This window comes from Rutilus rutilus, assembly GCF_951802725.1.
Source record: "Rutilus rutilus genome assembly, chromosome: 5".
Taxonomy (NCBI): domain Eukaryota; kingdom Metazoa; phylum Chordata; class Actinopteri; order Cypriniformes; family Leuciscidae; genus Rutilus; species Rutilus rutilus.
This window is the reverse complement of record NC_140213.1, coordinates 26,969,576-27,041,664: the sequence shown is the minus strand read 5'-3', so window position 1 is coordinate 27,041,664 and position 72,089 is coordinate 26,969,576. Positions and strand designations below refer to the sequence as shown.

Here is a 72,089-nt window from a genome sequence, read left to right as displayed (position 1 = left end):
TGTATATGCTATATACAGGACATACAGATCTTTAGAAATAACCTAATTAAAAATCCTGTGTTAAATGTCAGTTTTGTATGAATAACGGTTATATCTACATCTGTCAAATATGTTATGTTCTCACCTGTGTTTGTCTGTGTATGTAGTTATATATAACTGTCTATATATTGTTTGTTAGCAGGATTTCTTGTAACTTGGTGGATGGGTAGGACATGGTCCAGGAAGAAACCTATTATATTTTGTGGCAGTTTAAATTTTGATTAGATTTTAGATTAATTAAATTTGATGTAGTTGGAGACATTTGTTCTACTGTATGCCCTTAATGTTCAGGTTTGTGTCCCTCTGTCCAGATGACATTGAGCGGAGAACATCATTATGGTGCTGGTTCCACCCCAGGGCAGGAAGTGGAACAGTAGTTGGCATGCCGTGTAGATGTACCATCGTTATCTGCCTCTATATTTGGATAGAAGACCAGTAGTAGTTGTATCTTTTGATCTATTATTCATTGGCAATGCAATAATTATGCCTTCAAAGCATCAAATTGATTTAATATTGGCATATAATTACCAATAGATTGAAATTCATAGAAAGAGAACTGTTTCAATTTCCAAGAAACAAATGTTACTTGTTTTACACAACCTAAACAGTATTGAACAGAATAACCTGTATTATAAATATCAGGTGATCAGAGAACAAATATAAAATAATGGTTCATACACTTAATAATAATTATCTTGTCTTTTTAGACTTCTAAAGCTATATAGATCCACTTTGGGACCTGGAAACCCTGAAAGCTCACCTTCACCTAGAGAGAGAATGGGTATATGGTAAGAAAATGATGAACATTATCTGACATGAAGTAGTTTTGTCTTTATTATGAAGTTGACCGCTGTGTTGATCACTTTTTGTCATATGATATCAGCACCATGTTATTCTGCTGTAGTAATCACAAATTAAATGCTTGTCTATTACAATTTCACAAGCTCTCCACCCAAATTTTTATAGTCACTTGTATGATATCTTAGAATCATTTACATTAAGGTGCATTTTCTTTTGGAATTGTCATGTTTTTGGGGGCTTTGACTCCTGTGTGATGATGCGTCATCTTTTCTTTCTGTTTTTCCTAGCCATTCCTCTACAGGTTTCGGTGACTTGACAGAGGACGCTACATATGGGAGGTCTCTCAATCGGAGGTCTCTCAGAAGTCAACACAGACAGGCTGTAAATGCATACAGCAGTATAGGTGCTTTTGATGACATTGAGGACAGCACCGGTGCACTGAAGATGTGTACAAAATAAACCTGCCTTGCTTTTATATCAAACAGCCCTTTTTATGAAGTGATTTACAGTATAAGGGGATTGTCATCAGAAACCCAACTGTTGGAAAATAGTGTACTTTGATTTTTACATTTCAAACCAAAGCTACTAAGTGTTTTCACCCATAGCTCAGAGATAATCAAGGCCAACATATCTTCAGGAAAGTATTGACAATATAAATAATGGCCCTTTGGTAAATGTTCAGATTATGTATTTTTATTAGAAACAAAGACAAAATACTAACTATGGGTAAAGGTCTTTTTTTTTTTTAGCTTTTTTATTGCTTTTCCTTTCCAGCACTTTTATAGAATGTCAATTATATCATTGAAGCTTTTAAGATATATTTACCTGCCTTCATTCTTAAATTCAAAACTCAAAAATGAAATAAGATATCAGCAAAAACTAAAATTGGACTATTCTTATGAATTTCATTGTCTCTTTTTTTCTGATAACAAAAACAGAAAAGCTGCTGTTTCTCCTGACTGGCATCACCAAGTAGCGGATTAATAACGTTAAAAGTCTTTTTGCATGTTATTACAATGCATTACTGGTATTTGCTTTTCACGTGTTCATTAACCTATAAGACTACTGTATTGTGCAGAGACAGTTTCAATCTCTGCCAACTTAACTGTTGGTGGTGTTTGTGAGGTTTTTGCATCACTGTTTGGTAGTGAGCTTGCTAGTTTCAGTCCAAAACTCCTTAGTGCTGCTTTAAATAAATCATTGTTACTTTTGCTTGTAAAAAATCTGATGAAGTACATTGATTATAATGTACTTTACTTCAGTATTTCCATATTATACTTTAAGTGTATGTATGCAATATGTATATACTGTTTGTAGTTTCAGCATACTTGTTAATGAACACCATCAAATCGATATTAAACCATACATGTTTTTCTGTTATGCTTTCCATATCGCATCATCTAAATGTACATCAATATAGTTATAAATCATATCCACTTTCACTGACATCCTGTAAAACTGTATGTAGAAATCTCTTTCTTTGTCTTGATGCATACATATGTGCAGTACTATAATAAACACAATTGTGATGGCTTTGCCTGTTGAGTGAACTTCCTATGAAAGTACAATTTGGACACATAATTGGTTTACTCTTTAGACTAATGCAGATGCGCACAAGTTCATGGCTCATGCAAAAACACTTAAATAGTGCATATTTTACTTGGGTGTGGTACATACATATGTGCACTACTGTAATAAACACAATTGTGATAGCATTGTCTGTTGTGTGAACCTCCAGTACCATTTGGACACATAATTGGCTGACTCTAGACCAGGGATGGGCAACTTCGGTCATGGAGGTCCACTGTCCTACAGAGTTTAGCTTCAACCCTGATCAAACACACCTGAACCAGATAATCAAGGTCTGATTATCTGGTTCAGGTGTGTTTAATTGGGGTTGGAGCTAAACTCTGCAGGACAGTGGCCCTCCAGGACTGAGTTTGGACACCCCTGCTCTAGACTAATGCAGATGTTCACAAGTTCATAACTAGTGCTAAAACACTTAAATAGTGCATATTTTACTTGGGTATGGTACATACATATGTGCACTACTGTAATAAACACAATTGTGATAGCATTGCCTGTTGTGTGAACTTCCAGTACCATTTGGACACATTATTGGCTGACACATAATTGGCTGACTCTAGACCAGTGGTTCCCAAACCTGTCCTGGAGGCACCCCAACACTGCACGTTTTCTTTGTCTCCCTAATCAAGCACACCAGATTCAACTCATCAGCTCATTATCACATGGGTTAATGAGCTGATGAGTTGAATCAGGTGTGTTTGATTAGGGAGACAAAGAAAATGTGCAGTGTGGGGTGCCTTCAGGACAGGTTTGGGAACCACTGCTTGCAGATGCTCACAAGTTCATGACTCGTGCAAAAACACTTAAATAGTGCATATTTTACTTAGGTGGGGTACATACATATGTGCACTACTGTAATAAACACAATTGTGATGGCATTGCCTGTGGGGTTGGAGGTTGAGCCTCCAAAGGCCTCACTGAAACTATGCCCGGGACAAGGCTGTGTCCATGAAATGTTGAAATTAAAGCCTGACGTAGGACTAACCCAAATACATTTTTGGAAAGATCTCGGCCTGGAGAGTAATATATGCCAGTTTGAAGATTAGAAATGGGTCCTGCTTTGAAATATTGACCTCTGAACCGTGACCTCAGCAAATGTTGAAAGCCTTGTCATTCAGGAAGAGAAGGGGCTACAGGCATGGGACCAATTGTTATAAAGAGCCCTTCACTTTAGCTATGTGACTATACTCTTGTGGATAGAGTCACTAAAAGGGTGTGCAGTCAATTATGGTCAAAATTGATTTTCTCCTATTTAGCAGTTATATATTTAAAATATTATCACACAAATGCGATTAACATCCACTTATATCCATATGTGTAGTCTTAATTCAGTATTTATAACTTCCGATTCTAAGTAATAAGTTATATTGATTTAAACTACAATTCCCTAAAGCAGCGCAATGCGGCTTGATACAAATTAGCGTCATATTTGTAGTTCTTCCAGTTAGCAAAGTATTGCTGTAAATAGGGTTGTAAAAAGATGCATCTACGCAATATATCAAACATATAGTACAGGCGAAGACGTACTTACACTGTATTTAGATGATCTATGTTAAGAAAAAGTAAGATTGTTAGTTTATTTCAGATATTTTGGAGTAGCTTAATAAAAACATTAGCAGCACCACAGCTCGTCCTGCTGGCAAAATAGGGGTTTAAAGTAGGGTTATAAAACCATCTATAAGCAGAATAAAGGTTTTACTGCAGCCGAAGTTTTAAAACGTTTGTTTGGCCATATGGCTTTACTAAACTGCCCCCCTTTGTGCTTAAAAATGTGCTGTCAGCTATAGCTAAACAATCATGCATTTTGTGTTAGCAGCAAGGATTAATGTGCTTCATATGAATAATGGTATTTGGGTGAATATATGGCGTTGTTTGTATTTAGTTTGCGTATACTTTCGGACGTGAAACTATTTACTATAGTAAAGTTTAGTATAGGCTACGGTATTATAGTATTTACGGTTAATAAATGCTACATATTACTATAATTTTTATATTACCACAACTATAGAATAACAAATAGTATTTCCTATAAATTACTTTAGCCTACTATTTTTTCATGCTGACAATAGGTGCTTAAAAATAAGACTAGCCTACCATTATATATATATATATGTTTTGACAAAGTAAAAATGGATGTATGTACTCCTTCATAGTATCTGCAACCACTTCCCCAAAGCATTTTGGAAAAGTTGTATTAATATTATAATTGTGTACAGGCAAAATAGTTGAAAATGCTACAAGAATACAAATAAAATGTGGTCATTCTCTACCTATCTGTCAGTATGTTTGTGTGATGTCATCCATGAGACGTCTTCATTTTTTTCCCCCTCACCATCCTCAGTGATGGCACCGTCCATATGGTATATGCCATGATCCAACAGTTGTTTGCATCCATGTTTTTTAAAAAGCAAAAATGGTGTTATCTTTGCCACAAAAGGCAAATTAAATAATTAACCACGATTATATTCCATTTCACTTATTAAGCCTATAATCCAAAGGTTCAATGACATCATCACTGAGCGTGCAGTATCAGGTTTGCAAGTTCAGCTAGACTATGTATTGCATGTGATCTTACATGTGTTGTAACAAAAAAATCGTCAACGTAGAAAATATGTGGTGAACAAACGTGTACAAGATAAAAATGACAAATTATAACAAACTGAAATAATGACGATAATTGTTTTACTAAAGAAATTAAGAATCAGTCAGGCAGTGATAGAAAAATCAGGTTCAAGGTTTTATTATTAACAATGGGGAGAGAGCCTGGCTTCAAAATAGATTCACAAACTTATCTGACTAGACCAGAGAACCTCAGATTTAAGTTACTTCTTTGAAGGGAGAGTCAATTACTGGGCCCAGCTAACTTGAGCTACTCAGAGTCAGGAGACCAGTTTGTGCAGTGGAGAGAAGAGAATCTATAATTCATCATCTGAAGAGGCATCTGTGGAGACATGCTCATATGGGTCTTCATCCTCATCCTCATCCTCATCATCTTCTTCAACAACAGTTCCACCATTCCCATTTACCACTATTTGGGAGTAGGTTTCTTTCACAGCTACCAGGTCTGTTTTGAGCTCCTCACATTTTTGGAGGACAGCACTGTGCAGGCCATGGTAAGCTTGACCAGACAGTCCTGAAGGGTAGCCTAAAAATCAAATTGGGATATACAAAAAAAAGCAATTAACCAAAACATCATTATGGCAGTTTGTATGAATTATCATCTGCAAGCAGTTTAATATAACTATATGAAGTAAACAGCATTAAGAATTTAGTACTCACTCTGTGTGGCCAGGTCATCTGATAGTACACTAGCCTGGTCCTTCAAGGCCCTGCAGGTTCTTGTAAGATGAGTCCAATGTTGTTTCATTTCCTCTACAATTATAGCCTCTTCCTCAATCAGTCTCTCCAGCTGCATCACCTTGTCAAAAACCTTCTTCTTCATGCCTAAGGAAGTGTCAGGCTCTATGAAGACAAATGACCAATTGAATTAACCACCATATTAAAATACTACCTCTTAATGCCTTTTTGGGAGTAAAATCCAATAATGGTACAATTCTCTGTCCCTACAACATAGGCAACAAGTGATTGGTGTTGAATCTACAGTGTGGAAAAAAAAAAAAAAAGGGCGAGCCACCTTGACATTAATCTGAGGAATTAGACCTTGACTCACTTTCTCTTCAGTGTAGTTAGAGTTGGCAAAAACAAAACAGTTTAAAAATAAAAATCTAAAATTGTCTATCCCAGATTTTCCAAAACAAATGAAAAGCACATGGGCCTCTTTCCTTTGAAAGTCGGAGTTTAATGAGGTAAGTGTTTAAATGAAGATTCACTAAAATTATCAATGTCAGACTTTACATACCAGAATCCCAAGGCCAGATAGGGCTTTCTGTTGCCAGAAGGTCTTCAATCGAATCTACAGATTCTGTGGTGGTTGGAAGATCATTGTATTGGGATATGGCATTATACAGCTTTTTCTTATCCTCTCTAATCCGTCTTCGGATCTTGTGTCGCTGTTTGTTACGGTCTGCAGCAAAAAAAAAAACACAGCAAAAAGAATTAAGGAGGATATGCATAAAGTTGGTCATTGTGCTAATGGACATCCAAAAGGCGCCTTACAAATTATGTTATAAAGCTCACATATCATCAGTGACTAAAAATGCAATTGTAGAATATTTTGACTACACCTCTGGTCATTTAACCATAATAAATAACCTGGAATGTGGCCAATGTTCAAGTAATGCAGGGAGTTGGGTGATGGTAACATTAGACATATATGATGTAAGATGTGATCAAATTTAAAATTACTTAGTTATAGCTATATTTATCACATTTTAAAATGAACTCCACAAGTACATGAAGGCTACTTACCGGTTACTCGATACAGATCCCTCTTTTTCTGCTGGATGCCCAAGAATAGACCTTCAATCAGATGTTGCAACGCCACTGGATCATCTGTTCTGAGGTCATCTGGTGCTGTAAAGTATTTGTGAATGTATTTGATCAGAATCATGCATTTTCTTCTATCAAAAATAGAACAATTATACCATTTCTATAAAACACCTTATACATGAAATATGGTAAAAGGAGGATTCAATAAGAAGAATGTAGTAGGAACACATGTAAAAAAAAAAAAGGACATCCACAAATGTTCTACCAAAGAATCTGAAAACATTTGTTCAGTTTGCTCATTTTTCAAGGGTGAATAAGTATTATAAATTTGAGGGAGAAAACTACATCACCTAAGTTTAATTATTAACTTGGCATTTCAAGCCCTTTCTTCGTTGATTTCCACTTTTGTTGTCGCGTGTTTTCTCAGCGTGCTCCCCCTACTGCTGTGAGGCGTATATTTCACAACACTGGCGTAAAAAAGTAAAATAAAAAACACACTCACACACTCACACACTCACACACTCACGGCACCCTCGTCTACCTTTCTACCGCTGCTCAAGTGCCTTTGTTATTATCGGAGCCGGCCAACTTTAATCACGTGGAGCTTTGTCTACCGAGGTGGGTAATACATCATACACAGTATAACCTGGAATGTGGAATGTGGAGTGTGGAGTGTGTGTTTATGTTGAATTGCCGTAAAGCAGTTTGTGTTTTTCGCTTGTTCTCGCTTCTCACGAGACTTCCTATTTCCAACTTACCGGGACATTAGTCCCCATGTTGCAAGGTTGGTTTTCCGCCTGGGAACGCTGGGGGGTGCGGGGAAAGTCACCATTGTCACCAGAACAGGTTATTTAACCAGCCAAATGATTTCTAAATGGTTTTATTAAGTTGAAATAGTAACCAAGTTCCCCTTTAAAAACACAGTTTTTAGAGAGTTCCCAATCATAAGCTTTTTAATATTGTTTGGTATGACCACTTAACATCACTTAAGAGGTCAGGTGTTAAAACACAAACCAGCATAATAATTTTTTTATTTATGATAATTTTCTATCGATAGGAGACAGCAACAAGTACATACTTACTGTCAACTGCCCACTGTCTCACATCAGTGACCCACTGTTGCAGTTCTTCATCAGACCTTTGCGTGCACTTCTTTATAGCCTCAATGTCATCTTTGACTTCCTTTGTCTTTTGGATAGTCTCAAAAGAATAATTAATGGAAAGTCACACAAACCTTCGGCAATACTGAAATTATTAGATGCTTAGTATGTACAACATATCAGTGGACTTTAGTCAATTGAAATTTAACCTTCATTGATGAAATTATTATTTTGTACTTACCTTCAAGTACCGTGTAGACAAGTACTTGTGCAGGTTTCTTTTTTTCCGCTCATTCCATCCTCTGGCATGCAATGTGATCATATCTACTCGTGCTGCAATGATGAAAGGCTTAAATGTGCTTTTCAATTAGTGGTTAGTCACAGAGTATGATGAATGAAATAAAATAATAAAATAAAAAATAAAGCAAGCTGTTTTAACAATTACAATGCTACCAAAGCACAATACATGAGAACTGTAAAAAAGGACCACTTACCAGCCTTACTCATGTATTTTGTAGTTAGAGCCACACGGGACAAAAAGCTGTTCACTTGCTCAACTTCTTCACCAATCGTTGTGCCTGCCCCTGTTTGGTTTTTGCCACCCCACTGCACCTACAGCAAGCACACCAGATGTCCAAACTAAAAATATCAAGTTCATGGATGTCAAAATGGTAAAAGGCTTAGTTACCATATTGTTCGAGAATATACATTTACCTCACATTTTGTAGAGTGCCCCTTTGCATGCATAACTGAGAGAAATGGCTTCATCTGAGTTAAGTTTTGCATTTCGGGGAAAGCTCGAACCACCTTTTGAAGATACGGCCAATATCGACACATGATGTCAGTGCAGAAGAACTTGCAGTTTGTTTTTTTGGCCAGTTCCTTCTGCAGAAACAGAGGGTATGCAAATATCTCGCCCCTAAACATGTTCAGACCTCCAAGCAATATGCTGTGCCTGCAAACTGCCACCTCTAGGCCCTCTTCATCACATTTGGTATTTGTCTTTTTAGAGGTCTCCCTGGCTGCAGCCCATGTTGACGTTCCACAGATGCCTTTTCCATGTACCTGTAACAGTGTCATATCAAATATATATATATATATATATATATATATATATATATATATATATATATATATATATATATAATACACACACTAAATCCTGATTCACTGTGTACAATCCCAAATCTTTTGACAAATATCTTACTGGAATGGTCTTCTCACGAACACAATCAACAAATGTTGCTACATCTTTGTCATTAGCCAGAAAAACTCCATCAAAAAATGGTTGTTCCTCTGCCCTACAGGAAGAAAATATGTTAATGACAAAAAAATATTCAAAAGAAATATGGACAAAATAATGTTATCAATAATCAATATTTCAAAAAAATGTCTAGACACATCTTTTTCATCAGCAGCTGACCAATTAATACTAGCACTTACCTTTTCTGTTCTATACTATTATATTTATTTTTCTGATTAAAAAAATAAAATAATACCTTGCTATGTGTAATGTAATAGACTACCTGAGACTTGTTACATCACGTGTATACTGTTGCCCTCTTGTTGGTCTGATTGCTTCTATTGTTCTTTGGATAAAAGCATCTGCTAAATGATTAAATGTAAATGTTATAATATACCCCTTTGTTTTGCTGAATCTGTATAGTTTTCTGTTTCCATCTGCAGACACAGCAACTGTATCTGGGGTGCAAGCTGGGCAAGAGAAGTGATCAATGCCGCAGAGTTTTTCTCTTTTATGACGACAATATGTCCATTCAAGGAAAGCTTTTTGGAAGACGTTGCCACAAATGTTACCACTCTGAAATTATACAAATTTGAATACAGTGACATGCCAGTAAGACTTGCATAAATGCAGAAAACAAATTACTTTCCAAGTCTTACCCTTCCAAATTGTTGTGAGCGCTGTTGTAACATTTTCACAAATGCTTGTCTTGAAAGCCCAGGTGCAGTGATCTTCAGGTCCTCAAACGATGCAAAGAGGTCTACCTGGTATATGGTTTGAAACTCGACAGTCCCTGGCCAGTAACCACTAAACAACAAGTCCACCACCTCAGGTGTCCATGATGCAAGACATGCTCTGCAATTCATCACTGGCAGGAACATGTCATAGCGACCTGCAAAGATTTCAAAAGAAAATAAATAAATAGTAAACACACTTTGGCTGCATTTACACTTGGCATTAACATGTGATCACTGTGATCCGCTCAAGCAGATCGGATAAGCCAATCGGGACACGGTGTGTTTACACCTGTCCACATCAAGTGGCTTCTGTATCTGGATAACAGATCGGATCTCACATTCCAGAAAAAAAAAAAAGGATTGCTCCGGTCGATCTGAAGTGGTGGGTTATGCTAGCCTGAATGCCAGCCTGTTCGGAAAAATAAAGTTGTCAAGACGGGCCTTATACGATGATGGACAGATGATCAACAGTAACGTAATCATCTACGTCACCAAAGAGTGCTTGGGTTGAATTTGTTTACAACAGTGGTTCTCAACCTCTGCCATGTTTCTATTTTAACCCTGAAATGGCACACCTGATTCAATTAATTAAAGGCTTAATGAGTAGTTGACTAATTGATTAATTGACTAATTCCTGTTGGGGAATTGAATCAGGTGTGCCATTTCAGGGTTAAAACAGAAACATAGCCTGTCAGGAGGTCCCTGCAGGAGAGGTTGAGAACCACTGGTTTACAACAAAGACACCTAACGGAGCAATATCAGACTCATTTTCTGACTAGAATCTGAATATGGTGACGTCAGGCTAGGGTTCTGCAACTTTAGGGTGCAAAAGCAAACATTTCAGTATATTTGCGAATCGATGTACTTCGCACACGTCTGTATCAAAAAACCACACAGCTACGTTCACCAATTCCTGGAGAGAGGAGGGGGAGTAAAGACAGTGGGTGGGTCTTGTGTGATGTCCACCTGTGAATCCAGACACGATGGCAGCATTGCATTTACATTACACTGAGATCTGATCACAATGCGTCCTCGACTCCCTTCGAACCCGGACACACTGATCGGATAACATTCCCATCAGAAGTGCGTTTACACTTGTCTTTTCAATGTGTATGTGGACAACATCCGGATACAGGTCGCATGTTAATACCAAGTGTAAAGACAACCATTGATACTTTTCAGACATCAGTCAGCAGGTTAAGCCAATAGACAAATACAATACAAAACATTGCAAGTCATACCATTTATACAGATGAGTACAACTGATCTTCCAGCTACAACAGCCAGGTTTTGAGGGTCACAATCACAAATTTTGTCAGGTTGTGTAATGGGCAGCAAACACACTAGATGAAAGGAAAAATATATTAACTAAAATAAAAACTTTCAAGTTTTTATAAGCTTATATATAAAATATATTTATATATAAGCTTTCAAGTACTTCTTACCTTGCTCATAAATGACGTTTTGGCCACTGAGGTCTTGCACAGCAGTTGATGGTGGGAGAGGTTTATAGAACCCATCTATAAGAGTCTCTCGGTTGTGAAAAACAAAATGTTGATGCGTAGAAACGTCACACTGGCCACAGTAACGGGGTTTCGGGAAACAGTCCTTGCACCTGATGACTGCTTCTTTCAAGCTGCAGTGATCACAAGGACCATAATGCACACAGTCTGAAGCAAGCAAACTGTCAAGGAGTTTTGGCCTTGCTTCATGCCAGCGTTCTTCAGACAAGGTTTTCCTCAATGCCCAATCATGAGATGCTGCTGATCTGGGTTCGTCACAATCCATTGCATTTTGGAGTAGCTGTAGTTGTAAATCTTGCAATAAAAAATAAAATTACATTACAACTCCTTACCTGTTACAAGCTCGTAAACCAAGAGCACAAACTCACAAAACATTAAACAAGTAATCTCTCGGATATTTGTACATTTAACATTTATCATAAAATGTTGCCACTTTTGTTCATTCAGAGGGACTTTGTGAAGACAGTGATACAGTTCCGATGGTTAAAAACATCTAAGCTAAACTTACCAATAATCTGGTGTGCATCTACATCTCCAAAATGTTGTTTGGAAGTTGCAGCTTCAGATGTGCTTGCAGTTTCTAGAATTATACAATTTTAATGCAGTATCATGCAACCAACAACAAACAACCGAACAGATGCAAATCAACATGAAATGGGATTACTTATAGGGAATAGAAAGGGGAACTCTTTTCCACTGTACAGCAGCTCATATGAAAATGTATTTTACAAAATTACCTGTCTGTTAGTATAGACGGACTTCAGGGTATAAATGTCAAAGATATGTAATAGTAAGCAATATTTTTTTAGCAAACAGTATTTGGTTGAACACACTCCTACATGAAATCAACAAAAACAATTGCTTACCGAGCTCAACTTCTTGAGGGTTACTTGCAGAGGCAATGGTTGAGGCAACTGGTTTTCCAGATCGGTCTAGAGTAAAGTAAACAGAAAAAATTATTTGATTTACACAATTCTTAGTGAAAAATCAAAGGATCTAAAACCTCAAACCATACCTTTCTTTGGTTTGCGCTTCTCATAGACCAAGAATCCTTCTTGGTCTCTTTTTTTCCACCTAAGCTTATGATCAGTCTTCTTTCTTTTTTGTTTTTTAGGTGGTGTTTTGACTGCTTCCTCACTCTGTATTACTCAAACATAAGAGGTAGAACAATGACTCCGAAATATATACATTTTAAGAAGTAGAACAATAACATGATTCAGAATATAATTTATGGAAGTTGCAAAAAATACAAACAGTGGTAGTAACCAATTCCAATGATTCATTCTTTTCACACATTAGTGAAATACTGCTTAATGCAGAATGCGTGCTACTTAATTTTATACAAAATACCTGCATCTCCTCCAAATCAGCCATTATTTCCTCAAGATCACGGTGTAATTCCTCCTCCATATTTTTCTCTGGTGTAGGCTGATCAGATGACTCTCTCAGTCATTTATTTTTTAACACCTGAGGACCATAAAAAACAAAGTACACATAAAAACAAATGAAAATAAATGGGTAGTGGTTTGCAGAGGGTTTAACGTCCATGGTTAAGGTGGGAAACAACCTTGATGAGGTTTCTTTCCCTACCCAGGCAGTGCTTAAATAAATGTTTTCAATGCTAGGTAATTGGGTGCCGGTGATGCGTTGGTGATGCGAGTGTGTAAGGTCTGAAGCGGAGCAACCGCCTAGCATTAATCAACTCACCTGTCTGCGTTGTACTGCAAGAGGCAGAGATATAGTGAGATTACAGATGATCTCAATCTGATCATTCAAATCTGTTAAAATAAAGTTTATAATTAATTTATAAAAACAATACATTTATAAGAGGGTCAGTGACAATCTGAAAACAAATCAACGCAGCATATTTTAGCAAGGGAACTGTAACCAAATTGCTATATAAACCATAGAAACTCAAGGCAGAGTAGGCTCACAAAGCCAAGAGCAACAATTGTTAGAGCTTGTTGTGCTTGGCTAGCGTTGCTGGGAAAGCGGAAACATCTAACTACATTAAAGCTGCTACATTAAAATGCATACACAATATATAAATAAATGTAGTAATACGCACTCATATGCAATTATGGTTATGGCACAAGTTGTTGCTACATGAAAAGACTAACCTCCTGTTCCTTGATAGGCTAAAAAAAAACCTTTAATCTTCTTCCTCTTTGATATGACTGGAACCTGCAAGCACATGTAAAATTGTTTTTAATGTTAGGCATTTGGCTAAACGGAAATGTAGTTTCTTACTGTGAAAACAAAAAATATTAACACCATGATGTTGTGCATTAAAAAAATACACGTTTGTACACGCAGTATTATGGCATCACGTACTTAATTGGTCGACAGATTCATGGGATCTGTAGTTCTATACGACAGATTAAGCTCATCTACATTTAAAGTAATGCATATCTCGCATTTGTTTGCAAATATGGATGCGCTCATAACTGGCGATATGATGATAGTGTGTATTTGCAAATATATATCGTTCTGACAGTTCAGGGTCAGCTCACTAACGTTATCCACCAAAAGTTAACTAGAAAAAAAATACTACAGGATACGTAACGTTAAGTTAATCGAAGGGCATTGCTTTCATCGAGAATGCTCACATGATTTTAACGTCACATTTACCGTTAGGCTACAGAAAACGTAAAAAATGACCTGGCTAACGCTACCTACTTTGGGGTTCTGAGGATGTATGCGGATGTAACTTTATGAACTTCAGCTAAATCACCCAGGCCTGTCCCGTTTATATACTGTCTATGGGCCTGTCCTACCGACATCATGAGCTCTCACGTGATTCTAACGTTACATTTACCATTACAGCAAACATGATTCAGTAAAACAACACATATCACTAAAATTTACCACTGAAATAACAGTTTTATGTTAATGGGATATAATAGTAGGATATAATATAGGCCTGCCTACCACATACCTCTGCTCTGACTGTCGATCGCAATGTCACATACAGTCCTTCTCTTTAGCGACTCCAGTGGACGTTTGTGTTTCAAAACTGTAGCAATATGTACCGGGTGGTACATATTTGTGGCGCTGCAAAAAAGTGTGCAGAGGTACGTATTTCCCATGAGACCAGGTTGCGTAGACGGAGAGGAAAATTTGGACCATGAGAAAAAGAAAACAGAAAGGGTGAAAAATTCTTATTTGAATGACACGAATTCGTTGATTTTAAAAATCACACGAGAGGAATTAATCACTGCACAGAAAAAAGATGAAACCTTAACTACACTTTTTAATTCTGTAGTTCCGCACGATTTGGCTAAGACGAAACAAAGCGCCTATATTTTAGAAAATGACTTGTTGATGCGTAAGTGGTGTTCATCACCTGACCAAGACGAATGGGATATTTTTTATCAGGTTGTGGTTCCTGTCCCATATCGCCCACATGTGTTGTGCTTGGCACATGATCATCCACTGTCGGGTCATTTGGGCATAAGGAAAACTTACAACCGGATTTTAAAGCACTTTTTCTGGCCTGGACTGAAATCTGATGTAACGCACTATTGTCGATCTTGTAACGTATGCCAAATTGTGGGAAAGCCAAATCAGGTTGTTTCTCCAGCACCGTTAAACCCAATACCTGTTCTTGGTGAACCGTTCGAACATGTCCTTATTGACTGCGTAGGTCCTTTGAAAAAGTCAAAAAGTGGTAATCAGTTTCTACTAACAGTGATGTGTCTAGCAACCCGATTTCCTGAAGCAATTCCTTTAAGAAAAATCAGTGCACCTGTTGTTGTCAAGGCATTAGTTAAGTTTTTCTCGACTTTTGGTTTGCCTAAAGTGGTGCAAAGCGACCAAGGTACAAATTTTACGTCCAAGCTTTTTAATCAAGTCATGCAGACTTTGGGAATTAAACATCGTACTTCCACTGCGTTCCATCCAGAAAGCCAAGGTGCCCTGGAACGTTGTCATCAAACGTTGAAGTCGATGTTGCGAAAATATTGCATGCAAACGGGTAATGAGTGGGATGATGGTATTCCCATGCTGATGTTCGCTATCAGAGAAAGCGTTCAAGAGTCGCTTGGTTTTAGTCCAGCTGAATTGGTTTTCGGACACCAGGTACGTGGTCCGTTGAAAGTTTTAAAAGACCAAATTCTGGAAAAAGACAGTTCAAAAGCGAATGTACTGGAGTACGTAACAAAGTTTCGGAAGCGTTTGCATACGGCTTGCTCGGTTGCAAGAGAGTCTCTTGCCAACGCGCAAAAAGGCATGAAACGAACATTTGACAAAAAGGCTGTTATGCGATCTTTTAAGTCTGGTGACTTAGTTCTGATTTTCTTGCCTATTCCTGGTTCTTCACTGTCGACTCGATTTTTCGGACCTTATGTAGTGAAAGAGAAATTGAGTGAAACAAATTATGCTATCTGTACTCCTGACCGAAAAAGAAAAGTTCGCGTTTGTCATGTGAACATGCTGAAACTTTATCATTCGAGATCACAAACTGATGTGAATAACAAAACTCCCGACACTGCTGTTATTTCTGTTGCGGTTGTGGCAGAAAAGCCTGTTACTGATGCTGAAGAAGATGGAGTTATGTTTCAGAATACTTCTCAGACGACTGTGAGGTTGTGCAATTCTGTAATATTGAAAGATCTTGATTCACATTTAACGAATTTGTCTGTTGATCAGAAAGGTGATCTAGTGAGACTCATTTCTGAATTTGCGTGTCTGTTTAAGGACGTACCTGCGTTAACTAATGTCATTCAGCATGATATTGATGTTAAAGATGCTAGTTCGATCCGGCAGCATGCATATAGAGTGAATTCAGTCAAACGTTCAGTTATGCGACAAGAAGTTGATTACTTGCTGAAGAATGGTCTTGCTAAGCCTAGCTCTAGTTCATGGAGTTCTCCATGTATTTTGGTACCGAAACCAGATGGTTCTTTTAGGTTTTGCACAGATTTTAGGAAAGTAAATTCACTTACGGTTCCTGATAACTATCCACTTCCTAGGATGGAGGATTGCGTGGATAATGTAGGGTATGCAAATTTTGTGAGTAAATTAGATATGCTCAAAGGCTACTGGCAAGTACCACTTACATCTAGAGCTTCTGACATTGCTGCTTTTATCACTCCAGATTCGTTTGCACAATATACGGCCATGGCGTTCGGACTCCGAAACGCGCCTGCTACCTTTCAGAGGTTGGTAAACACAGTTTTAGCTGGCATTTCTAATTGTAGTGCTTATTTGGATGATGTTGTTGTTTATTCCAGAGATTGGGATGAACATATGAAGACATTACGTGCTGTATTTGAGCGTTTTGCAAGTGCTTCCTTGACCCTTAACTTGACCCTTAAAGTGTGAGTTTGGTCAGGCTAAGGTGAGGTATTTGGGAAAGGAGGTTGGGCATGGTCAAGTTCGACCAGTTGAAGCGAAAGTTGAGGCTATATCGAAATTTCCAGTTCCCACGACTCGACGTGAACTCCGAAGATTTCTCGGAATGGCTGGATATTACCGCAGCTTCTGCAGAAATTTTTCGTCTGTGGTTAGTCCTTTAACTTCGCTTTTAAGTCCTTCTACTGCTTTCGTGTGGAGTGCAGAATGCCAATACGCATTTGGGAGTGTGAAAACACTATTAAGTAGTTCACCTGTTCTTGCAGCTCCTGATTTAGAACGTCCATTTAAACTCGAGGTGGATGCAAGTAATGTCGGGGCTGGTGCTGTTTTGTTACAGAATGATGAGCAGGGTGTACCTCATCCAGTAAGTTATTTCTCTAGGAAGTTTAACAAGAATCAGTTAAACTATTCAGTCATTGAAAAAGAGACGCTTGCTCTAATTTTTGCATTACAACATTTTGAGGTTTATGTGGGATCTAGTGTGCAACCTTTGGTAGTTTTTACGGATCATAGTCCTCTGACATTTCTTTCAAAGTTGTACAATCATAATCAGAGATTGACGCGGTGGTCACTCTTTTTGCAGAGTTATAATTTGGATATAAGACACAAGAGGGGCGTTGATAATGTCTTAGCGGATGCTCTTTCAAGGGTATAACTTTTTGGTGTTTTTCCCAAAAGTTTATTCTTAAGTGGGGGAGTGTTACGAACTGTACACTGTTTTTCTTCTTGTGTATGTTCTTTTGTTTTTCTGTTGTTTGTCATTTTTAGCACTTCTAGGTACCGCCTACTTTCGGAACGCTATTGGTGGATGTGCCTGTCAATCATCGTTGGTCGACTGTGACGTCGCGGGATCTCCGCCAGACACCATTGGCTCCGACGCATTTAAAACGGAAGCGGCAGCTGGAAGAGTTGGCGGCTGTTTTGACTTGGCGTGTCACTGTTTGTGTTGCTTGTCTGTGTTATGCTACTACTTTAAACGCTTACGAGATTTCCATGAGAGTTGATGGAATGAGCTGTGTAATGGTTGTCATTAGTGACATTTGTGTTCTTGTTGAACGAGTGCCTTTGACACTTCTAGCTGCTGAAACTCCACTTAAACTAACTGCTGTCTTTCAGACGACGGAGACGTGGAACAAGCTTAGTAAGTCACGTGACATACATACCTTGCACGTAGGAGTTTCTATGTATTAGATACACTAGTTTAGTGAAGTGCGCTAAATATGTATTTTTGTGTTTATTAGTTAGAGTAAGTTCAGGGCGCATTTGCGCTGAAGACTTTTCTTTTCATATTTTTGTTTTCTTATTTAGAGGACCGGGAGGAGACAGTTGGGGTTCTTTTTGTTATATTTATTTCTTTGATTTATTAGCGCTACTTTCAGTTCCCTCTCTCGTTTGTCTTGGTTATATATATATATTTCTTATTGTTAAGTATTTTTGTTTTCTTAATTGTTTGTAAATGTTTATGGTCTTGGGAGCAATAAACCTTTTGCGGTGATACTTTGATGGTCTTGTGTATCTCTTGCCACACACTTAAGCTTTTTCTATTGGTCATCTCAATGTTACTTCTTTTAAAACTCCTAGACAATAACTTTCCACCAAAGGTCGTAACAGTCTGTCTGACTATAACACACCACCTTTTTTAAACTGTTATTTAAAAAAGGTGGTCTGCTATATTTCACAAAGGAAGCCCATTTGTGCGGTCGTTGGCGTTATACGAGAATGACATTCTGAATATTGAGTATTAAATTGAAAACCTGAATATTAAGCTGGCTTAAAAATGCGGATTGATCATTGCAGAGTTATTCCTTATTGCAATGCAATACAAGAAGTGCATAGCCTGTATGTTATTCTTCAATGCACAACGTTAGATCGTTTGTGCAATGCAATGCAACAACACATATGTTATCTCTTTAATGATCATGGGATTGAGTTAGTTCTGGTGTGCAATGCAATGCAATGCAAGAAGTGCATAGCCTATATGTTATTCTTCAATGCACAACGTTAGATCGTTTGTGCAATGCAACAACACAAGTTATCTCTTTAATGAACATAGGAATGAGTTAGTTTGGGTGTGCAATGCAATGCAATGCAAGAAGTGCAAGAAGTGCATAACCTATATGCTATTCTTCACTGCACAACGTTGGAACGTTTGTGCAATGCAATGCAACAACACATGTTATCTCTTTAATGGTTCATGGGATTGAGTTAGTTCTGGTGTGTAATGCGAAATGTGCATAACCTATATGTTATTCTTCACTGCACAATGTTAGATCGTTTGTGCAATGCAATGCAGCAACACATATGTTATTTCTTTAATGAACTTTGGATTGAGTTAGTTTTGGTGTGCAATGCAATGCAATGCAAGAAGTGCATACCTTATGTTATTCTTCAATGATGCACAATGTTAGATCGTTTGTGCACTGCAATGCAACAACACATTATGTTATCTCTTTAATGAACATAGGAATGAGTTAGTTCTGCTGTGCAATGCAATGCAATGCAATGCGTGCATAATCTATGTTATTCTTCAATGCACAACGTTAGATCGTTTGTGCAATGCAATGCAATAACATTCGTTATCTCTTTAATGAACATGGGAAGGAGTTAGATCTGGTGCAAAAAGTGCATAGCCTATATGTTATTCTTCAATGCACAGCGTTAGATCGTTTGTGCAATGCATTGCAACACAACGAATGTTATTGCATTGCATTGCACAAACGATCTAACGTTGTGCATTGAAGAATAACATAGGCTATATGCATTTTTTGCATTGCATTGCACAAACGATCTAACGTTGTGCATTGAAGAATAACTTATAGGCTATGCACTTCTTGCATTGTATTGCATTGCACACCAGAACTAATTCATTCCCATGTTCATTAAAGAGATAAGATATGTGTTGTTTCAATGCATTGCACAAACGATCTAACGTTGAGCATTGAAGAATAACATATAGGCTATGCACTTCTTGCATTGCATTGCATTGCACACCAGAGCTAACTCAATCCCATGTTCATTAAAAGATAACATATGTGTTGTTGCAATGCATTGCACAAACGATCTCGTTGTGCATTGAAGAATAACATTAGGCTATGCACTTCTTGCATTGCATTGCACACCAGAACTAATTCATTCCCATGTTCATTAAAGGAGTCATAATGTAGAAATTTCACTTTTCCATGAGAATCAATGTATGTTATGATTGCATAATGATTGTACACTGGCCGGGAAGCCGATATTTAAAAGTGAAGCGTTTGTTTACCTCAGGGTTTGTAAAATAGGCCACGTGCACGCGCACGAAAAAACGAGATTTTGATTTCTTCCCCCTCTTGACGTCAAGACGGGGGAGGATATACCAAATATGGACACCGCAAACCTATGCCGCGGGAAGCCCGCCCCTCTCCCCCTCAGATTCAGTTTAGTCGACTCGAGAAAGATGGAGAAACCGAGTGTAGCCTACACTTGAGATGCTCTGTGGGTGACTGCCACAAACAACATGCAAATGTGTTTTATCTACCAAAAACGGACGAAACTATCAGGGAACAGTGGAGGAAATTCATTTTTAATGACACTGTCCCAACAACTCTTTCAAGTGGCGTATCGTTAGGTGTGTGTGCTAAACATTTTACACCGGAATCATTTCCCGTTTGGGAAAAGGTGCCATCCCAACCATCAGGGACTTGCCAGAAATTGAAAAGGTAAGACTGTGTTTTTATTGCTCTACTGTGGTTAACAAATAGCAGCTAACTGCTAATGCGGCTATTGTATGTAACGTTACCTTCGAGGTAAACACGGGGAATGGACTCTACGAATGCTAGCCACATCTTTCCACTTTGTTTTACACTAGCAGCTACAGTAGTGACGGTACAGGAGTCCATGCTCAGTGGCTAAAACTGTTTAAATGCAAGTATAACATCACGTTGCATGTCTAAAGAAGAAACATATTGAATGTCTAAATAACCACAACGTGAAACAAGGCAAAAACACCACATGATAGTAAAAATCTCAAAACCACTGTAAGCTGATAAAAAAAAAAAACTACATCTCCGTTAATGTAATCTACATTAAATAAAAGGTAAATTTATGTGGGAGAAAATAGCAACACACGTTTTTGCTCGAACTGATGTTAATGTATGTCTCAGTCAAAATGATTGTCTTTACCATTCAGAGACATCTTGATGTAGACGTGCATCCAACAACTCTACATCTTCCCTTTCCAGCTCTGGTTCAGAGTCCGGCTCAAACATGTACGGTTGAATCCCATATGTCGCGGCCGGGTCGGGTTCTGACAACTTGCGCCATGTCAGTTTGTAATGATGCTGAAGTTACCTGCGGTGTCAACCCCCCTCCTTCCTGCAACCAATCAACGCGCCCCTCATTTGCATTATTATAATGACCGTCCACGACAGCCAAAACATCGCATCAGATCTCGCGAGACAATAATGCCTTTAGAAATAAGGGTCTGAGGGGCTCTGTGTTGATTTTTTTTCCACTTTTCTTTTTTAGAAGTGCCTGAAAGACTATAATAGAGCATTGGGTACCAAAGTTAAAACAACATTATGACTCCTTTAAAGAGATAACGAATGTTATTGCATTGCATTGCACAAACGATCTAACGTTGTGCATTGAAGAATAACATAGGCTATTAATTTCTTGCATTGCATTGCATTGCACAAACGATCTAACGTTGTGCATTGAAGAATAACTTATAGGCTATGCACTTCTTGCATTGCATTGCGCACCAGAATTAACTCAATCCCATGTTAATTAAAGAGATAACATATGTCTTGTTGCAATTGCATAGCACAAACGATCTAACGTTGTGCATTGAAGAATAACATATAGGCTATGCACTTCTTGCATTGCATTGCATTGCACACCAGAACTAACTCCTTCCCATTTTCATTAAAGAGGTAATATACGTGTTGTTGCATTGCATTGCACAAACGATCTGACGTTTGCATTGAAGAATAACATAAGCCTTTGCACTTCTTGCATTGTGTTGCATTGCACACCAGAACTAACTCATTCCCAAACTCATTGAGTTGTGCTTTGAGGAAATACAATTTGTGCTGTTGCATTGCATTTCACACACGATCAAACTCCACTGCATAAAAGATCGAACTGTTATAGTTAGATATAATAATACATTATTATTCAATGCTAATTCTTAGATCATTTGTGCAATGAGTTATATGTTCATAACTCATGTTATCTTTTCATTGCACATGAGGTATGAAGTAGTTTATTCTATGCATTGTAATGCAAGAGGTAAATGCAATAATTTCGCTTCAAAGCAATGCGAAAGCACATATGTTATGTGTCAAATCAGGCATACAGAGGTCCCTCTTTGACCTACGGAACATATTTTCTGTCCAAAGAGTTCTTACTATACATACAGACTGACTTCTTGTGATATTGTATTAGCCAGACAGTAGTCCATTTTTGACCTGCTGCACATATTTCTGACCCAAGAGTAATCGATCTCGAACTTTCTATAAATTCTCGTAGAATCTTTCTGATGTTACATCAGCCATACAAAAGTCCATTTTTGACCTACTGAACAAATTTCTGGACAAAGAGTCCTTGAACATTAACTTACTTAACATATAAGACTGACTTCTTGTGATGTTATATCAGCCAGACTTGTGGCAAAAGAGTCCTCAAAAGGTATTTTGTGTACTATTATAAACTTATAGACTCCTTCTGGTGTTAAATCAGCCATATAGAGGTGCATATTTGACCTTGTCAGGTTTGGCATAGACGAAGCGGACAGAATGGTAAGTTAAATGCTTTAATTTGCAGAATGGATCGGTACAGCATAACAGGTGAGTAAACAGTAAGTTGAATATCAGATGATAGCTTAACGAAGTGTAATCAAGTCTCTCTCTCTCTTTCTCTTGCAGATGATGATGAAGGAGTTCCTTAGAAGACGGAATGATGACTGGCTGAGAAGATTGGGATCGTAGGTAGGAATACAGGTAAGTATGGCAGAGAGTCTGTATCATGAGTAGACGAGATCAGACAATGACTGAATGTTCGTAGCAGGTATATATGGGTGAACTGATGATGAGGTCCAGGTGGCGGTGATTATTAATCAGGTGACAATGAGCGTGTGAATGACTGAGTGGGCGGAGTGAGGGAATGAGTGGAAGGAGATGGTGATGGAATCCTGACAGTACCCCCCCCCCCCCCCCCCCCCCCCCCGAGGCGGCTCTTGACGGCTGGGAAGAAGAGAGATGTTGCCGGCGGCGAGGTCGACCACGACCCCTGGGAGCTGGGCGGTCAGGATGGTCAGAATGGAACTGGGAGAGTAAGGCTGGATCTAGGATATCATCACGGAGTACCCAGGAACGCTCCTCTGGACCGTAGTCCTCCCAGTCCACCAGATACTCCAGACGGGACCTCGCCGCCGGGAGTCCATGATGGATCGAACTCTGTAGATGGCCTCTTCTTCCACAGGAACGGGAGGAGGAGGCACGTCATCCGAGGTGGAATCTGAGGGAACAGAAGAGACTGGGTCAGTGAAAGGTTTGAGGAGAGAGACATGGAAGGAAGGAGAGATCTTGTACTGAGGTGGAAGGTTGAGTCTGTAGGTTACTTCGTTCAACTGCCTCTGGATGGTGAAAGGTCCAATGAATCGAGGACTCAGCTTACGGCAAGGCAGGCGGAGGCAAATGTCCCTCGTCGATAACCACACCTTCTGACCAGGTTGATATTGGGGTGTATCGGCTCGTAGACGATCCGCTTGATCCTTGTGCCTCCGCACTGCCTGTTGTAGATGCACATGAGCTGAGTCCCATACCCCCTCGCTCTGATGGAACCAAAAGTCGACAGCTGGAAACTCCGAGGGCTCACCCGACCAAGGGAAGAGAGGTGGCTGGTATCCGAGGAAGCACTGAAAGGGGGTGAGCCCGGTGGTATGCTGAGTGAGGGAATTCTGGGTGTATTCCGCCCAGGGGAGGTATCGGTTCCAGCTGTCTTGGTACTGGTGGCAATAAGTTCGCAGATAACGTCCTATCTCCTGAATCTTCCGCTCAGTCTGGCCGTTGGTCTGCGGATGATATCCTGATTGAGAGGCTGACAGTGACCCAGAGGAGCTTGAAGAAGGCATGCCACACACGGGAGATGAATTGGGGTCCCCTGTCCGAAACGATGTCTTCTGGAATGCCGAAATTTCTGAATACGTGATGAAACAATGCTTCAGCTGTTTCTAAAGCCGTGGGTATACCAGGTAAAGGTATCAGCTTGTAGCCTTTGGAAAATCTATCCACAACGACGAGCACACAGGTAAATCCACCGGATCTAGGAAGGTCAGTCATGAAGTCCACTCCGATGTGTGACCAAGGGCGTCTGGGTATAGGTAGTGGCACAAGTTTACCCTCAGGTAGTTTTCTGGGAGTGTTGGTGATGGCGCAGACTGAGCAGCCGCGGACGAACCTGGAGACATCTTCGGAGATGGACGGCCACCAGTACCGCTGACTGAGGAGCGAGAGGGTACGCTTGCTACCTGGATGTCCAGAGCCCGGAACCGTGTGAGCAGAGTCCAGAAGGGGAGTACGAAGATGTTGAGGTACGAAAGTACGCCCTTCTGGACCTCCCAGCGGAGCAGGATGGCGAGAATTTTCCTGAGAGATTTGTTGGTCGATGTCCCAGAGAATGGGACTGAGGATTAAGGCTGGAGGGAGGATGGTTTCAGTACTGAGGTCCTCTGAAGATGAATGATGGAGTCTGGAAAGAGCGTCTGCCTTGCAATTCTTACTTCCTGGACGGTAAGTAACAACGAAGTTGAATCGAGTGAAGAAGAGTGCCCAACGGGCCTGGCAAGGATTCAATCTTCTTGCCTCACGAAGATATTCCAAGTTGCGATGATCTGTAATTACTTCAAACTGGTGATTTGCTCCCTCCAGCCAATGTCTCCATTCTTCTAAAGCCAGTTTTATGGCTAGCAGTTCCCGGTTGCTGATGTCGTAGTTTTGCTCTGCCGGGGACAGCTTTTCGGAAAAGGCACATGGATGGAGTCTGGGAGGCTCACCCTGCCGCTGTGACAGCACCGCTCCAACCCCAGTGCATCGACCTCAACGATGAAGGGAAGTTCAGGATTGGGATGGATGAGGATTGGTGCTGTCGTGAAGACTTCTTCGAGGCGATGGAAGGCTTGGATAGCAGTGGGATTCAAGGACAGAGACTTGGGTCGATTCTTCAATGAAGATGTGAGGGGAGCACTGATGAGACTGTAGTTCTTGATGAATCTTCTGTAGAAATTTGCAAAACCGAGGAATCTTTGAAGTTCTTTGACAGATGTGGGTAATGGCCAGTCTTGGATTGTTTCCACCTTCCTCTGGTCCATCTGGATACCATGCTGATCTATGATGTAACCCAGGAACTGAACAGAGGTGATATGGAACTCACACTTCTCCAATTTCAGGTAAAGCTTGTGTTCTCTCAGTTTCTCTAGTACTTGAATGACATGACGATGGTGTTCAGCAATTGAAGATGAATAGATGAGGATATTGTCAATGTAGACAATCACAAAGCGGTTGAGGTACTTACGGAACACTTTGTTCATGTACCCCTGGAAGACCGCTGGAGCGTTTGACAGCCCGAAGGGCATAACCTGATATTCATAATGGCCAGATGGGGTGACGAACGCTGTCTTCCACTCATCTCCATGCCGTATACGGATCAAGTTGTATGCACTCCGAAGGTCTAGTTTAGAAAATATGCGAGCCCCACGCACCTGCTCCAAGGCAGCTGGGACCAGAGGAAGGGTATAACTGTATTTGACGGTTTGAGAGTTGAGATGACGATAATCGATGCAGGGCCTCAAGCCTCCGTCCTTCTTACCCACAAAGAAGAAATTTGAAGCGGCAGGGGAGGTCGATGTGCGGATGAACTGTTGTTGTAAAGCCTCCTCCACATACTCCTCCATGGCCTTCTGCTCCGGGATGGACAGTGGATAGATACGACCTTTAGGTAGAGTGGCTCCAGGTAGCAAGTCGATTGCGCAGTCCCATGGCCGATGAGGTGGTAGTTTAGTAGCCAGTTTCTTGCTGAACACATCCTGGTACGCCTGGTACTCCACTGGAATCTCTACTTGATGCTGTACTTCAGGGCTCTCAACCGAGGTGGAGCAAACAGGAACTTTGGACCTCTTCTGAGGCGTCGATGATGATGAAGGTATTTTCTTGATGGATGATAGACAGGACAAATGACAGGACTCACCCCAACGCAATACTTCACCAGTTTTCCAGTGGAGCGTCGGCTGATGTTGAACTAACCAGGGGCGTCCCAGGATGAGCTCAGCGGTGGATTCCTCCAGCACCATAAAAGAAATCTCCTCTGAATGAAGACAACCAATGCGCAGCGTCAGAGTGGGTGACGAATTCGATCTCGACCCAACGGTTTTCCCTGGATGGTTTGTACATGGAGGTCTTGAGAACTGCGATGTTTGCGGATGTTCAATTTTTGGAGAAGCTGGGTGGAGATGAAATTCCCCGCCGAACCAGAGTCAATAAGGGCTTGCGCTGAGACACAAATACGAGAAGTTAATACATGCACTGTGGTGCGATTTAAAGCTTCAATTTTAGGTGGGACTTGAATTGTGCTTACCGCTGGGCATGGAGGTCGAACAGGGCAAGTGCTGAGAAGATGATTATCAGATGCACAATAGAGACAGAGTTTATGAAGAATTCGTCGTTGACGCTCTGAAGCTGGAAGATGGGCAGAGCCGAGATCCATAGGCTCTGGTGCTGGAGGAGTGACTGATGGAACCGTGGGCAGAGGACATACAGTGGGAGTCGGAGAATCGCAGGCTGATAGTCTTTGCAAAACTCGAATGGATTTTTGAATTAATTTCTCAATTCCCAGACTGTCGTCGTCAACCACCATCAACTGACGAATGTTAGGATTCAAACCATGACGAAAAGCTGTGATCAATGCTGCCTCATTCCATCCACTGGATGCCGCTAAGGTGCGGAATCGTAAGGAGAAAGTACTCACGGAAGATTGGCCTTGACGAAGATTGTAGAGTTGATCATGTACTGAAAGATCGGCAGCTGTTTGACCGAAAACTTCTTTGAAGTGTTGTTTGAAACCGGATAGGGATTTGACGACTTCCGAATTCGAATTCCACAGAGACTGTGCCCACTGAAGTGCTTGCCCAGACAATAGTGAAATGATGAAAGCAACACGAACTGAATCGTTAATGAATTGATGTTCTTGCATGGAGAAATACAAAGATACCTGAAGTAGAAACCCACTGCAGTCCTCCGCCTCACCGGAGAATGTCGCTGGTCGGGCCATGGGACACGCTGAGGCAGTGAACGAAGCAATGGGCGCTTGAGGAAGTGAAGCTGAAGAGGTGGGTTGATGAATGGCGATCGGATTGACAGGTGAATTCGCCGTGGATCCCGATGGATTCTGCATGGGGGTCTGATCTTCTGTCAGGTTTGGCATAGATGAAGCAGACAGAATGGTAAGTTAAATGCTTTAATTTGCAGAATGGATCGGTACAGCGTAACAGGTGAGTAAACAGTAAGTTGAATATCAGATGATAGCTTAACTGAAGTGTAATCAAGTCTCTCTCTCTCTTTCTCTTGCAGATGATGATGAAGGAGTTCCTTAGAAGACGGAATGATGACTGGCTGAGAAGATTGGGATCGTAGGTAGGAATACAGGTAAGTATGGCAGAGAGTCTGTATCATGAGCAGACGAGATCAGACAATGACTGAATGTTCGTAGCAGGTATATATGGGTGAACTGATGATGAGGTCCAGGTGACGGTGATTAGTAATCAGGTGACAATGAGCGTGTGAATGACTGAGTGGGTGGAGTGAGGGAATGAGTGGAAGGAGATGGTGATGGAATCCTGACAGACCTACTGAACATATACTCGATCTTGAATTTCCCATACATACTCATAGACTCCTTTTGATGTTTCATAAGCAATTTAGAAGTCCATATCTGACCTATTGAACTTATTTCTGGTCAAAGGGTCCTCAAAGGTTTTTAAACTATGAAACCTTATAGACTCCTTCTGATCACTCATAAAAAAGTAAATTTTTTGACCAACTAAACATATTTCTGCCAAGAGACCATGAAACTTAACTCACTTTACGTACATACTGACTTCTTGTGATGTTAAATGATGTTTTATTAACAAGGTTCGGGAGGAGCAGGTGCAGATAATTAACCCAATTAGCACAAGTGGAGATCAATCAGTAATCAACTCAGGACAATATAAATAACAGCAGAACCCACCTCTGTTCCTTGACAGTTTATTCAGCATCCCACCTCCACCCCATCTCCTCACTTTTAGTTCCATCTCCTCACTTCTAGTTCCATCTACGCTTACCAACGGGGGGAGTACTCTGGGTTCGGGCAGAAATTCCGAGCTCGGAGCCCTCCACCCGGACAGCACGGCAAATACGCATAACCTTTACCGTAATAATTATATGTAGATGTGAACTCGTGAAATCTGGCAAGGAGTAGTCGATATTTGACCGATTGAACATTTTTGGCCAAAGAGTCCTCGAAATGTTTTTTACTATTATAAACTTATAGACTCCTTCTGATGTTAAATCAGCCATATAGAAGTCCATATTTCAACTACTGAAAAAAGAGTACTTGATCTTGAACTTTCTATATATACTCTAGACTCCTTCTGATGCTTCATAAGCCATTTTAGAAGTCCATATCTGACCTGTTAAACTCATTTCTGGTCAATGGCTCCTTAAAAGGTTTTAAATATATATAATCTTATATAATATATCATACTTAAGCTATATAATCTTATAGACTAATTCTAATGTTAAATTAGCCATACAGAGATCCCTTTTTTTACCTACTAAACATATTTCGGGTCAAAGAGCACTCAAATTGACAACCTGATCTCACAGAATTACGTGAAATGAACACGACCCCTTAACCCCGATTTGCGTGGTGGTGGCACGTAATGTGTTACAATTACGTGTCGGCACCACGAAAACAACACCCATACAAAGTCAATGAGGCTCATTTGTCGTGGTGGACACACGGATTCCCTGGTTCCCACTAAACATTGGACGTCGGATAGACGTGCAGATCATGTCTATATTGGGTCCGTCGGTCCATGACCAATTCTGGACATCTATTCGACGTCCAAACTAGGTCCACTATTTGGACGTCCAACCATGACCCAACTTGGACGTCATATAGACGTTCAACATTGGACCTTTGAACTGGGTAATTTTTTTCGACGTCCAAACTAGGTCCACTATTTGGACGTCCAACCATGACCCAACTTGGACGTCATATAGACGTTCAACATTGGACCTTTGAACTGGGTAATTTTTTTCGACGTCCAAACTAGGTCCACTATTTAGACGTCCAACCATGACCCAACTTGGACGTCATATAGACGTTCAACATTGGACCTTTGAACTGGGTAATTTTTTTCGACGTCCAAACTAGGTCCACTATTTGGACGTCCAACCATGACCCAACTTGGACGTCATATTGACGTTCAACATTGGACCTTTGAACTGGGTAATTTTTTTCGACGTCCAAACTAGGTCCACTATTTGGACGTCCAACCATGACCCAACTTGGACGTCATATTGACGTTCAACATTGGACCTTTGAACTGGGTGATTTTTTTCGACGTCCAAACTAGGTCCACTATTTGGACGTCCAACCATGACCCAACTTGGACGTCATATTTACGTTCAACATTGGACCTGAACTGGGTAATTTTTTGGACGTCTATGACAGGTGCAGGAAATTTACATGATTATTATAATTTTTTTAATTTACAAATGAAGAGCTCTTTTCCAAAACGCGAGTTTGTCGTGTCATTTTGCTGTGTAATGAACCTATTCACTGCTCCATCCACGTTTCCAAATCGCTATATTTAAAATGTAATATATTTTTAAAATATTTAAAATATTATATTTAAAATATTTTAAATGTACTGCAAGATGCTCGTGATCCAAGCGCCGAACCTATTTTTAGCCTAAACGCGATAATCATACATTATCTCACTCTCTGTAGCTCAAACAGTAGAGCGTTGGCACGTGGAGCAGATGATCACGAGTTCGAGTCCCAGGTAAAGCAGTGTTTGTGTGTGTTGTGTGTGTGTGTGTGTGTGTGTGTGTGTGTGTGTGTGTGTGTGTGTGTGTGTGTGTGTGTGTGTGTGTGTGTGTGTGTGTGTGTGTGAGAGAAGCCGCTGTTTTGTTTGAGAGCACTGAGCACGATTTATTGTAAACAAACTTTTGTGGATGGACGTCGAAAAATGACGTGCGGAAGACGTCGAAAAATGACGTGCGGAAGACGTCGAAAAAAGACGTCGCCTGGCGTTACAAAACAACCCCTTCAATGGACCAAATTTGGACGTCCAAAAATTACATGAAAATGACGTCACTACGACGTCACATTGCGCAGTGGGTTAGACAACGTCACAGTGGGCAGCGGTAAATGTTGTTTTCTAGTTTACGAAACGTCCTCCTTTTATAATTTATTGTAGTGTATTACTTCCGATTTTTGTTGTCTAAATAACAGTAAATTATTTGTGATATAACTATCCATTTATAGATGGAGTAGTTTTAAAGAATGGCCCGAGGCTGTGTTAAATAGATTGTTCCCTTTACTTTATTAAACCATTTACGATATTTTATTCTTTTCAAATGTATTGTCTGTCATAGCAGCGAATATTATTAATTATTATTATTATGAATCAGAAGACTTTCAGTCGTTACCACGGCAACGATACGTCACGTTACGCACGCTTCTTACCCATAATCACTGCGCTTTTATCACTCATTTCTCCCGCCACATGACTACAGTAAGTATCTCAACCCCTCGGGGTGTTGCATTATCATTTACACGGCTACCCGCCGAAGTAACTTAGTTACGTTAGCTAGCCAGCTAAATGACAGCTGTCCCGTCCCCGGCACAGTAGGAATGTGGCACTTCCACAACAAAAATCAGTTTAAACTCATGTATTTGTCCATGTGTTGTGAGGACAACAATTAACAACGTGTTGTTGCAGTGGTTAAAGTTTTATTCAAAGTGCATAGTAAATGTCAGAAGTGTAACTAAGGAGAATTACCGCAATCGGGGATGGACTAGAATAAAAAAGTGGACCGGGAGTCTTTCCAGAGGATTTGACTGCTCAGTGCGACTCAATGTCAATGACCGTTCATACCTGATATAATTAATGCATAATTAACTTGTAATTAACATAATTATCCTGTAACACTTTTGTGCCATACTTTTGTAAGACTTTGCCATTTTAGAAGACACTGAATCATAATTGTTACTTTAGTTATGTGTGACATTGAGAAGAGAGAGCAGTAGATATTATGAGAAGCGTTTTATGCAACAGGACAGTAGAAGACCACCTTTTCCATTATTTGTAGGCCTAAATAAAAATAGATTTCTGTTGGTACTTGCTTGTGTCAAGTGAATGTGGTACAAATCTGATATTTGCACAGTAAGGATTGATTTGTATTGTACGTAGTGGTTGTGATTGATACGTAGTCAATTAATAAGTACAATTACTCTGTCCTAACAATTAAGAAATGATCATTTACTACAAATGCTATTCTAACAATCTTTTGCTTTTTTCTTGTTTTACAGCTATATTGCAACACTTTGACTCCACCAACACACACACATATACACACATGCACACAAATCAAACCAACGGCACTTTTAAGAGCCACTCTCTCTCGTTCTCACTTGTCTCTTTCGATCTCTCTCTTTCTTCATTTTGTGTATTGTTTTTATATTGTTTGTATTTGTTTGTGATGTCCCTCAATTCTGACATGAGGATCTTTGATGATCCCAATGATGCCAGGATCCACATGGCAGCATTAATTAGTGATGCTTATCTCCATGAGGCCAGGGTAAGGCTTGTCATGATAAGCAAATAGTGCCTAAGTCTGAAAATACTAATTGCTATTGCTTTTATAGATGTGATGTAAATGGTTAGTAAGACCCTTTTATGCAACTACTGAATAATGCTCAATTATAAGTGCTGCTGATATAAGTGCTCTGCAATATAGGCTGCCATGGCCATGGAAACTGCCTTTCCTAAAAAAAAAACGAGGAAAAGGAGGAAGAGATCCCTCACTAATCCACTGGTCACAGGCAGGCATGAGAAACGTCGGGAAACACACTGCCCTGAATCAGGTTTGTTCTTTACTAAAACATGATTACTGTATCTAAGAATAAAGATAATTCATTAAATAGTGTTTTGGTGGTTACACGTATTATAAAATGAGAGTCAGATACCACATTGACAAAATGGTGTTGCAATGTTTGTGAAAAATGTTCTTACTAATATAGAAGATAGTTAAAGAGCGTGCGACTGATAATCCTTACTTGTGTTGTGTATTAATAATTTATATAGTTTCCCTTCCTCCAGTCCTTATGGAATATTTTCATTTGGAAATGAATTGGTTTCATGTTATATTGATCAAAGGGTTAAGCAAAATGACTGTCTCTGCAGCTGCTTCTCAATCCAGAAGAAGGGATCCTGTGCATGAGGAGGGCTTTCAGATAGAAGATCAAGAGTTGGCAAGTCTTGGTGAGAATACTGAGTGTTACAGTAGTACAGTAGTGTAGTTACACTACACTACAGTTTTTCCAATTTCCACCATTTATTTAATCATAATTAAGCATTATGTTTTGTCTATGCTTCCACTACAGACTCACAGTATAACTGATATATACTTGTGATCATAATCATGAGTATAGACCTTTTAAGGACAAGTGAATGTATATTTTTGTTTTTTAGAAACAAGACTCCAAGAGTTAAGGGACACCATAACTGCAGTCCAGGTTCCGGAGGGAACAGACAGAATGGTTTCTGCTTGGGAACAAAGGCAGCTTCTCACAGATGTGAGAATGAAAACTGCTAGGCCTATGCTTTTGGATGCAAAGCTCTCAGCCGAGAGAGTATTCATCCAAAACTGTCACAGATGCTGTGCTGTAGAAGCTGTGATTAGGTGCCTGGACTGTGTACCACTGGACATGGAGTTCCTCTGTGCTACCTGTGACATGGAGGCCCACAAGAGAAATGTCTTCCATGACAGAGAGGCTGTGTTCCATGGATTTCTTGAGCCCATTCCCCCTACAACTGCTGTGGTGGTGAATGAAAATGGCCAGCCTCAGTTTTGTGAACAAAGTATGTTAAAATTAGCATTATATCAAATTGTCTCATACTTATAGTGTAATTGTCCAAATGTTGTTGTAGATAGTGCACATGTTTATATTTAACAGTGTTTCTAAATGGCTTAGACATTTTTTCTAAAATGCTAATCTCATTCTAAGCTTATTCTAAAAACTCTAAAGTGCAAGTGTGAAATTTAATAGCTGAATAACAAAAGTATGATTGGTTTTGACAGTTCTGTCCAGCATATCTTTGACCAGCTAAGTCAATTGCGTCTTAATATTTTTCAAAATGTGCTTAAGCATTTACATGTTGTTTCAACAATAATGACAATTACAGGTGGAATAGTGGTGTGGCCAGTTTGGATTAATTGTTGGGTTTTAAAGCACTATTTTGAAAATGAGGTTAGCGTTTTGGGAAATGCATCTAAGGGACTGAGGAGAAGCTGTAAATACACCCTTCATAACTTCTTTCTGTTTTGCAGTATGTCAACTGCCTGTTCCTGTCATGATCGGACAAAACTGGAAACAGTTGCAGGTTCTCAAAGCGTTTATTAAGCTCAAAAGGGTCAGACAAACAGTTCAGAATAACGAAGGGCGGCGACTCAGGCTCGTGCAGGGACTTGATGGTCTGTGGTGCGCTGGTGCTGTGACGGTGGTGAATCCCGATCCCGGTGCTGGAGTGCGGTGAATCCAAAGACAAAGAACAGGAACGGCAGGAAGACACGGCAGGCGAACAAAGACACGGCAACTCCACGGGAAACACAGACACGGCAAACACAGGACCTCAACAAACAATCCGACACTGGAACAGAGAATGGTGTGAGAATATATAGGGAATGGAAATGAACAGCAGCTGTGAACAGTGATTGATGATGATGATGATGATCAGCTGGAGCGCTGACAGACACGTGAGCGGGACAACGCCCACTCACACATAAACAACAACGACACGAGGCAAGAAGGAAACAATGCATTCAACAACCGTGACAGTACCCCCTCCTCTAGGAACGCCTCACGGCGTTCCCAGACTCCCTTACCTGTCGATTGTAATCATCGATAAGAGAGTGATCCAGGATGTCACGAGCCGGAACCCAACTTCTCTCCTCCGGACCGTAACCTTCCCAGTCCACCAGGTACTGGAATCCGCGTCCCCTCCGCCTAGAGTCCATAATGCGACGGACCGAATAGGATGGTTCCCCATCTACGAGTCGCGGCGGTGGGGGAACCGGGGCAGGCGGATTAATGCGGGAAAAAAAAACGGGTTTAATTTTGGACACGTGGAATACCGGATGAATTCTCCTGTACACTGGAGGGAGGTTGAGGCGGACTGCCACCGGACTAACAATCTTGGTGACAGAAAACGGGCCAATGAATTTAGGAGCCAGTTTATTGGATACGGAGCGGAGCGGAATGTTCTTAGTAGAAAGCCACACTTTGGAACCGACGACGTATACGGGAGGCCTAGACCGGTGGCGATCGGCCTTGGCCTTGATGCGCGCCCGCACACGGAGGAGAGTCTCACGGGCTCTTGTCCATGTGCGGTGACACCTCTGGACAAAGGCGTGAGCGGAGGGGACCGCGACTTCGGATTCCAGACTGGGAAAGACCGGTGGCTGGTATCCTATACTACACTCAAAAGGAGATAGGCCCGTAGCTGACACTGGCAACGAATTGTGGGCGTACTCCACCATAGGCAGTTGCTGACTCCAGGAGGAAGGATTCCTGGCAGCCGTACATCGCAAGGTTCTCTCCAGGTCTTGGTTGGCTCTCTCAGTTTGACCATTGCTCTGAGGGTGAAACCCGGAAGACAGACTGACCGTCGCCCCCAGTAACTTACAAAACTCTCGCCAAAATTTGGACACAAATTGGGGACCCCTGTCGGAAACCACGTCTGTCGGGAGGCCATGTAACCGAAAGACGTGATTAACGACTGCAACCGCTGTCTCCTTGGCTGAGGGTAATTTGGGCAAGGGAACAAAGTGGGCTGCCTTCGAGAATCGGTCCACCACGGTTAAAACTACCGTGTTACCCTGGGAGGGTGGGAGGGCGGTAACAAAATCTAGAGCGATATGGGACCAGGGTCTCGAAGGCACCGACAGCGGTTGGAGTAACCCATCTGGGGGTCGATTAGACGACTTACCAATAGCACAAACTGAGCAAGCCAAAACAAAATCGTGAACATCGCGAGCCATAAGCGGCCACCAGAATCGTTGTTTGACCAAATAGAGGGTGCGACTAACTCCTGGATGACAGGCTAGACTAGAACAATGGCCCCACCGAATAACGTCTGGACGTAGTTCCTCCGGCACAAATAAGCGGTTCGGTGGGCACCGGATCGGGGGCGTTACCCCTTCTAGAGCCTTCTTGACTCTCGATTCGACCTCCCAAGTGAGCGTAGAGATAATTAGGGTCTCAGGAAAAATACGCTCGGGAGTAGGTGCGTGTTCTGATCGATCAAAAATACGCGACAAAGAATCGGGTTTGATGTTTTTGGAACCCGGACGATACGAGAGGGTAAAATCAAAACGGCCGAAAAAAAGTGCCCACCGCGCCTGCCTGGAGTTCAACCTTTTAGCGGATCTAATGTACTCCAGATTCTTATGATCCGTCCAGACAATAAAGGGTACCCCGGACCCCTCTAACCAATGACGCCATTCTTCCAAGGCTAACTTGACCGCCAACAACTCCCTGTTGCCAATGTCGTAATTTTGTTCAGCTGGTGATAAGCGATGGGATAAAAACGCGCATGGATGCATCTTGTTGTCTGAGGGTGAGCGTTGTGAAAGAACTGCGCCTACCCCCACCTCTGACGCGTCGACCTCCACCACAAACTGGCGTGAGGAATCAGGGGCGATTAAGATGGGAGCCGAAACAAAGCGGCTCTTGAGGTTGGAAAAAGCAGTCTCGGCTGCTTCCGACCACCTGAACGCAGATCTGGGGGAGGTCAAGGCAGTCAGAGGTGCGGCTAGTTGGCTAAAGTTGCGAATAAAACGCCGGTAGAAATTGGCGAACCCCAGAAACTTCTGTAGGGCCTTACGGGAATCTGGGTTTGGCCACTCTACCACAGCCTTAACTTTGTCAGGATCCATACGCATACCCTCAGCCGACACGATGTGTCCTAAGAAAGGAACCGACTGTGCATGAAAAGCGCATTTCTCCGCCTTGACAAAAAGCCCATTCTCTAGCAACCTCTGGAGTACTCGTCGGACGTGCTGCACGTGTTCCTGGAGAGACGAGGAAAAAATCAGAATGTCATCCAGGTAGACATAAATGAACTGATCGATCATGTCTCGCAGCACGTCATTGACGAGTGCCTGGAAGACTGCGGGACTGTTGGACAAACCGAAGGGCATGACCAAGTATTCAAAGTGCCCCCTAGGGGTGTTAAAGGCAGTCTTCCATTCATCTCTCGAAGGCTGAAGACATCAGCGGCAAAGGATAAGTATTCTTTACCGTGATGTTGTTCAGCCCCCGGTAATCAATACAAGGTTGCAGCGATCCATCCTTCTTCCCCACAAAAAAGAACCCCGCCCCCGCTGGAGATGAGGAAGGTTGGATGAACCCGGATGCTAGAGAATCAGAAATATATTTCTCCATAGCCTCCCTCTCCGGAACCGAGAGTGAATAAATCTTGCCCTTAGGCGGAGACTTACCTGACAGTAAATCTATAGCACAGTCGTAGGGACGGTGCGGAGGGAGAGAAGCAGCCCTTGACTTACTGAACACTTCCCTCAGGTCACGGTACTCCGCGGGCACGTTTGATAAATCCACTGCTTCCTCCTGCAACACAGGAACAGAGACAACAGAACAGGCAGACACAAGACAAGAACTATGACATTCAGCGCTCCAGGCTGATATGGTTCTCTGTTTCCAGTCAATGCGGGGGTTGTGTTGATGGAGCCAGGGGTGACCCAAGACAATGGGGGTGTGATGGGAGTCTGTGATGTAGAATGATATTGTCTCTGCATGGTTTCCTGAGGTGATGAGTGTAATGTTCTCGGTGGCCTGGGAGATGGTGGGTAGTGACTGTCCATTGAGTGCATGTACAGTGATTCTCTGGGGAAGTGTTCTGAGTGGGACTTGAAACTGTAGTGCAAAGGTGCGATCCATAAAATTACCTTCGGCCCCAGAGTCCACCAGTGCGGTGCAGTGATGATCGTGGACAGACCATCTAAGTCTTCCCGGGAGGATGGTGGATGTGGATGAGGACTTTTCGGCGGAGATCCCACCCGATAGTAGCCTCATACTTACTATCGGGCTTGACCTTTTACCGGGCAGTTGTTAGCAAAGTGTCCCGCTCTCCCGCAGTACAGGCAAAGGCCAAGGGATCTCCGCCTCTCCCTCTCCTCCCGGGAAAGTCGAGCTCGACCCACCTGCATGGGCTCGGGATCGGAGGGACCGACCGCGTCCATGCCACTGGACCACTGATGTTCCACCCCCCCACGAGGCAGGCTGGGTGGAGCGCGTGGTCCGACCCGGGCTAGTCGGGCGTCCACCCTCAGCGCCAGATCGATGAGTCCATTCAGTGAGGGGGGTAGGTCCAGGGCGTAGATCTCCCTCTGGACGCGGTCGGCCAGCCCATGCAGGAACCTATCCCACTGCGCTTCCTCGTTCCAGCGACACTCGGCCGCCAGGGTCTTGAACTCAATGGCGTAATCTGAAACAGATCATTCTCCCTGGCGTAGATCAGACAAGACCCTGGCAGCCTCTCTTCCCGCGACCGCGCGGTCGAAAACTCTTCTCATCTCCGAAGAGAGCGCCTGGAACGAGGAACAGCATGGTTCTTGATTCTCCCACACCGCCGTCCCCCATAGTGCCGCTCTCCCAGTCAGTAGAGTGAGTACGAATGCCACCTTCGTCTCCTCTCTCTCAAATGTCCGGGGCTGGAGTGCAAAATGCATGCCGCATCGAGTCAAAAACGGCCGGCAAAAGTTAGGCTCACCAGAGTATGGCTCAGGAGTCGGAAGGCGAGGTTCCGACTGGGAGGCGGGCATCGGTGGTGTGGGAGGGACGGGCGGTGCGGCTGGCGCAGCGGGAGGTTGCAGCTGTTGAAAACGCTGGGTCAGCTCGGACACCTGCGTGACGAGAGCCTGAATCGCGCGCGCCGCTTCCCCTTGATGACGGTCCTGAGCGTCCATCCTTTGAATACTTGCACGAACAAAGTCATCCATTGTTGCGGCGGCGGCACCTGCTGCTTCCATGGATTGGTCGGATTGTTCTGTCATGATCGGACAAAACTGGAAACAGTTGCAGGTTCTCAAAGCGTTTATTAAGCTCAAAAGGGTCAGACAAACAGTTCAGAATAACGAAGGGCGGCGACTCAGGCTCGTGCAGGGACTTGATGGTCTGTGGTGCGCTGGTGCTGTGACGGTGGTGAATCCCGATCCCGGTGCTGGAGTGCGGTGAATCCAAAGACAAAGAACAGGAACGGCAGGAAGACACGGCAGGCGAACAAAGACACGGCAACTCCACGGGAAACACAGACACGGCAAACACAGGACCTCAACAAACAATCCGACACTGGAACAGAGAATGGTGTGAGAATATATAGGGAATGGAAATGAACAGCAGCTGTGAACAGTGATTGATGATGATGATGATCAGCTGGAGCGCTGACAGACACGTGAGCGGGACAACGCCCACTCACACATAAACAACAACGACACGAGGCAAGAAGGAAACAATGCATTCAACAACCGTGACAGTTCCTGCTCCAAGGTCAATTTGTGAATGCACTCATGACCTCACAATCACTCCAGGGAAGCATATTTCTGTGGTCACCATCAATGGTATGTTGTTCTGAAAGCCCTCCTTTTTGTGCAAGTATTATTGTACTAGAACTTTACCACTGTGTGCAACGCAAAGCTTTTTATCACCATGTCATTTTCAGGCAATGCCCAAATGCCATGTCAAATAGCTAATATATCATATATTTGTATCTCTGTATAGAAGGCAATCTGTTGCAATTTGATTACTGAAATTATTTTAGACTTTACTACAGTATATTCACTTGTTCACAGGACGATACAATGTCTGCTTGCCTCGGAAATCCTGTCCATCATGCTCTGCAGAATGGACTCCCGAGGTGAAGGACCTGCTTGTTTATCGGTACTGGCCAGCTAGCACCAGCTGCCAGACCCTATACAAGTTTGATGTCTTCACCTCGTTTGAGCATATGAAGATGACTGCACCAGCCATGTCCAGGCAGGCCTTCCTGAAAATGTTGGAGCACAGATCTGTTCAAGCTGGAAGGGTAAATCTGCCTGAATATCATTGAAACATATAACAAACAAAATTATATTACTGTATACCTAATATTTAATTGTGGGCATTGCTTCAAAAAATTCTAACCAATCATTTCTTAATATGCAGACAGGTAGTATCTGTGCTGATACATTTCAGCGGAGCTTTTTTGAGTTTACCTTCTGTGAATACAAAGAAGAGGATATGTGCCAGGTCCATCATTTTGAGTGCCCAGCATGTTCTCCAGACATGTTGGCTGTCTGCTCTGATGGGAACCGAAAGCATTACCGCTTCAGCAAGTCAAAAGGGTAGGTATAGGTATTTTTCAGAAGTTTATTTTAGACTTGTCTAACACAAATAGTAGCCCTTCGGGTTGTCATTGAGTGATCATAACTTACATTTTAACAAATAGTAAATGTAGTACTTGTGATTTTTTATTACTGACGCATGTTATCTTATCATGGACAGGACTGAGGAGCCACCCATATATGAGGGCTTGTTCCTGGCCAAGGACGAGGAAGTTGCTACCTTTGTTGATCTTGTCAGAGGCAACATGAGAAGTGTATGAACATTAGATTTTTTTTTTTTTAATAATAGTTGTTTATACAGATATTTTAGTTTTGTGTTTTTATGTATCTTAAAATGTGTTATAAACTGACTTTATAGACAAATGACAGTGCTGTCTGCGGTATTGCCAAGTTCACCGCTGGCAGAGAGATGTCCAAAAAGTCTGGTGCTCAGATAGATGAGGAGGGCATTCAAGTTGCAGTTTGCAGGTGTGTGTGTGTGTGTGTGTGTGTGTGTGTGTGTGTGTGTGTGTGTGTGTGTGTGATCCTGGATATTTGAGTTTTAATGGCAATCCAAGTCTTTCACACGTTTGCTTGCTTGCAGAGTGGTTGACAGAGATGTGAGCTTAAGCCAGGCCTTACTGGGTCAATTGTTTCTTAACCACTAGATTTTCTTCTGATTTATCAGACATGGGTTTCTTTTACGAGGACTGAACCATTACCGTGGAGAAATATTTGCTTACCCGATGTTTCTTCAAAGAGAGATGTCAAAGAAGGCAAATGTTACCTTCTTCTGTATGGATGTTACATGCAGGTAATCCTCATTGTCATATTGCAAATCCAACTCCATGATTAAAATGTCTTGTTTCTCAGCTTTACAGTGATGTTAGTCATTTTAGATTTCAATTAAAAATGGATCTTTGTTACACTCACATGATGCTGCTCCTGCTTTTTAGGTACTGGCCCTACCTTAACAAAGTAGCAGAGGGTTTACCAGAGCTTCTGCCATTAACAGAAATGAGGCCATTCCTGAGCGTCATGCATGCCAAAGCCCATACAGCAAAATGCGAGGTACATGCAATAACTTTAAGTTTGGTATGGCTGTAGCTATAGGGAAATAATGGGTTGGATAATAGAACGTGCTGTGTGTTATCTTTCAATAACTACTTTTCAGCTGCTTTTTCAAATTAGTTGGACAGGGATTTTGTTTTTCCCCACCAAATAAAAAGCTTGTGTCATGAGATGTTTTAGAGATAATTGTATGCATTAATGCAATCTTCAATGGAAAGGATTAGTTTTACATTTGTGCATGTTATGCCTGATTGGATGATGTTATATCAAAACTTCTGAAGTACTGCTACATAACACTTCTCACTCTGTGTTGCAGGTGAGATGGGGTGGCAGAAGCCAGGATGGAGCAGGAAACACAGTGGGAGAGGAAGTGGAGCAGGTATGGTATTATTGTCAGTATTTTAACTATGGCTACAAAGAGTCTTAATAGAAACCATAATACCAAAAGGCACTTATTTGTCATCTAAGTAAAACGCCTGGTGTGAGGGATAAAGTACATCCTTTATGTATGAGTTAAAATAAAGAACAGGCAGTTCAGTTGTTTTTAGCAATTCAAAATGCATGCATAAGGGGTCCCAAATTCCTTGGATAATACAGTAGACATGTTTTCTGTTAAACCACAGGTTTAAGATCTATGGTGTGTAGGTAATATTTTTATGTAATGGAGACCAAAATTTAATTGTATTATTTTCTTTATAGGTGAACAGCTTTCTCTCCAGGGCAGCACTTGTCACAAAATACATGACAAAAGCTGGTTGGTGTTACACTTACATTACACGCTCTGGTAGCCTAAATAAATAATAATAAATACTTAATAGTGTTTTTACAGGGAATTAAAAAAAACAAAGTTTCTCTGTTCTGTTCTTACGAAATTTATCATTGTATTACTTCAAGGTAATTACCAGTTCAACTAACTTTTAGTGATAGGGTTTAGGCATGTCTGTAGGGTTTCTCTTATTGCCTTTTGAATGTGAAATCTTACTTTTTGGCTTGTGGGTGCCTTATTGTTTTCATCAGGAAGAGTGAACATGCTAACGCGACAGGCCATGGGTTGGAACAGAAGAAAGAGGGACAACCTTCATCAAGTGTTAGCCCACAGATATGTCAAAGTAAGGGTAAATTATAATTGAGATCCTAAGCACTGCCCCTTTCCCTCAATGCACCAACTACAGCTAGATCTGAAACTATTTGTTGATTAATTGTTTAATCATGTTACGGAAAAAAATATGCGACTATTTTGATAATAATCATGTTTTATTCATTTTAAGTAACTGAGGGGAGGTCTGCTTGCTAGTATACACAGATATTTAATGTGTTATTTAATGTTACACCTGTCCTGATGAAAGTCTTGTACCGAAAGCTCAAGTAAAATTGGTGGTTTTTGCATTGTGGTGGTGCATAGAGCTTTTTTCTGACATTTTGTTATTTTTTCTATTTAAAAGATCACAGAGAGGGCAAAGGTGGAAGCTGCCAGCCTTAGCAACATCAAGGAGCAGCACAACCTTGATCAGGAGACAATACAGCAGTGGGTGTGTGATGTTAGACAATGGGCGGTCACAGGTAAAACATGTAAAGTACACTATGTATGTGTGTATATACACACACACACATCTGTTAAGGACTGTACCTTTATACAAATAATAAAAGGTGGCTATATTTTGAAAATGTCACTAATTGTGTCTCTTGTCAATTGTTTTGTTTCACCTATTTAGAGAGAGTCTACACTCCAGGTTGTACTGAAGAGCTAAGGGCTGACATTGAGAACATCACTGTAACCCTTTTGCGCAAGAAGCAAGATCTGTATCGTCAGCATGGTTTGTTGTCAAATCAAGTTATTTAAACCAATAACACTTTAAAAAAACAATAATAATCTGGGATTATGACAGTTTTCTTTTCATTTCGATTTGCAGATAGCAACCAGGCAAGACAAAGAAAGAGAAAGAAAATGACAGAGTTGAAGAAGAAGCTTCGTGAAAAGGTCTTGCAATACAACACCGTAGTGGAAGGAGATCCGATTGACGAGGAGTTGGCTTGCAGTCTGACAGAGGGATATATCCTACCATGGGAGAGACATGGAGATGGTATGATATATATGAATTGCTATATTCCATATTTCCATATTTACCATTGTCCTTTTTGTTACTTGTCATGCAACAACACAGGAATGGGGTGATATATTGAAATAAAAAATATCATGAATACCAAAATATGGAAATATTAATCACGGAGCATAAACATTGAATGGTGAGATCAACACCATGTTATTCTGCTGTAGTAATCACAAATAAAATGCTTGACCATCACAATTTCACAAGCTCTCAATTTGAATGGAGAATTATATAATTCAAATTATATTATTGTGACTTTTATTCATATTTTGAAATTGTTTATATTCTACAGAACCAATGCTGTCGCTAAAAAGATTTCTCAGAAAACATAATTCTGTTATGCTTGTATAATATAATAATAAACATTCCTTGTCCACTATTCCATTACTTTCCCCAACCAAAGGCAACACCTTCAGGTTGAAGAGATCTGTCTTCGACCAGGTAATGCTGCTGAAACGCTTGGAGGAGGAGCAGAGCATCCTGGTAAAGGAGATGTCTCAGCACATCAAGTACCTTCTGAAGCAAGTGCAAGAAGTGGAGTCACTCAGAGGACAGACTTTGGAGCGCATCAAAACCAGCAGTATGTACAAGATCTTTAGATTTTAGTATCATGTGTTTATTTATTTATAATATATATTGAACTCTACTTTATACATTGAGTTGTGATCAGGCACTGAGCTGACCAGCTATTTGGCACCAGTGTGCACAATGTAAAAGTTGTAAATACAGTAAATATAATGACTAAAAGGTAATGTTGAAGTTGCAAATTCAGCATTGTAAAATGCAAAAATAGTTACAAATGTCATGTTTTGTTTGATGTGTCATCTTTCTCTTTCTATTTTTTCCCACAATTCCTCTACAGGTTTCGGTGACCTGACAGAGGATGCTACACATGGGCTCAACAGTGTCCTCAATCGGAGGGGTCACTCACTTAGAAGTCAACACAAACAGGCTGTTAATGCATACAGCAGTATAGCCACTATGGAATGTGATTTCCTTTCCATACAGGAGGACATTGAGGAGTGGGATGACAATGGCTTCACCAGCCCCGAGTCTGAGGAAGAAGACACCTAAAGACCACTGCCAAACAACACAGAGGAACTGGAGATTTGTACAAAAAATCTTGCCTTGCCTTTGTTTTAAATAGCTGTACCAAAGTATCTACAGGAAAGTTTTTGTAGATTCTGTATGTATTTTTATTTAAAAAAATAGAAAAACATTGAGTTATTTATCTCTTCTAACATTTGAGCTTGCTGATTTCAAACCAAAACTGCTTATTGCTGCTTTAAATAATTAATTGTCATCATCTTTGCATGGAAAAATCTAATGAAGATTCAATGGCAGTCTGTGTAATTTTAACAAGTATAATTCGAATGTACTTTGGTATTTCCATAATATAAGTGGATTTATATTTGTATGCAATATGCATATACTACCCATATTATTTTGTAGTTTTTTTGTAGTTATAGCATACTGAATACAGTCAAATAGCATTGAAACCATAAATGTTATTCTTTTATATTTTCCATATGACATCATCTAAATGTACATACAGACAGGCAGACAAATCCAAAGAATTTTCACTTACATCCTGTAAAACTGTATAAAGAAATGTCTTTGTAACTTGTGATGCATACATATGCACCACTGGTATCCACAGAGCAAGCAAAGCATGCTCTGTGGGGGCCCCGCTGGGCATTACTGGTTGTAGCACCACCCCAGCAGAATACGTCCCTGGATTGAAGGTCCAGTGGCGCCGCAAACCTGCTCCATCTCTACCATCTCAGATAGGGGTGCCCCAAATTTAGTGAATCAGGCAGACTCCTGGCCTTCTTTCTTTTATTTTGTTTTTATTTTATATGCAAAGCACTTTGAAATGCAATAGTTTATACTAGTTATAGAATATAGTTTATAGAATATTTTAACTCCTTTATATGTAAAGCATTTTGAATAACTTAATTTTTCTTGCTCTCATTTTGTGATTTTGTGCCACTCTAATAAACCCATTTGATGGAATTGTCTGTTAAGTGTGAACTTAATATGCTGCAGCAGGAAATGTTCAGTTTGCATTAGCAGTGACTTGATACAGACTTTTTTCACAGCTACACTGCATGATAAAGCTGTTGTTCTCTTGTACTTGTATGGCACTTCTACTCCACTACATCTCAAAGGGAAATACTGTACTTTTTACTTCACTACATTTATCTGACAGCTTTAGTTACTTTACAAAGGTGGAGTTTTGCACACAAACAATATGAAGAGTATAAATTAGGTACTCAACAGTTTATACAAGAACAGTTAGTGCATTAGTTGATCGACAGAACTTTAATTGCCAGCTATTTAGATAATTTTTTAAGTCATGTCATGTCATGTAAAAACATTTCATGGTTCCAGCTTCAGAAATGTGAAGATTTTCATCTAAATTCATTTTCATTTAAACATTTTTAGGTTTAGACTGACAAAACAAGCAGTATGAAGGTGTTACTTTTGGGCTATGGGCTCTCGATTAATAAAAAATAAAAAAATCAGCAAATTCATCCATAATGAAATAATCATCTCATGCAGTCAGAGACTAAACTGTTCACCCACAACCAACTACAACAGTAAAATCCTGCTTTTACATTAACACATGAGGAATAATAATATCATGATAATAAATTATTAGTACTTTTACTTAAGTAAATGATCTGAAAACGTCATCCACCACTGACATCATTTGAAAGTACTATTTGGACACCTAATAGGCCCTATGCACAGCTGCACTACTTCCTGAACTTCAGCCAGCTCCTTTGTTTCCTGTCTGCCATTATTGGACAAACTGATTAATCCAGGTGTGTCTGATTATTGTTGTTGGTCAGACACACCTGGATTAATCAGTTTGTCCAATAATGGCAGACAGGAAACAAAGGAGCTGGCTGAAGTTCAGGAAGTAGTGCAGCTGTGCATAGGGCCTATTGCATCTTTTAGATTAATGCTGATGCTCATAAGTTCATGACTCTAGCTAAAACACCCAAATAGTCTGGTTTTTTTGCTTGACTGCGGTACATACATATGTGCAGTATTGTTATAATACTAAATTTCTAAAAAATATATAAAAGTTGAGGTCGGGCCTCAAAGTCCTCACTGAAACTATGCCTGAGCCAAGGCTGTGTCCATGTAAAGTTAAAATTTAAACTTTGTTTTAGGACTAAACCAAATATATGGTTGGAAAGGGCTCGACCTGGAGAGTAACATATGTCAGTCTGAAGGTTGTAAATGGCTCCTGCTTTGAAATATTGACCTCTGAACCTTGACCTTGGTGCATGTTTGAAAGCTTGTCATTCAGGAACAGAAAGGGCTACAGACATGAAACCAACTGTTATAAATAGCTGTTGACTTCAGCTATATGACTATACCCATATGGGTAGAGTCACCAAGAGGTTTTGCCATCAAAAATGGTCAAACTTGATTTTCACCTATTTAACAGTAAGGTATTTAAAATTGTATTACACAAATGTGATTCCCATCCCCTTTAAACCATCAGTGTATTCTTGCATCATTATTTACAAATCTCAATTTCAATATATTGAGACATATATTTTTAAACTACAATTCCCTCTAGCCGCGCCATGCCACTTCATACTAATCAGTACCATATTTGTAGTTTTTTCTGTTTGCAAACGTTAGGCTGTGAATAGGGTTGTAAAAAGATGTATGCACTGAATATATTAAATAGTACAGCCGAACTAGTACTTACACTGTATTTAGGTGTTGTGTGATATGCAAAAGTAAAGATTTTGGCCAGGTGTGCTGGTTCCTGGATGGATGGAGCCAGGTGTGCTGGTTCCTGGATGGATGGAGCCAGGTGTGGTGGTTCTCGGATGGATGGAGCCAGGTGTGCTGGTTCCTGGATGGATGGAGCCAGGTGTGGTGGTGTGTGGTTGGAAAGAGCCAGGTGTGCTGGTTCCTGGATGGATGGAGCCAGGTGTGCTGGTTCCTGGATGGATGGAGCCAGGTGTGGTGGTGTGTGGTTGGAAAGAGCCAGGTGTGCTGGTTCCTGGATGGATGGAGCCAGGTGTGCTGGTTCCTGGATGGATGGAGCCAGGTGTGGTGGTGTGTGGTTGGAAAGAGCCAGGTGTGCTGGTTCCTGGATGGATGGAGCCAGGTGTGTTGGTTCATGGCTGGATGGAGCCAGGTGTGCTGGTTCCTGGATGGATGGAGCCAGGTGTGTTGGTTCCTGGATGGATGGAGCCAGGTGTGCTGGTTCCTGGATGGATGGAGCCAGGTGTGCTGGTTCCTGGATGGATGGAGCCAGGTGTGGTGGTGTGTGGTTGGAAAGAGCCAGGTGTGCTGGTTCCTGGATGGATGGAGCCAGGTGTGCTGGTTCCTGGATGGATGGAGCCAGGTGTGCTGCTTTGTAGATGGAGGGACCCTGGAGTGCTGGTTTGTAGATGGATGGAGCAGGGTGCGGTGATGTGTGGTAGGAAGGAGACGGCTGTGGTGACGTGCAGACAGATGTAGTCTGGGTTGCTGGTGTGCCAATGGATGGAGCCTGGTTTTGTGATGCAGTGGCTGGTGTTTCCTGTTGTAGTGACTGGATATGGGTGGTAGGGGTTAAGTCACACGTCACCAAATGTAGGACGAAGTTCTCCTCTTCTTGAGGTAGTTGGTCTGGGTTGAGTCTTGTCCAACCTATAAATGGACATGGAGAACACACAAATATAATATATAATATGCAAACGCCGGTGCTGACCGGTAGGATGCTACTGCCAGTGATGCATGCACTCGTCGGGAGAGTGGCATTAAGCAAAGTTGAATCTTCTGTAAAAACACTGAATACTGCTCTTATTAATACATGTGCAGAAAAAACATTAGTTCAAAAATCGGGGTTGACTTGCTTTATTTTTTATTTCAGCCAGTGATGTTGGGAAACGTTATGTGTTTTGTAAAAAAAACATACTCCACCCTGCTCTTATCAATATGCTATTAGTTAAATAGCATTAGATAGCTATTACCGATGTTGGGAGAAACTGTTTATTATTTTTTAAATATGCACATTGCTTCTCTGTATAGCATCACCTGGTCGGAGAGGCAGCAATGTGTAAAGTTTGGCTGATTGTTGACTCCCACTGTAAAAAAAAATCCTAATTTTACAGAGAATAACTCTAAATTTTTGTATTTTTTTAGAGTATTTTTCTGTTATTTTAAATTATATTCAAAACTCTGTAAAATTACAAACAATATCTGTAAATTAATTAATTGACTGTTAATTTAAGGATTCTACCCTTAATTACAAATTACAGTGATTCTTATTTTTTTCACAGGACAATTACTGTATTATTTATACAGTATTTTTCTGTTTTTTTTAATTATATTCAAAACTCTGTAAAATTACAAACAATATCTGTAAATTAATTAATTGACTGTTAATTTAAGGATTATATCATTAATTACAAATTACAGTGATTCTTATTTTTTTCACAGGACAATTACTGTATTATTTATACAGTATTTTTCAGTTTTTTTATTATATTCAAAACTCTGTAAAATTACAAACAATATCTGTAAATTAATTAATTGACTGTTAATTTAAGGATTATATCATTAATTACAAATTACAGTGATTCTTATTTTTTTCACAGGACAATTACTGTATTATTTATACAGTATTTTTCTGTTTTTTTTAATTATATTCAAAACTCTGTAAAATTACAAACAATGTCTGTAAATTAATTAATTGACTGTTAATTTAAGGATTATATCATTAATTACAAATTACAGTGATTCTTATTTTTTTCACAGGACAATTACTGTATTACTTATACAGTGTTTTTCTGATTTTTTTTTAAATTACATACAAAGTTGTGTAAAATTACAATCAAATTGTGTAATTAAATTTGTAGCTCATTATATTAAAGGTTTATATCCATACTAACAATGTAACATATTTCCTTGTGTTGTCATTTTAAAGTAAATGTTATTAGTTTTAGATTTAAGTGTATTTTTACATTTAAACTCTGTAATTCTGGATACAAGCAAACTGCACAATTCATGTTAAATTGACCTTGCTGGTCAGACAGCAGGCCAACAGGGTTCATGGTGGAACATATAGTGCGTTTAGGTCCTCCTGGGAAGTTTGTATTCATGAGGTTTTACTATTTATTTTTTTATGTTTTAAATTAATTTATGAAGCCACTGTATCATTACATATTATATTGTTATATTATAATGCTCATATTTTGTGCAGGCATTAGCTTACTTCATTGTAAATAGAAAAGCCTGACAATGTCACTGCTACAGTATAGGTATTGTGGTATTCCTCAATGTTTCTCACTGACACACCATCTTGAGACAAAACAATGGCACTGACATATTTTAAGATAAGTCAGTGCAAGTTGCTTTCAGGTAAAACAGCTGAAATGTGCATTTTAGTCTGGGACTACAGGCTTAAGCCTTGCTTGTGAAACCCGGGGTATATGTTGCAACTTGTATAGAATTATGCCAATGTTAGCAAAGTGTTGTGTTGGACAGAGGATTAACCCTAAACCAACAGGTTGTGTACGGTAACAGTGCCACACAGGGTGAAAAGCAAGACATTATTAGGCATAAGAGTGTTTCTAAAGGAAAGGCCAATCATTTGTTAAAGTGCAAAAGGGTCATTATGGGTCACATGGTAATAATGTCACCCAGAGTATACCAATCCATTAGTTTTTCATGTAGGTATACAGAATTTTATATGAATACATAGGCAGTGTTTGCTCTGTTTAATAATCTGTTTGCTCTGTTAAATTGCTGTTTAGCAGAGCAGTGGTAAATATATGTTGTTATATAAGTTATTTTAAGTTTAATTTTTAATCATACACTGCAATGAAAACGCCATTTAACCAATTGAATAAATATAACAGCCAGCCTACAAATACAGCTAAATAAATAGCACGTGTATATTTTTTCATATTCTTTCTTTTAAAACATGTCATCTTTTCCTGTAATTGCAATGTTACCACACTATTGGCTGTCTCTCCGAGTTATTTTGAGCATGATTGGTTATTCAGACTGTCATCCAGGAATCTGGCCAATGACAACTATGCGCGCCTTTTACAGGTCAAGTTTGAATATGTCTGTTGGAGTGAGTGTGTGTGTGTATATGTGCTGCTGCTCGGGATCTTCAGTTCTAGCATACGTCGATTCTGTGGCAAATATTGTTTAAAACATGGATTATTTTACATCGGACTGCTACATTTCTATTTTGAGCGAGCTGCGGGATGTAAATGAAGAACAAACAAGGAATATGGACAACGCATTTTAACAACGTGTAACGGACATATTGCAATCTGCGGAAGGTAATAACTTTATATTTTATAAAAACAATTCTGCTACATCAAAATATAGTGTGTTAAATTGAGAATCTAAACGCGATTAGAGCTATATCGATATACTTACATGTTTCAGTGTATTAGGCTAATGTTATGTGTTGCTAGCATGTGTAAATATTGTCAGCTAACGTTAAACGTTAGTAAAAAAAAAAAACACTCCGCATAGTTTTTGACTGCAATGACTGAGAACATTGTCTCTTTAGACGGAGAGGGACTCCAACCACACTCTTTGACTCTAGAAGAATATGCAAACTAGGCTTTTGAATTGTTGATCGCGGGATATAACGTTAGGCCTAACGTTACCGATCAGTCATCATAATATGTTTTGAAGTTGGTGAGTACAATTTTGCACGCTTTCGCAAATGTCTCTGTAAGTAAAATGCTAATATACAAATAGCTAATATATTGCTGTGTATGTGTGTGTTTCCCTCATGATCCAGGAATTTTGGGAATAAATATGATCCAGCCACATGATCTTCAGAGTGAGTATTGTTATATTAAAATACACGTGAAATAGAGGCAGAACATGTAAACTCTGCTCAAAGGCACACTGGTTCAAACCCTCCAGACAATATTTAATCTATCTTCTTGAGTTCACAGGCCTAGCTGACCCAAAAATGTATGTCCTTTTAAAATGAAAGTATTTTCAAACCTGTAGCCTATGACTTAGCCTATGTGAAACACAAGAATGTTGGGAATAAAACAACATTGGAACCCATTGTATGGGAAAACAAAACAATGAAGGCATTTCTCAAGATATCTTAATTAAGGTTCTACAAAAGAGATTCATACAGTTTTGGAACAACATGGAGTAAATAAAGAGAGAACTCTATTTTTTGGATGAGCTGTTCTTTTAATGACATGTTCCCAGGGTCCTTTGCTAAATTAACCTTGGTTTTTATCATAGTAAAAGTTTAGAAACCATGTTTTTATGGTGGATTGATTACAATACTTTATTACCATTTGGTTAGTTTAGCAAAACTCTGGTTAATGTTAGTAAGGGTACTCCAGATTTATATAACACTTAAGGAACACATAAAAAAATGGTCCTATGTCACCCTGATGATTTTTTTTTTTATTTATATTTTTTAGATCAAGCATTGGAACAATGTTTACGGAGCAGACTAAGCACCAACAGAGAAACAAGCCCATCATTCAGTAGTAAGTATCCACTGCAGTATATAAAACAAAAAAAGTTATCTCTTTTTTTTCTCCCTTGTGCCATCCCAGATGTATATCTGACTTTCTTGCCACAGAGATTTTTTGAAAAATTATCCATTATTGTAAGCCAATATAATGCAAGTGCATGCTCCAGAAACTACATGCAGCCTACAAATAGCCTGCTGTGTTGTTCACACAGGAAGTTTTATGCACTTATCATATGAGCTTTACAATGCTCTTGGATTATTGTCAGGATGTGTGTTTGGACTTTTTTGACCTTTAGCATTTTGTTGTCTATTCACTTGCATTATTCGACACACGAACACAAGAGATGGATAATTTTTCTAAAAGTCTAGTTTATTTTTTCAAAAATATGTGTTCATCTGAAGAAAGAAAATCATGTACCTTTCGGACAGCATAAGGGAGAGTAGCCTAAATGTGTTAGCAAAGGGTAATGCGATGGTAAATTAAAGGGATAGTTCACTTTGAAATTAAATTTTGGTATGTTTTAGCTTACCTCAAGGGCATCCAAGATGTAGGTGTCTTTTTTTCCGCAGTAGTTTCAATTTTGATATTTTTAGGTCAAACCGTTCTTGTCTGTCAGTCATTTAATGCAGGTCTGTGGTCACTGTCTCAAAGAGCATGCACAGAGTCCAAATTAAAACAATTCCTCATCGTCCAAATTAAACAATTCCCCATCGTAAGTACACATTGATGGCCTAAGACATGAAACGAGCGGTTTGTGTGAGAAAACGAACAGTATTTATAACATTTTTACGACATTAGATGTCGCCTTAAAGACATTCGTTCCAATGAACTGCCGTAGACAAGGCGACATCTAGTGTATATATATCTATGTACCAGTCTGCGCACGCGTCACACACCAGGATGCGCGCGCGTCCTCAGATCACTTGGACGTGGCTGTGTACAAGAGGTAAAAACGATATAAATACTGTTCGTTTTCTCACACAAACCGCTCGTTTCGTGTCTTATGCCATCAATGTGTACTTACGGTGGGGAATTGTTTAATTTGGACGATGGGGAATTGTTTTAATTTGGACTCTGTGCATGCTCTTTGAGACAGTGACCATAGACCTGCATTATATGACTGACAGACAAGAACGGTTTGACCTAAAAAATATCAAAATTGAAACTACTGCGGAAAAAAAGACACCTACATCTTGGATGCCCTTGAGGTAAGCTAAAACATACCAACATTTAATTTCAAAGTGACCTATCCCTTTAACTGAAGTAATTTTATCTTATAGTAATTTTATTTTATATTTATGGTAATGTGACCTAGGATGGCAAGTCCCAGTGATTCATTTTAAAACTAGATATTGTGGAAGAGTTCAATTTAACAGAATAATTTGAGTTGTTTGTTTGGGTTTGCTATAGTACACACATTTTCATCATACATTTCATATAAAGTTCCATAGGTAAAACTATTAATAGATACGTTAAATGTAACTACCTGCAGGGTTCAAAGAAAAGACGTCAAGAACACACAAACTTAGGTACTTTACACAACAACGATGTACTAAAAACAGAAAAGTTTTTCTTTGTACAGATGACAACGTTATTAAAACGATTCCCGTTCGCACAGATCGGCGAAAACGTCTAAATCGCTGTTTTATCCATGCCACAAAGTAACTGGTGATGTCACTCTGTAAAGAAAGACCACGCCTGTGCACATTCGCATTCACACACGCATGCCTATAGACTAAACACATAATATGCATATGCATGCCTTTACCGTTTTCACAGATTCACATTTCAGTAGTTTAGACCGAGACGATTTTAGGAAACTGAGTCGTGTAAACACGGCCCCTTACTAAGCATATATTAAAAACCCCAGGGCATAGGGATGCTCATGGAATTCATGGAATTTGCCCACTGTCATGCAGATTTTAGCTCAAACCCTAATTAAACTGACCTGAACCAGCTAATAAAGATCCTCAGGATAACCAGAAACAGTTTGGAGCTACACTCTGCAGGACATTGGCCCTCCAGGAGTTTGGCACACATGAACTGAAGGGATAGTTCACAGTCAGGTAAACAAGAAAATTCTCCCAAATAATTTACTCACCCTCATGTTGTTCCAAACCTTTATGCATTTTTTGGATGCCAACATTCTTCAAAAATATATAATTTTAATGCTTGACAAAAGAGAGACATTTCAGGTTTGAAAAGACATGATGGTGAGTAAATGATGACAGAATTTTCATTTTTGGGTGAACTATCTCAAGTACTTTAATAATCTCACACAATGAGAATATACCTTCTTTTTTTTTTTAAACACATATCATATATTTAATTCCCTGAAGAATGGGAGAAAGACCCTCATTACCCATATCACAGCAGTCTGAAAACACCTCCATTTAATACAAATATTGTTGGTTTTATTTTGTAATACAAATTGGCATTTTTAGGCGTTTACCTTGCAATGAAAAAGAATGTCCATTGTTGTGAATCTACATGTTCCTTCTTTTGGTGATGCACATTTTTCAATCGGACATAAGTTTTAGATACCAGACAAATCAGAAGACAAACAGACAATTTAAATAAAAATGTATTAAGCTTGTTTAAAGGAAACAAAAATAATTTAAATCATTTTGAGAGAATCATAGTGTGTCCTTTTTTTCTTCTTCCCAGATGCACCAAGCTGATTACTGGCCGTTTGCTGGATTGCTGTTTATTTGCTGTATCTGTCACTTCTGGTACACTTTTGTTGTATGTTTTGATTTAACTTATTAATAAACTTGTATAGTAAGGATTCTGAATGTAAAGACCATATAATATTTAATATCAGAACTATGTGACCCCCAGGGGTCTGAATAATTCCATTTTATTTAGATTACAAGTTTACATTGTTTAAATACTAATAAATTATATGTAAACACAAGTGCTGCAAATTAAAGTTTGAGATGATTTTAGTCAGTTTTATACAGTTTTTTTACAGACTTATTTTGTCTTCTAAAATAAAACTGTTTTATTACATTCTTGAGCACGTCTTGACAATTTATTGAATGTGTTTGATCGTTATAATTTAGGAAAGGTCTGTTAAATAACAGTGTTTCTCAGTAGAACTTTTAGTGCCGTCACTTTATTAAAGGAGTTTGATTGTAATAATTTAGGAAATACCTGTAAAATAACAGTGTTTCTCAGTAGAACTTTTAGTGCCGTCACTTTATTAAAGGAGTTTGATTGTAATAATTTAGGAAATACCTGTAAAATAACAGTGTTTCTCAGTAGAACTTTTAGTGCCATAACTTTATTAAAGGAGTTTGATTGTAATAATTTAGGAAATACCTGTAAAATAACAGTGTTTCTCAGTAGAACTTTTAGTGCCATAACTTTATTAAAGGAGTTTGATTGTAATAATTTAGGAAATACCTGTAAAATAACAGTGTTTCTCAGTAGAACTTTTAGTGCCATAACTTTATTAAAGGTGTTTGGTCATTATAATATTGGAAAAATCCATAAAATAAAAGTTTTACACTGTAAAAAAATAATCGTAAAATAACGGTAAAAAGTCTGGCAGCAAAGTTGCCAACCACTTACCGTAAAATTAAGGTAAAATATCTTAACTCAAACAAGGAAAAATCTGTAAAATAACAGTATTTTTTTCTAAAACTTTTAATGAAAAATTCTGTAAAATTATAGTTTTTGCACTTTATTGGAATTAAGATATTTTACTTTAATTTTACGGTAAGTGGTTGGCAACTTTGCTGCCAGACTTTTTACCGTTATTTTACGATTTTTTTTTTTACAGTGTTAATTATTGTTGTTCCAGTAAAGTGGATTCATTTCTAAAATAAGTGGACTAAACAGGTTATCTGTCACTTTTTAGAAAGGGGCAGGGCGCGGGATAGTAAAAGTAATATAGTAACATGACAAGTAATGTAACTAGTAACTTTTAATTCCCTGTAATAAGTAAAGTAATATTATAACTTTTACAGAAGGAGTAACAATTCCCTGAGTAACTTACCCAACACCGGTTGTGGTCTCAGTGACTTTCATGCCGTTAGGTACTTTTTTGCACATCCAATCTCTATTCGCAGTGGCACAAGTAGTAGATTTACTTTGACTATGTTTTAAAAAAATACATTAACATTAACACAAGTTAGTCTTAAAGGGCAAAATTAGTAGGATTGTCTCTTGCTGTTTGTAAACACATGATTCAAAGTTGGCCCATGCAGAGAGAGCGGCGATTGAGCGAACTCCAAAAGAGAGTGAGCAGTGTTAGCAAGAACAAAGCAGTGAATCAGAGAAATAAAAGGTCTTCTGATTGTTTCATTTCGGTTACATTCTAAAGCACAAATAAACATGACCCCACCTCCACAGAACCCTGTTGGAAAGAGCGACTTTGGCGGATTTTGTGTGAATACAGCCGAAGCCACCGTCAGCCTTTAATATATGTCTGCTATAAGTGTGTGTGTAGCTCAGACACACAGACCTGTATGATGGAGAGAGAACACAGAGGAAAGAGATGGAGACAGCAATGTAACCTGATTGCTACGTTACTATAGAGTCAGAGTCCTGGGCCCGTATTCTTAAAGATTCTAAGAATCCTCTCAGAAAACTCCTAATTTAGCTTAAAACCTTTTACATAGGAGTCTTAGCTTAAGAGTGATTCTGAGAGCAACTCTTGAGCAAGGAAAAAACAAAAACTTTTATCTTAGTGAGGAGGCGGGGCTGACCCCGTTGCTATGTGTGACAAAATCTTTTGAAGACTGTGATTGGTTGGTTGTCCACGAAGGAAAACAATTTTTATGTATAGGGTCTATTCTAAGCCTTCACATTGAAATTACATGCGTAATCTGGAGCTATAGCATTTATGTGCTGTAACGGAGATGTTAGCGTGTCTTTAATAAGATCGGTCACTAAACATGATCTCTGCATTATCTAATCTATAGCGTCTTATAGGCTAACTCACTGTCCATTGTCTGCAACACATTTCTTCTCCCTCTTCATCTTTCTGCCACTTTCGGCTGTAAACGCCCACATTTCTAAGAATTTTTCTAGAATTTTGTCACTAGGAGCTACTCTTTGCATTAAGATTTTTTATGAATACGGGCCCTGGCTTTTATTTTATGAGAAACCACAGGAAGTCCTGTTTCCCATTTGCGCTAGCTTCCCAGCTGAGTGTTTAGGCTATTTAAAATGACTCTAGGTTGCAGCTAGGCTACAGCCAGATCAGAATTTCTAGTCTTTGCTGTTTGGAAATGTACAGGACAACACCAACAATTGTACAACGGATAGTGAATACATGCATGCGTATGCATTTCAAGGTTAAAAGCCTTGAGAAAAAGCGCTATATAAATGTAACGAATTAATTAAATAAATGCAATCTCACCTTCAACCATCAATTTATAGATGGCATCCACATTATCAAGGCATTTCTTAGCGGATGTGCTAAGGTGGGCATGCATTGGCAGCATTAGTTTTGTTTTAGTATGGCACGTCCCTGTCACCACCTTAGGAGGATGGGCAATTAGCAGCAGGGGCTTCATGCCAAGGGCATACAACTTCTCAAGCTGGAACAGAGAGGTAGAGAGATCAATTAGATACACAAAACTGTAGTTTACAGCTGAATTTTACAGTTTACACTGGGACGGCAGTGGCTCAGTGGTTCATGTAGGTTGTCTACAAATTCGGAAGACTGGTGGTTCAATCCCCGGTTCCACTGAATCAAGTGTCGAGGTGTCCATGAGCAAGACACCTAACCCCAGCTGCTCCCGACGAGCTGGATGGTGCCTTGCATGGCTGACACCGCTGTCGGTGCATGTGTGAAGTTACATCAAAGCTAGGAAACATCTACAAACAATTTTTACATAATTTTTGGATAGATAAATGTGAGGATTTGTATGAGTTTCAACTCCCTAGATATAATAGTAGGAAAAAACAGTAAACATGAATTATATTCTTATTAATAGTGTGGATGTGAGGCAATTTATTAAACTAGTCAATTTATTTGCTTATGTCAAAATAATAAAACACTTTTGGTGAATGAGATGATCGGAAAACTACATACCAGAATGGCAGCATCATCAAGAACGTGGGACTTATTTTTATTTTTTTTCATAGATGCCAACCACTGCTTCTGCTGACTTTTAAATTTTTCCATCTTTTTTTGGAGTCTTACATTTTGGGGTTGTGGATGGTTGCAAAATGAACAAATTTTAAGTCCACAATATATTTTTTCCCCGCAGTTTGGGCAGGTCTTTTTTTGTGACCCTCCAGCCATTTCTGAACAGAAATAGATGGAAGAGAGAGAGATAGATAGATTGAAAGAGTGATTAAAAGAGAGACAATAACAGAAAGAGAGAGATCAAAAGAGACAAGTGAGAACGAGAGAGAGTGGCTCTTAAAAGTGCCGTTGGTTTGATTTGTGTGCGTGTGTGTATATGTGTGTGTGTTGGTGGAGTCAAAGTGTTGCAATATAGCTGTAAAACAAGAAAAAAGCAAAAGATTGTTAGAATAGCATTTGTAGTAAATGATCATTTCTTAATTGTTAGGACAGAGTAATTGTACTTATTAATTGACTACGTATCAATCACAACCACTACGTACAATACAAATCAATCCTTACTGTGCAAATATCAGATTTGTACCACATTCACTTGACACAAGCAAGTACCAACACAAATCTATTTTTATTTAGGCCTACAAATAATGGAAAAGGTGGTCTTCTACTGTCCTGTTGCATAAAACGCTTCTCATAATATCTACTGCTCTCTCTTCTCAATGTCACACATAACTAAAGTAACAATTATGATTCAGTGTCTTTTAAAATGGCAAAGTCTTACAAAAGTATGGCACGAAAGTGTTACAGGATAATTATGTTAATTACAAGTTAATTATGCATTAATTGTATCAGGTATGAACGGTCATTGACATTGAGTCGCACTGAGCAGTCAAATCCTCTGGAAAGACTCCCGGTCCACTTTTTTATTCTAGTCCATCCCCGATTGCGGTAATTCTCCTTAGTTACACTTCTGACATTTACTATGCACTTTGAATAAAACTTTAACCACTGCAACAACACGTTGTTAATTGTTGTCCTCACAACACATGGACAAATACATGAGTTTAAACTGATTTTTGTTGTGGAAGTGCCACATTCCTACTGTGCCGGGGACGGGACAGCTGTCATTTAGCTGGCTAGCTAACGTAACTAAGTTACTTCGGCGGGTAGCCGTGTAAATGATAATGCAACACTAACAAATTCAACCTAAACTCCATGGATGATTAAATCCAGCTACAACTAAAGAAATAACAGCAAAGGTTTTACGTGCTTTTTAACAAACAAACACCCCGAGGGGTTGAGATACTTACTGTAGTCATGTGGCGGGAGAAATGAGTGATAAAAGCGCAGTGATTATGGGTAAGAAGCGTGCGTAACGTGACGTATCGTTGCCGTGGTAACGACTGAAAGTCTTCTGATTCATAATAATAATAATTAATAATATTCGCTGCTATGACAGACAATACATTTGAAAAGAATAAAATATCGTAAATGGTTTAATAAAGTAAAGGGAACAATCTATTTAACACAGCCTCGGGCCATTCTTTAAAACTACTCAATCTATAAATGGATAGTTATATCACAAATAATTTACTGTTATTTAGACAACAAAAATCGGAAGTAATACACTACAATAAATTATAAAAGGAGGACGTTTCGTAAACTAGAAAACAACATTTACCGCTGCCCACTGTGACGTTGTCTAACCAGGGAATCCGTGTGTCCACCACGACAAATGAGCCTCATTGACTTTGTATGGGTGTTGTTTTCGTGGTGCCGACACGTAATTGTAACACATTACGTGCCACCACCACGCAAATCGGGGTTAAGGGGTCGTGTTCATTTCACGTAATTCTGTGAGATCAGGTTGCAAATTGATGTTACGTCAGACATGAAGTAGTGGAACATATTTCTGGAAAAGAGTCCTCAATCTTGAACATTGTATTCTCACTCCTAGACTCCTTCTGATGGTTCATAAGCCACATAGAATTCCATATTTGACCTATTGAACTTATTTCTTGTCAAAGGGTCCTCAAAGGCTTTCTTATTATGTTTATTCAGCCACACAGAGGTTCCTATTTAAACTACTGAACACATTTGTGGCCAAAGAGTCTTTAAACATTAACTTTCTCTGCTTATTGACTTCTCTTAATAATACATTAGCCATACAGAAGTCCAGATTTGACATGTTGAACATATTTCTGACCGAAGAGCCCTTGATCTTGAACTTTCTATTCATAATTATAGACTCTTTCAGACAGTACATCGGACAGACAATTGTCCATATTAATTATTGAACATATTTCTGGCCAACAAGTCCATGAACTTGAACATTCTGTACATGCTCATTGACTCCTTTTAGTGTTTCATCAGCCAGAGAGTAGTCCATATTTGACCTACTGAACATATTTCTGCAAAAGAGTCCTCGATCTTGAACTTTTTAAACATACTCATAGACTCTTTCTGGTGTTTCATCAGCCATGCAGTAGTTCTGATTTGACGACATGAACATATTTCTGACCGAAGAGTCCTCGATCTTGAACTTTCTATTCATACTTATAAACTCTTTCAGATAGTACAATTGTAGAATTGTAGATAGCCAGACAATTGTAGATATTGACTATTGAACACATTTCTGGCCAAAGAGTCTGTGAAATTGAGCTTTTGCTCAAACATGCTCATTGACTCCTTCCGATGTTTCATCAAGCAGACAATAGTCAATAATTGACCTCCTGAACATATTTCTGACTGAAGAGTCCTTGATCTTGAACTTTCTATTCATACTTATAGACTCTTTTAGATAGTACATCGGCCAGACAATTGTCCATAATGACAATTAAATTTTTTCTGGCCAACGAGTCTATGTACTTGAACTTTCTATCCATTGACTCCTTTTAGTGTTTCATCAGCCTGACAAAAGTCCATATTTGACCTGCTGAAAATATTTCTGGTAAAAGAGTCCTCGATCTTGAACTTTCTATACATGCTCATTGACTCCTAATGCTGTTTCTTCAGCCATTTCAGTTCAGATTTGACATATTGAACATATTTCTGACTGAAGAGTCCTTGATCTTGAACTTTCTATTTATACTTACAGACTCTTTCAGATAATACATCGGCCAGACAATTATCCATACTGACTGTTGAACATATTTCTGGCCAACGAGTCTATGAACTTGAACTTTCTATACATGCTCATTGACGTTTTCTAGAGTTTCATCAGCCAGACGGTAGTCCATAATTGACCCGCTGAAAATATTTCTGTTAAAAGAGTCTATAAACTTGTAAAATCAAATGATCATAAAATCATTAACTTCTTCTGATGTTTAATCACCTAGACAGCAGTCCATATATGACCTACTGAACTTTTTTCTGGCAAAAGACTCCTCGATCGTGAACTTTCTAAACACACTCAGACTCTTTCTGATGTTTCTTCAGATGGCTATACAGTATTTCAGATTTGAAATATTGAACATATTTCTGACCGAAGAGTAATTGATCTTGAACTTTCTATTCATGCTTATTGACTCCTGATGTTTCATCAGCCAGAGAGCCAGAATTGATCTACTGAACATATTAATGGCCAAAGAGTCCTCAATCTTGAACTTTCTATACATATTTATAGATTCCTTCTGATGCTTCATAAGCCATATAAAAGTCCAAATCTGACCTATTGATCATTTCTTGTCAATGGGTCCTCAAAACGTTTTAATCTATAGACTTCTTCTGATGTTAAATCAGCCAGACAGAGGCCCCTTTTTGAACTACTGAACATATTTCATGCCTAAGAGTACTCGAAACTTGACTTTTCTATACATACTCGGTGACTCCATCTGATGTTACATCAGCCATACAGAAGTCCATAATTGACCCAAGGAACATATTTCTGGCCAAAGAGTCCTCAATCTTAAACTTTCTATACATACTCATAGTCTCCTTCTGATTCTTCATAAGCCATATATATGTCCATAAATGACCTATTATTATTTCTGGTCAAAAGTTTTCAAACCTCAAAAGTTTTCTCCTCAAAAGTGTTTAAGCTATGTACAATTATAGACTCCTTCTGATGATGAATTAGACCAAAAAAGGTAAAATTTTGACACTGGAGTCAATATGTATAGAGAGTTAATGTTCAGTGAATCTATGGCCAAAAATATATTCAGAGGTTCACATATGGACACCTGTTAAAGGGATGTATCATCAGAAGAAGTCTATGAGTATTTAGTAAGTTAACTTGTGAGGACCTTTTTGCCAAAAATATTTTCAATTCGCCAGATATGGACATCTATATAGCTTATGAAGAATCAGGAGTCTATGAGTATGTATAGAAAGCCGAAGATCGAGGACTCTTTGGTCAGAAATATGTTCCTTGGGTCAAACAGGGACTTCTGTATGGCTGACGTAACATCAGAAAGAGTCAACGAGTATATATGGAAAGGTCAAGTTTCGAGTACTCCTTGGCCAGAAAAAAATTCAGTATGTCAAATATGGACTTTTGTCAGGATGATATAACATCCGAAGATATCAATATGAATGTATAGTGTTCATCTTTTAGGGCTATTTGGCCAGAAATATGTTCAGTACATCAAAAGGGGACATCTGAATAGCTGATTTATCATCAGAAAGAGAATATAACTTTATATAGTTTAAAAACTTTGAGGACCCTTTGATCCAAAAATAAGTTCAAAAGGTCAGATATGTATATCTAAAAAGCTTATGTAGCATTAGAAGGAGTCTTTGAGTATGTACAGAAAGTCCAAGATCAGGAACTCTTTGGCCATAAATATATTCCTTGGGTCAAACATTGACTTCTGTAAGGCTGATTTGATATCAGAAGGAGTCGATAAGTTTATAATAGTAAAAAACATTTTGAGGATTCTTTGACCAAAAATATGTTCAAGTGGTCAAATATGGACTACAGTCTGGCTGATAAAACATCACGAGAAGTCTGTATAGTATGAGAAATATGTATAGTAAGGTTAAAGTTCAAGGTCTCATTCCAGAAATATGTCCAGAAGGTCAAATGTGGACTTCTCTATGGCTTATTTAACATCAGAAGGAGTTTATATGTTTATTATAGTCAAAATCCTTTTGAGAACTCTTTGGTCAATTTTTTTTTCAATTGGTCAAATATGGACTACGGTCTGCCTGATTTAACATTACAAGAAGTCAGTCTATATGTATATTGAGTTAATGTTCACGGACTCTGGCCAGAAATATGTTCAGTGGGTGAAAAATTGACTACTGGCTGGTTAATATAACATCACAAGAAGTCAATCTGTAGTATAGCAAGACAATGAGCAAGAACTCTTTGGCCAGAAATAAGTTCAAAAGGTCAGAAATGGACATCTATATGGCGTATGAAGTATCAGAAGGAGTCTATGAGTATGTATAGAAAGCCCAAGATCGAGGACTCTTTGGCCAGAAATATGTTCCTTGGGTCAAATATGGACTTCTGTATGGCTGACGTAACATCAGAAAGAGTCAACGAGTATATATGGAAAGGTCAAGTTTCGAGTACTCCTTGGCTAAAAAAAAAATCAGTATGTCAGAAATGGACTTTTGACAGGATGATATAACATCCGAAGATATCAATCTGAATGTGTAGTGTTAATCTTTTAGGACTCTTTGGCCAGAAAAATGTTCAGTACATCAAAAGGGGACATCTGAATAGCTGATTTATCATCAGAAAGAGTCTATAACTTTTTAACTTTTAAAAACTTTTGAGGACCCTTTGATCAAAAATAAGTTCAAAAGGTCAGATATGGATATCTATATGGCTTATGTAGCATTAGAAGGAGTCTATGATTATGTATAGAAAGTCCAAGATCCAGGATTCTATGGCCTAAAATATATTCCTTGGGTCAAATATGGACTTCTGTAAGGCTGATTTGATATCAGAAGGAGTCGATAAGTTTATAATAGTAAAAAACATTTTGAGGATTCTTTGGCCAAAAATATGTTCAATTGGTCAAATATTTACTACAGTCTGGCTGCTATAACATCACGAGAAGTCTGTATAATATGAGAAATTTGTATAGTAAGGTTAAAGTTCAAGGTCTCATTCCAGAAATATGTCCAGAAGGTCAAATATGGACTTCTGTATGGCTGATTTAACATCAGAAGGAGTCTATGAGTTTCTAAAAGCAAAAAAACATTTTGAGGATTCTTTGGCAAAAAATATGTTAAATATGTCAAATATGGACTACAGTCTGTCTGATATAACATCACAAGAAGTCTGTGTAAGTAGGAGAAATATGTAGAGTAAGGTAAATGTTCAAGGTCTCTGGCCAGAAATATGTTCAGAAGGTCAAATATGGAGTCTACACGTTTATGATAGACAAAATCCTTTTGAGAACTCTTTGGTCAAATTGTTTTGCAATCGGTCAAATATGGACTACTGTCTGCCTGATTTAACATTACGAGAAGTCAGTCTATGTGTATAGTGAGTTAATGTTCACGGACTGTGGCCAGAACGATCTAACGTTGTTCAGTAGGTCAAAAATAGACTACTGTCTGGTTAATACAACATCACAAGAAGTCGATTGAGTATAGCCAGATAATGTTCAAGAACTCTTTGGCCAGAAATATATTCAGTAGGTCAAAAGGGGACCTCTGTATAGCTATTTATCATCAGAAGGAGTCTATAACTTTATATAGTTTAAAAACTTTTGAGGACCTTTTGACCAGAAATAAGTTCAAAAGGTCAGATATGGATATCTATGAGTAGGCTATGCACTTCTGGCATTGCACACCAGCTCTAACTCAATCCCATGATCATTAAAGAGATAACATATGTGTTGCTTCATTGCATTGCACAAGCAATTTAACGTTGTGCATTGAATAAAAATATATAGGCAATGCATTTCGTGCATTGCATTGCACACCAGAACTAACTTCCCACTGTTCCCACTGTTCTCCCCATGTTCAATAAAGAGATAACGAATTCGAATTCTTCAAATTCTACAATAGCATTGCATTGCACAAACGATCTAACGTTGTGCATTGAAGAATAACATATAGGCTATGCACGCATTGCATTGCATTGCACACCAAAACTAATCCAAAGTTCATTAAAGAAATAACATATGTGTTGCTGCATTGCATTGCACAAACGTTCCAACGTTAACGTGAAGAATAACACTTCTTGCATTGCATTGCACAAACGATCTAACGTTGTGCATTGAAGAATAACATATAGGTTATGCACATTTCGCATTGCAAACCAGAACTAACTCATTCCCATGTTCATTAAAGAGATGACATGTGTGTTGTGGCATTGCATTGCACAAACGTTCCAACGTTAACGTGAAGAATAACACTTCTTGCATTGCATTGCATTGCGCACCAGAACTAACTCAATCCCACGTTCATTAAAGAGATAACATATGTGTTGTTGCATTGCATTGCATTGTAAAAACGATCTAACGTTGTGCTTTGAAGAATAACATATAGGCTATGCACGTGTAATGAAATTAGGTGATTGACAGCCGGATTTGCCTATCAGCGATCAGTATCCGTAATATAAGGGCTGATTTGTTGTTGGCCGTGGTGCGTCACGTCCGACTTTCCCCTTTGTGCCCGTGTTTACGGTGGTTACAGTGTCGTTTTGTCCGGGTGTCGGTGTGTTTTCGGCGCTGCTTTAGTGGATCTAGTGACCGGTTGCCTCTCAGGTATGGTTTCCTGTACCCCATTGTTATCGGTGGGCTGATTAATAGACCTGTGCCTGTACATTTTCTATTTGGGGTGATACCTTGACGGGTTCTCCCTCTCGTTCACCCTCTCGTTCACTCTCTTTTTATCTCGTTCTATCTTATATTCTATCGGATTTGCTGCGTTGCTGCCGTCTTCCGCTTTGCGCTACGGACGTTTTGCTCACATTCCTGCAGTCCTGCTGTATACTGTCGTGCAGACGCCACCACCATCGTTGTTGAAAGGGGACTGTTCGTCTGGTTCCGATTGTGTGTAGTGGCTGCTTTCTGTTTGTGTATCAGCAAGGAGAATACGATAATCTCATTTTATTGAGAAAGTACTGCGTAATTAAAATGAAAGTACAGTGTAACTTTCGGTAATTACAGTGTACCTATAAAGTACTTACGTGTAAGTATAGGGGAACAATATGTAAAGTCTTGGGAATAAAGGGGTAACAACCAGGAAAATACTGCGTTATTAAAACGAAATTACAGTGTAACTTTCGGTAATTACAGTGTACCTACAAAGTACTTACGTGTAAGTATAGGGGAACAATATGTAAAGTTTTGGGAATAAAGGGGTAACAACCAGGAAAATAACAAATTATTTAGGCAAATTATTTAGACTAAGTATTTTAGAATCTTACTTTTGGGAGCAATTTAGCGAGTACATACACTGCACCTTTTTGTAATAATAGTGTACAAAAATACATAAAGGCTTTTTTTAAATCACGGGATACATATCAGTGCATTTATAAAGTAGGCTAATTTGTTATTATTGCAAAGGTGCACTGATTAAGTTTCAAGGCAAGTAAAACTATTGCAACTTTTTTTTTTTTTTAAATGCTGGGAAAATATACTCTTGTTCCATGTAGTTACAGGGTAAGTATGACATTGCGGGCTGTAAATTAAAGTGGTGTTTCTTACCCTCTTGTTCCGTGTAGTTACAGGGTAAGTATGACATTGCGGGCTGTAAATTAAAGTGGGGCTTCTTACCCTCTTGTTTCATGTAGTTACAGGGTAAGTACAATAAAAACACATGTACACACACAATCTGATATCACTCGGAAAACTTTATTTGAAAAACAACTTATTTCAAAACGGATTTACAGCACTTTGTTTCTCTTGCTTGGTTTCCTCCTCCTCTTGTTCCTCTTCTTCTGAAGTGAAACGATAAGCGTTTGTAAGAAAAATACCAAATATTTTACATTTTTAAACTGTTGACTATCGCTTCCGACCAACTGTCACCTGCGCGTTCATGAGAGGGTTGAGAGAAAGTATAAATACAAGTTGTCCGCGTCCGAGCTGTGCGCAGCTGTCGTGTACGCGTCCAAACTGGAGTATAACAGAGGCTTAAAGCGTGACGTAAGCGCACCGAAAAACCAATGTTGAATTATTATTTTTTTTAATGTTTTTATTATTGCTCACAACAAAATACAAACAATAACAGATAATAATAATGAAAAACAAACCATGCAGAAGAACAGAGACACCAGTTCTCGTGCACGTTTCACATCAAACTCCCGCGAGAATGCAATGAACGCTTAAAGCTTCACCAAACGCCAAGCCATTCAAGCCGCCCCTATGAAGCCGACTCTCATGCACTCGCTGGTGAAAGTTGGTCGGTAGCGAAAAGATGAGTAAATTATGAGAACATTTCTGGGTGTACTGTATTTTCTTTTAATACATAATACAGAATAGAAAAAGACTCCTTAAGATTAGGCTAATAATCAGTGGAACGATAGAAAAAGAGGAGGACCAAGAGGAGGAGGAAGCCATGCAAGAGAAACAAAAAAGGACAAAACATGCTACTTTCTGTCAGGACTTTAGAATTTGAAATGAAAAGTTGATTTAAAAAAAATGATAATAAATTAAATAAATTAAATAAATAAGAAGTGTAATATGTTGTAAATCTGTTTTGAAATAAGTTGTTTTTCAAATAAAGGTTTTCCAAGTGATGTCAGATTGTGTGTGTACATGTGTTTTTTATTGTACTTACCCTGTAACTACATGAAACAAGAGGGTAAGAAGCACCACTTTAATTTACAGCCCGCAATGTCATACTTACCCTGTAACTACATGAAACAAGAGGGTAAGAAACACCACTTTAATTTACAGCCCGCAATGTCATACTTACCCTGTAACTACATGAAACAAGAGGGTAAGAAACACCACTTTAATTTACAGCCCGCAATGTCATACTTACCCTGTAACTACACGAAACAAGAAGGTAAGAAACACCACTTTAATTTACAGCCCGCAATGTCATACTTACCCTGTAACTACACGAAACAAGAAGGTAAGAAGCACCACTTTAATTTACAGCCCGCAATGTCATACTTACCCTGTTACTACATGGAATACTTACAGTCTAAATAATTTGCCTAAATAATTTGTTATTTTCCTGGTTGTTACCCATTTATTCCCAAAACTTTACATATTATTCCCCTATACTTACACGTACGCACTTTATAGGTACACTGTAATTACCGAAAGTTACACTGTAATTTCGTTTTAATAACGCAGTATTTTCCTGGTTGTTACACCTTTATTCCCAAGACTTTACATATTGTTCCCCTATACTTACACGTAAGTACTTTATAGGTACACTGTAATTACCGAAAGTTACACTGTACTTTCATTTTAATTACGCAGTACTTTCCGGGCTGTAATCTAAAGCGTTACCAAACTAATCGTGTTTAATTGTGACTGTTATAGTTTATTTATTATTTTTGTTTGTCTGCAGGAGTTGGGGGTCCCACGGGTGAACGGATCATCCTTCTTGTGGTGGTGGTTCTTCTTTATTGCGTGCTGTGTACCACTTCAAGTGTGTGGTAGTGTGATTTGAGTGCACTTTGGTGTGTGTGCGTGGAAGTGTGCTCTTGTAAAACCAGACTCCAATTTGTTCCTGCCGATGGGAGCCTCAGCCCTGCTGATATTTACTTTATTTTCTTTTTATATTTAAAATTGATTTTGTGTCATTGCCCACATTCATTCTTTTTGTAATTTCGTTTTCCTCCATTTAAAGTGGGGTCTCATGCTGTTCTTCTGACATTTTAGTGTCTATTTTAAAAACATTCTTGCATTAAACATTTGTATTTTTATACTTCACCCACGTCTCCTGCTTACTTCTATGAGGGAACCGAACCTGTGTGCTTAATGTACTCCATTTTTGGGTTTTGAGCATTGTTCCCTAGAGTTAATTTCTAGGGTGGCGTAGTCGGATTTCTTTACTGGTAAAAGGTTGGTTTCACAATTGTACCGCTCCGTCACATTCTGGCGTAGTCGGCAGGATTCCCTCTTATTTAGTGCAGAGAAGTGGGTTTTGGTTTGAGTATTTGTTCTGTTCTTTTTCTTTTGTGTTTTTTTTTTATTTTTAGGAACCAGACGGTAGCAGTCCCTTTCTGTGGTGGACCGGCACAAGTAAAATTCAGTTTACATATTCGTGGTAAGTGCTTGTGCATCTGCAGTTATGGAGGATGAAATACGTGAGCTAAGAGATTCGGTAGCTCAATTAAAGTCAGATAATGAACGACTGAAACAAGAGAAGGTGTCTGTTGCGCATTGATTTAATCAATCCCATCTAATATTTCATCTAATATTTCTATTCCTGTAGTTCTGGCTCCCCTACTCGTTGATGCCGGTGCATCGACCGCGGAACAGTTTGTATTTGTTCCTCGAGATCGTAAATGCTCAAAGTTTAGTGGTCGGTTGGGCATTGGCGTCGACGAGTGGGTGGAGGAGGCTCAGGTTTGTATGCGGCTTCGTCGTCTGTCTACAGCTGATCAGGCATTTTTCTTGGTTGATCATCTGGGGGGAGAGGCGAGGGAAGAAATTCGTTATCGGTCGAGGAACGAGAGGGAGGATCCGAATCAAATTATTCAGGTATTGCGTGATTTTGTATGGTTGTACAAAATCGTATGTTGCTCTTCAGGAGTCAACGAGGAGTGCGCAGTCACCATTTAGACAATCGTCGGAAAACTAATTCCCACTGAGTTGCAGGGCCACAGCTTGGTTGGGGAAAAGACAGGCTGAGGTGTTCTGACTGGTCCAGATTTTTATGTGCCGCTTAAGGTTATGTCCCCATTTTATCATATGGATGGGTGGATTTTAAGTACCATGCGCGGTCGACACTAGCTCTATGGTATCTACTGTTACTGAGGGTGGTATATGTAAACTTTGGAACTATGGGGGCTGAAAAGATGTCAGTCGTGTCAGTGGTTGTAGCTGCCGGCTGTTTATGGGCCTTTTTAATTCCTTATGATTATTTGGGATTGGACAATATGGCTCTGCTCTTTTCGGTCTGTCATTTACCCTTGAGGCTCCTGGTTTTTCTTGTATGGGCATGAGGTTCGGTTACATAATTGCACTAGATGATTTGAGTTCGATGATGCCCATCCATTGTTCTCGGTGTAGATGATGTGAGTTCGATGATGCCCATCCATTGTTCTCGGTGTAGATGATGTGAGTTCGATGATGCCCATCCATTGTTCTCGGTGTAGATGATGTGTGAGTTCGATGATGCCCATCCATTGTTCTCGGTGTAGATGATGTGAGTTCGATGATGCCCATCCATTGTTCTCGGTGTAGATGATGTGTGAGTTCGATGATGCCCATCCATTGTTCTCGGTGTAGATGATGTGAGTGACGTGAGTTCGATGATTCCCATCCATTGTTCTCGGTGTAGATGATGTGAGTGATGTGAGTTCGATGATGCCCATCCATTGTTCTCGGTGTAGATGATGTGTGAGTTCGATGATGCCCATCTATTGTTCTCGGTGTAGATGATGTGAGTGATGTGAGTTCGATGATGCCCATCCATTGTTCTCGGTGTAGATGATGTGTGAGTTCGATGATGCCCATCCATTGTTCTCGGTGTAGATGTGTGAGTTCGATGATGCCCATCCATTGTTCTCAGTGTAGATGTGAGTTCGATGATGCCCATCCATTGTTCTCGGTGTAGATGATGTGAGTGATGTGAGTTCGATGATGCCCATCCATTGTTCTCGGTGTAGATGTGTGAGGTTGATAATGCCCATCCATTGTTCTTAGTAGATTCGAGTACAGTGAAGCTCAGAGGGCAGAAGAAAGTCTTGAGACGGAGGGGAACTTGCAGTCTGTAATGACCTTTCCTTTGGGTTCTGCTGTGGTTAGGAGCACTGGAAGGAGTACTGCTGGGCAGCATCCTAATGTACATCACCTCCCACGATCATTGGGAACTGGTTCAGTGTCTAGCATAGTTGGTAGTACAGTTGGTACCCTGGTTCGGCCTTGGAACTGGGTTTTGAAGGGGGCTGCAGCTTAGATCACCGTCGGGGCGACGTTGCAGAAACTGGGGGTGGAATGTAATGAAATTAGGTGATTGACAGCCGGATTTGCCTATCAGCGATCAGTATCCGTAATATAAGGGCCGATTTGTTGTTGGCCGTGGTGCGTCACGTCCGACTTTCCCCTTTGTGCCCGTGTTTACGGTGGTTACAGTGTCGTTTTGTCCGGGTGTCGGTGTGTTTTCGGCGCTGCTTTAGTGGATCTAGTGACCGGTTGCCTCTCAGGTATGGTTTCCTGTACCCCATTGTTATCGGTGGGCTGATTAATAGACCTGTGCCTGTACATTTTCTATTTGGGGTGATACCTTGACGGGTTCTCCCTCTCGTTCACCCTCTCGTTCACTCTCTTTTTACCTCGTTCTATCTTATATTCTATCGGATTTGTTGCGTTGCTGCCGTCTTCCGCTTTGCGCTGCGGACGTTTTGCTCACATTCCTGCAGTCCTGCTGTATACTGTCGTGCAGACGCCACCACCATCATTGTTGAAAGGGGACTGTTCGTCTGGTTCCGATTGTGTGTAGTGGCTGCTTTCTGTTTGTGTATCAGCATGGAGAATACGATAATCTCATTTTATTGAGAGAAACTAATCGTGTTTAATTGTGACTGTTATAGTTTATTTATTATTTTTGTTTGTCTGGAGTTGCTTCATCAGTTATTATCATTTGTTTATATTGTATGTGGAGCTAATCGTGTTTAATTGTGACTTTGTTATAGTTTATTTATTATTTTTGTTTGTCTGCAGGAGCTGGGGGTCCCACGGGTGAACGGATCATCCTTCTTGTGGTGGTGGTTCTTCTTTATTGCGTGCTGTGTACCACTTCAAGTGTGTGGTAGTGTGATTTGAGTGCACTTTGGTGTGTGTGCGTGGAAGAGTGCTCTTGTAAAACCAGACTCCAATTTGTTCCTGCCGATGGGAGCCTCAGCCCTGCTGATATTTTTACTTTATTTTGTTTTTATATTTAAAATTGATTTTGTGTCATTGCCCACATTCATTCTTTTTGTAATTTCGTTTTCCTCCATTTAAAGTGGGGTCTCATGCTGTTCTTCTGACATTTTAGTGTCTATTTTAAAAACATTCTTGCATTAAACATTTGTATTTTTATACTTCACCCACGTCTCCTGCTTACTTCTATGAGGGAACCGAACCTGTGTGCTTAATGTACTCCATTTTTGGGTTTTGAGCATTGTTCCCTAGAGTTAATTTCTAGGGTGGCGTAGTCGGATTTCTTTACTGGTAAAAGGTTGGTTTCACAATTGTACCGCTCCGTCACACACGCATTGCATTGCATTGCATTGCACACCAGAACTAACTCTTTCCTATGTTCATTAAAGAGATAACGGTCCGTGTAGGTCCGTGTACTTTTTGGTCATTTCATTTCCTGTTTGGAATGGAATAACGAGAAATGAAAACCAGCTCGTTTATTCGTTTTTTAGTTTAGTTTAAAAAACGAAAAATTAGATTTTGGCTCGATTTTTCATTTTTCGTTTGTGGTTTACAAATCGGTTTATGGGTTCGATATTTCATTTGCACACGTGGGCGGTGCTGAAACGCCCCTTTCATCTGATTGGTCAAACCGCTCCGCCCTCAGTACGAGCTTTTCTTTTTGTCAGGCAGAATAAGAGTCAGTACGAGTGCGGATAATGTCTGAAACCACCACCCACTGTTACCTACACACAATATTTGAAGCAGAAATATGTCGCTGATCACGTAATTCGTGCTGCTGCAACTTGCAAGCGACCCCAAAAATGTGAGCCACAGACAGTAGGCCTATATGACAGATTATTTTAGCATGATGTATTTCCCATTGATAAATACAGTGCAAATAGTTCCGTCTCTTTGGATAAAAAGGAAGAGGAAATACAATTCAATAATAGGCTGAACT

The 72,089-nt window shown here is 39.6% G+C and overlaps 2 protein-coding genes and 1 long non-coding RNA gene across 3 annotated transcripts; all 3 read left to right on the top strand.

The window, feature by feature from the left end:
• Window positions 1–31,671: 31,671 nt before the first annotated feature.
• Window positions 31,672–33,523, top strand: LOC311291116 (uncharacterized protein; the record flags this gene model as incomplete). Its single annotated transcript, XM_084409989.1, has 5 exons — window positions 31,672–31,951; window positions 32,271–32,348; window positions 32,559–32,948; window positions 33,418–33,437; window positions 33,500–33,523. The coding sequence occupies exons 1-5, from the start codon at window positions 31,831–31,833 to the stop codon at window positions 33,521–33,523; spliced, it is 633 nt and encodes a 210-aa protein (XP_084266115.1). The 5' UTR covers window positions 31,672–31,830.
• A 4,092-nt stretch (window positions 33,524–37,615) lies between these two features.
• LOC311291220 (uncharacterized protein) lies at window positions 37,616–44,643 on the top strand. Its single transcript, XM_084410140.1, has 15 exons — window positions 37,616–38,724; window positions 38,956–39,188; window positions 39,308–39,486; window positions 39,647–39,740; window positions 39,845–39,954; window positions 40,154–40,279; window positions 40,422–40,536; window positions 40,853–40,915; window positions 41,236–41,290; window positions 41,554–41,645; window positions 41,979–42,096; window positions 42,249–42,350; window positions 42,447–42,617; window positions 43,048–43,224; window positions 43,507–44,643. Exons 1-15 carry the CDS (start codon window positions 38,619–38,621, stop codon window positions 43,716–43,718), a joined length of 1,953 nt encoding a protein of 650 aa, XP_084266266.1. The 5' UTR covers window positions 37,616–38,618; the 3' UTR covers window positions 43,719–44,643.
• Window positions 44,644–49,368: 4,725 nt separating this feature from the next.
• Window positions 49,369–54,100, top strand: LOC311290787. The gene is made up of 5 exons (XR_014627456.1): window positions 49,369–49,963; window positions 50,200–50,330; window positions 50,437–50,478; window positions 51,089–51,157; window positions 53,813–54,100. It is a non-coding gene; the product is annotated as an uncharacterized lncRNA (long non-coding RNA).
• The last annotated feature ends 17,989 nt before the right edge of the window (window positions 54,101–72,089 follow it).

What these genes read in the sequence shown, in the direction of transcription:
- LOC311291220 (XM_084410140.1), top strand. Translation starts at nt 38,619, where the DNA reads ATGCATTCAACAACCGTGACAGTTCCTGCTCCAAGGTCAATTTGTGAA. An exon ending in AAAATACATGACAAAAGCTG is followed by an intron (nt 41,291 to 41,553) that starts GTTGGTGTTACA and finishes TGTTTTCATCAG; the next exon opens with GAAGAGTGAACATGCTAACG. An exon ending in TAGACAATGGGCGGTCACAG is followed by an intron (nt 42,097 to 42,248) that starts GTAAAACATGTA and finishes TCACCTATTTAG; the next exon opens with AGAGAGTCTACACTCCAGGT.